This window comes from Strongylocentrotus purpuratus, unplaced genomic scaffold, assembly GCF_000002235.5.
Source record: "Strongylocentrotus purpuratus isolate Spur 01 unplaced genomic scaffold, Spur_5.0 spur5_scaffold_12, whole genome shotgun sequence".
In the NCBI taxonomy this organism is placed as follows: Eukaryota; Metazoa; Echinodermata; class Echinoidea; order Camarodonta; family Strongylocentrotidae; genus Strongylocentrotus; species Strongylocentrotus purpuratus.
Window position 1 is genome coordinate 10,825,708 of NW_022145597.1, and position 69,208 is coordinate 10,894,915.

At 35.9% G+C, this 69,208-nt stretch overlaps 2 protein-coding genes across 2 annotated transcripts; both read right to left on the minus strand.

Annotated features, from left to right (window-relative positions):
- Nucleotides 1–6,111: 6,111 nt before the first annotated feature.
- Nucleotides 6,112–26,905, minus strand: LOC592977 (deoxynucleoside triphosphate triphosphohydrolase SAMHD1-like). The gene is made up of 11 exons (XM_030981354.1): nucleotides 26,778–26,905; nucleotides 26,242–26,419; nucleotides 25,738–25,887; nucleotides 24,777–24,977; nucleotides 24,267–24,358; nucleotides 23,271–23,327; nucleotides 22,397–22,583; nucleotides 21,568–21,708; nucleotides 20,898–20,999; nucleotides 10,617–10,699; nucleotides 6,112–6,397 (listed from the first exon to the last, which is right to left on the minus strand). The coding sequence occupies exons 1-11, from the start codon at nucleotides 26,903–26,905 to the stop codon at nucleotides 6,112–6,114; spliced, it is 1,605 nt and encodes a 534-aa protein (XP_030837214.1).
- A 19,223-nt stretch (nucleotides 26,906–46,128) lies between these two features.
- LOC590208 (F-box-like/WD repeat-containing protein TBL1XR1) lies at nucleotides 46,129–63,510 on the minus strand. The gene is made up of 13 exons (XM_789820.5): nucleotides 63,329–63,510; nucleotides 60,817–60,969; nucleotides 58,955–59,100; nucleotides 57,109–57,283; nucleotides 55,469–55,601; nucleotides 54,343–54,484; nucleotides 53,421–53,643; nucleotides 52,477–52,598; nucleotides 51,885–51,959; nucleotides 50,770–50,882; nucleotides 49,237–49,402; nucleotides 48,534–48,635; nucleotides 46,129–46,322 (listed from the first exon to the last, which is right to left on the minus strand). Exons 2-13 carry the CDS (start codon nucleotides 60,872–60,874, stop codon nucleotides 46,296–46,298), a joined length of 1,482 nt encoding a protein of 493 aa, XP_794913.2. The 5' UTR covers nucleotides 60,875–60,969; nucleotides 63,329–63,510; the 3' UTR covers nucleotides 46,129–46,295.
- Nucleotides 63,511–69,208: the final 5,698 nt, after the last annotated feature.

Sequence of the window (69,208 nt, forward strand, 5' to 3'; positions counted from 1 at the left end):
TTCGGTAGTTTTAGAAGACTTTTATACACCATAATTAATAATTATAAAAGTTCACAGGTGCCTTTCTCTACCTCAAGTTTCCTTCCGACTCTGTGTCACTCTTTTGAGAAGATACCACATCCTGTATCATCGTCATCTTTATCTTCGGGAACCTGTTTCTATTATATCGGCAGGTGGGATTATGGAAGTTTAAAGCCCCACTGCACTACTTACTTGCGCCCTCTATATAGTAAACAATACCTAAGTCTGTGGTGACCGTTGGTCTCTCATGGTCCCCTCTTTCGTATGTTAATTGAGTTCTGATTTGATGAGATATCCACCTGTCAGTGACCTTGCAGGGAGGTTTAATCCCTCCTGGCCAAACTAGTGCAGATGGGCTTTAATACTTGCTTTCCGAAGGTGAATTATTCCGAGGGTTCGTAATTCCGAAACACAAAGTCCAGCATGCAGGTTAATACTTCCGAAAACGAAATATGGTTCCGAACATATTGTTGCCTTACTCCGGAGGTTTGTTAAGGCACTATATGTTCCACGTGCAGGCCAACAAAAAATGAAATGGTTGAATTCCAACGGAATTTGAAAGACAATACTAATTTAGAACCTCCCTCAAAACGAAAGGGCTTGAAAATGGCTTTTGGTGGTAAAATAACTACCATCAGTTGTCGAATCGACTTAAGTGATTGCAATCACCTAAAGTAAAAGTCTGATTTAAGACCCTTTTACCGAATGGTTATACGTTTTGTGCTGCACAAGGATTCAATCAGTTTAATTTTGGCCATTATAAGTAGTGGGATTTTGATGTAGACAAATGTTCATGTATATGTTATAGCTCATTTTATGTATCTAATTACAAAAGAAAAAAGATGTCAGTCAGTCACTTAATAGTGTCTGACAGTGAAGTCTAACAGGTTTCCTTGCATAATTTGAAATAAATCAGGTATAAACTGAGAACTGTATATACGCTCTATGAATTCGGTTTATTCTTCAAATTTGACAACTAGCAATGTGAACGTAAAACTAATAGAACACTTTTTAGCTTATAAGAATTAAAATCTAAAAAATAAAAAAGAGATTCATTCGTATGCAGAACTAGTATAAAAAGCTAAAACCAAGTCCAGAAATACAGTATAACTCCGTGTATGTAGAATTTGCAATAATATCTTTACATTAAAATTACTAGTAAGACAAGTGTCTGAATAAACATTAGTTGCAACTAAAATAACCTACAGTTTAAAGAATAAACACACAAAGGTGATGAAACATAAGTAAATAGAGCTTGAATCGTTACAACACCTTTCAAATATATAATATTTGATAAATAAAACTCCTAAAAGGTTTTAGTCAACTATTTACACTATTTTACCAGGAACAAGAAAAAAAGAGGAAAAAAAGAAAAACAGAAGTATATTGTTAAGTCTAGTAAAAAAAAATTGTTCGATATAATGACAACTGATATATAAATTATGATGTAAGTAATATCTTACATCTGTGAAATGATAATATATTTGAGGGCTCCTTTAAAGGGGTTTGGTGATTTTATGTTTCGAATATTGATAGGTAGAGGATTCCGTACATCTGGACCCCTATGTCTGATTGATTTCTGGGCTAATATAGTGTGATGATTGACCACATGTAAATTCGATGATTGCCTTCTTGAACCAGTGAACCATTTTATTAGGTTGGAACATTGAAGATAATGGAGTAGGGAACAATTTGATATTGAAACGGAACATAAATATAGCAATTTGGAGGAAGTTAATATCATCAACTTTTAAGCATTTCAGTTTAACAAATAGTTGGGTAGCATGGTCACGATGGTACATTTGCGTACAGCTTTCTTTTGCAGCAGAAGAATATTATTAGTCACACAATTGGATGTTGCCCACAAAATATTACGATAAGAGAAATGTGTTAAAATTACACTATTAGGCAAAAAAATTTGTTTGGTTGTCCTCGATTGCTTTTCTGGAGTAGGGGCGGGCGGGCGGATTTTTTAAAAAAATTTAATTTTTTTTTTTAAACTTCATTTTTTGTGTGTCTTTTTTTTTTTTCCCCATTTTTTTTTTTTTTAAATATTTTTTTTCCATAAAAAAAAAAATCATTTGGTTTGTCAAGCATTTAAACAAACAAAGTCTATAAAACACTTTAATATGGTAAAAGACTAGTTTAATGTACAATGAATATCAAGACCAACACAGAAAGTATTTTGGGCTTTGAAATACAGCACCTTTTAAATCTCCTTTGTACTACTTATAGCTACTTGCGCCCTCTATGTAGCAAACAATGCCTAATCGGTGACTATTGGTCTCCCATAATCCTCTTTAACTTATATTAACTGAGAGCTGATTTGATGAGATAACTACCTGTCCAGTGACCTTGCAGGGTGGTCTAATCCCTCCCGTAAACTAGTACAGATGGGCTTTAAAATGAGTTTAAGAATGCTCAGAACCTGATTTGAATGAACGGCATTTTGACATAGAAAAATAAAAATGGCAAGTTTAATAAATATCTAATTGCGTACTGAAAAGACAAAACTGGCAACGGGAACCAATTTGATCCTTGCAAATGCATAAAATGGTATGTTTGGCATTTAAGATTGCTCCCCCCCCCCCCCAAAAAAAAAAAAAAAAAAAAAAAAAAAAAAAATCTTTTTTTTTTTAAATTACAACAAAAAAATATTACAAAAAAAAATAAAATACGAGCGGCCCGAAAATGACGAGCGGGCGGTCGAGGGCAACCAAATGATTTTTTTTTTTGGCCTTATAAATCATAAGTAATATTCTATGAGATACAAAACATTTTATGCTATACGGTACGCCAATATTGCTGGAGAATGGTGTAACAATGTGTTCTACATGTCGCTCCAGTCAAGTTTTTCATTGATACAGACACCAAGGAATTTTGTTCGTGTCTTTCTTTCTATAGAAATACCATCTAGTTTAATATTTAGAGCAAGGTTGTCATTCGATTTTCTACCTCTTAAATTAATATAATTTGCTTTAAGCACATTGAGAGAGAACACATTACTTCTTTACCATAATAGTCAACTTTGGCAGTTACGAATTTAGTTTCTGTTCAAGAGTGTCGATTTCACGATGAGACAATAAAACGCTCGTATCATCTGCAAAAAAAAAGTATAGTTTAAAGTTCTAGATACATTGCAAATATCATTGATATAAATAAGAAATAATAATGGGCCAAAGTTGGATCCCTGCGGAACATCACATTTAACACTACATTCAACATACTGAATGTCAGAGTTAACAGAGTTCGTAGATAAGTAACTCGCAAGCCATTGTAAAGCTATGCCCCTTATTGCATAATACTCTAGCTTAGAAACAAGAATTGAATGGTCAAGTGTGTCAAATGCTTTGCTGAGATCCATAAATACACCAATGACATGCTCGTGAGCAGCGAGTGCACTTGGAACGCGGTCATAACATTTCTGTAGCACAAGATCTGTAGAATGAGACCTCCGAAATCCAAACTGATAGGGATTCAATGATTCACATTTATCTAAAAACTGCAGAGCCTGTTATAAACAATGCGTTCTAAAACTTTAGAGAAGCTAGGTAGTATTGAGATTGGCCTAGTTAGAAACGACCATCACGCCATCTTTTTTTTATGAACAGGAATCATCCTTGCTAGTTTGAAAGAAGAAGGAAACACTCCGGTCATTAAAGAGAGATTACAAATGTGTACAAGGGGCGTTAGAATTGAACCAATGATGTTTTTTTCAATAAGAATGTACTGATTTCATCATGCTCAGAAGAGTGACTGTTTTTTATTTAGCGATATTGGATGGTTTATTGAGGTACTGGGTGAAGTTGGTTTCATCTTTATGTATCATTTATAAAAATCTTCTATAATTGAACAAATAAATACTCAACCAATTTTGGAAAATTTGGTACAACTTTTCTTCTAATGACATAACCAATGTACTGTGACCAGTGAAATTTGCCTCGCATTTTGTAAGTTAGCTAGTCTGTGTGTGTGTGTGTGTTAGGGGGGGGGGGTGCCACTCTGTATATACGGCCCTAATAGTAATGGAAATATCATCAACTTAAATCATATATATTTAACCCCATACGAAAGCCAGTTTCTAAACTTTGAAGTGGTTATCATAATTATCTTCTCAGTTATGCTATGAATAAGCCCGCGTCCAGGACCTTATAGACACATCTTACACTCGCCAATAATTCTTAATTTTTCCACGGGCTTGTCGATGAGATATGAAATACGCCTAGTAAGATACAACTACATTGGAAGGAGGATCTCACAAATCGTGTTTATAATAACAAGTATGATGATGATGATACTTCGATCAATATTACTGCTTCTACTAATTATATTTTATCAGTATGCGGTACAAACAATTATCTTAAACTTAAATATAAGTAGGCTAAATTGTACAACTATTTCCGAAAAGGAATTCATTAAATGACGTACAAGGTAAAATAATGAATAATTTATATTGATCAATATGCTTTTTTACCGAACCACTCGACAACAACATGTTTACATAAGATTTTAGATGATTGGTATGATTCTTTTAATGAACGTGAAATGGTTGGTACTTGTTTCCTCGATATATCGAAATGTTTTGACTGTATCGATAATAAGTTATTACTGCAAAAATTGGAAAGATATGGTGTTCAGAATAATGAGTTGATATGGTTTTCAAACTACTTGTCTGGTAGAAAACAAACTGTTTATTGTCATGAGAAACTGTCTAATTTTAAGAGTCTGTCTATTGGAATACCCCAGGGCAGTGCACTGGGTCCTTTACTTTTTCTTGTTTTTATTAATGATATAAGTGAATGTCTAAGATCATGTTCATGCAATATATATGCTGATGACGTTGTTATATACATTTCTGATAAGAATATCGAAGTTATTAGGGATAAGCTGCAGGCTGATCTAGAGGAAATTAGTAAGTGGTATAAAAGAAATGAACTAAAAGTTAATATTGAAAAAACTTACAGTATGTTATTGAAACGCAACTCGCAAAATAGTCAGGATTTAAACATTTCTTTGGATGGAAATAAAATCAAACAAGAAAAAAACATTAGGTACTTAGGAATTGAATTGGACGAAAACCTAACCTGGAATATCCATGTAAAGATGCTCAGTAAATCGTTAGCTTATAGAATATTTTCTTTGAAAAAGGTCAGTAATTTCACCGATACAAATGTGTTGAATAAAATTTATAAATGTATAATCCAACCTATATCAGATTATGCATGCTCGATATGGGGGAATTGTTCTGTTTATAACAAGAACATTATTTTTAGATTACAAAAAAGAGCAGCAAGGATAGTTGAACGGAATTTTGATTTTAATGAAAGTGGTCTTGATATTGTTAAAAGATTGAAATGGCAGGTTTTAGAAGAAAGACGTAACTATTTTCTTGCTTGTATAATGTATAAATGTATCTATGGCTATGCTCCATTACGTTTGTGCAATGCTATTGACATGGTTTTTGAACGGCATCCAATGAATACGAGATTGGCTAACTCAATGAGTGTTGTCCTTCCCAAGCCTAGTATTGAAATTTTCAAGAATAGTTTACGTTACGAAGGCGCCAAAGTATGGAATAATTTACCCTCTAACCTACAAAATGCACAATCCATCGACTGTTTTAAAAACATGTATAAAAAAAAACCTATTTCAGCAAATTATGAATAATATCATCGTTGTTTTTGCTCTTTTTGCTTTAAGTTTAATTTGGTACTTCATGATATAAGTTCATTTTATAGTGTGATAGAGTTTTGATTTTGAATAGATTAGTTGATTACTTGATTCCATTATTGTGTTTTTATATATTTAATTAAATATCATGTATTTTTGACTTGGTTTTTACTCAAGATTATGGTCACTATATATTTTTATCATGACTTCATGAGTATTTTAACAATTCTCATTATATATGTATGATTATTCTATTTTGATGTTTTAGTGTAAGCTTTTAATATTCAGGACCAGGATGTAAACCAGTCCTTTCTGATCTTGTTATCCTGATGAAATATGTTCAAATAAATAATAAATAATAAATAAATAAATAAAAACTACCCTATGCCGAGGCTCACAACCGAAACACATGATTACAGTCTAATTGAAGTACTTTTCTGCTTGTTCAGTGAATCCTGAAGCAACAAGAGCTCTCCTCAATTCCACAATCTGGCTCTGCCTCGGAGTTCGCTTTTTCCAGGCCATGAGCATGCTAAGTGTACCCTCGCAGCAGATCAGACCGTCTTGTCTTGTGTTAGAGGATTTGTACTGGTTCCACACTTCATAACCAAAACTTAATTTTGAGGCAAATTTACGCAGATTGTTAGAAATTCCTAGATCTTCTGCAAGTTCTTCAAGCTTCATTTCAAACTTCCTGTCGCCTTGACTGTAAAGAAAAAGTACACATGTGTTAATAAAAACATCGGAAGAAGAAGTCCGAAGAAAAACTGTTGTAAACCAAATTGTGATTATTTGTTTGCGTATCTTTTCGCATTGCGGTATTTTTTTAAAAGAAATCATGCTTGGCTACCCTGGGAGCATTGCGTCAGTCTCTACAAAATGGGTTTGTGCTTTACAGTGAGATAAGGTAGGCATATTCAGAGACGGCGGAGCATCTTCCAAAAAAAGAGTTGGGCACACAAACAAACAAAATGGCGCTTTTTGGAAGAAAAAGCGTTGAGGGCACTTATAAAGGGAAACCTCGAAGCATAAATATTTAAATTGTTAGACATACCCCTATATTATGATTTCATTATCAGGATGATTTCAAGATACTGCTTTAAGTATCATACTTTGCAGTTGGGTGTGATGGTCTCAATATTCATTTGCGAGCGAGCGAGTAGAACAGAATTTAACGTTTGTGAGGACGCATTGTGAAATTTACATCTTATTAGGAGGGGGAAACCAATTTTGATGGAGTCTTAAGCACAATATCATCATGATAAGCACTTGTCAAAGAAATACGGACAGCTCTTATATTTTAAAAGGGCCAATTATCAAAGGTAAAGGGGGCTCTTATTACAGGTAACAATGGACACTTATACAAATATGTAACGGGCACCTGTTATAAAGACAAAGGGGCACTTTTCCTATGAAAAGGGGCACTTTAGGGTTACTTTAGGGTTACTAAAAGTGGGGGAGAGGTACTGTGCCCCCCCCCCCCGGAGCGCCAATTTTTGGCATATATTTGATATTGTCAGCGCAAAGGGAAAGGTATCCTACATTTATAAAGCGACACATTGAAATCCTGCTCGGAAAATTGTTTATAATTAACATTAACATTAACATGTTGGTCACAATTATTCGTATAAAAGCAGATAATACAAATAAGATAGAAATAGTAAAAACTTTGTTAATAAAGGGAAATGATAACCTACAATTTATCCAGGGATGATGTAATGCTAAAATAAGAAAAAGGGTGATTTTTCACCTATATCTTCTTCTTGTTTGTACAAGCACGCATTATCAAAATAGTTGATGAATGCATGCAAAATGTCTACGAACTGAAAAATGTCAATTGCCTAAAAGGGACTAATATATTAACTGGTATACATGGTGATCAATGTGTTAAGTTTATGGGAATAAGATAATTCAGTAGTCAAATGGTTAGCGAGTATCTGCCATAGTTTACAGGAGGGATTAGAACGCCCTGCAAGGTCACTGGACAGGTGGTTATCTCATCAACTCAGCTCTCAGTTAACATAAGAAAAAGAGGAACATGGGGGACCAATGGTCACCGATTAGGCATTGTTTGTTGTAAGAGGGCGCAAGTACCTACAAGTAGTGCAGTGGGCCTTTAAGGAATATCAGTTATCGAACATTGAACTGCTTTTAAGGCTCTGTCCAAGCCTGTTCTCAAAAATGTCAATATCAAGATTACGTATACCTTTGTTGAAACTCTGTTGAGGGCTCGTACTCTGCCTGGTAAGTTAGAGGTAGAATTGGAGTTGACTCTAGATGACATAAGAACATTGCACTCCGTCGATAATCATCATCATTGTGGTTTTATACGATTATACTAGTAAACATTAAATACAGAGATGGAATACGTCTTCAAATGTATAGTGCAAATTGAATCGATTTGGGCGTATCATACGCACATAATTATAAAAATGATTTAACCGTGTATTAATGTGCGAAACCCAATTTAATATATCTTTCATTGAAGACCTTTGGATAGGGCCTATTATGATTATACCATTTACAAAAAAATTCGAGCTTGTGATCCTGTTATGATTCAATGATTTCCCCTTCAGAAGTATAACTTACATATAAATTATTCATTAGTATCTATTGTAATGTTTCTTTACTCACCTCCATCTGTATTGCCTCTACTATGTTTTGTTTCAGGTTTTTTTTTTTTTTTTTTTTTTTTTTTTTGGGGGGGGGGAGGTGGGCTGTAGCTGACACCCCCCCCCCCCCTTTCGCGTATCTTACGTACTCTACCTTTATCATTTCACATTCCCCAGTCACATATTCCCGGGTCACCCAATGGATGACCATGACTGAGGGGTGTACGGTTATAACGAGCGGAACGTGCCATAAACATGAGAACTATACACTCTACATCCATCGAATGGATGTATTGTTTTAAGCAATCAGAAACGCAGGAAACTATACGACTATACAACTATAGAATAATTATGCGACTATACGGCTATGCATCCATCGAAGCACTCGTGAACGCATAATAAGTTCCAGCGTGCGGGCCGAAGTGCCATACTTCTGTACAAGTATACGACTATACAGCCATCGAATGGACCTATGGTTTTAACCAATCAGAAAGCAGGAACCTGTACTTGTTAACAATTTTTGTACGAATATTGACCTGTTTAGCCCGCCATAATACGGTAGTGCCATATGCACGGTATGACTTTATCCGTCCGTTTATCCTTGTAGATCCGTACACCTGGAAGGATGTATCTTCCGCTCCGGGAAACTCCACGCAATTTTCGAACTTTTCAAAATTCGCTTGCCGCGCAGAAATAATAATCATCATGATCTGTCAAGCAAATGTGACAATGCACATCAATTTTGTGATATTTCTTAGACAATCATTGACAAATTTATTATATATGTCTGATCATGTTTTACATCTAATTAAGACGTAAAATAGATGTATTGAAGATCAAGAAATAAGTTTAATAATGTTTTTTTTTGTATTTGTTAACCAGTTTTCATTTTCACTGCCCATAGACTAACAGTATTCGTTGCCTTTACATTTAACAAGATATGACAGGTTTGGAGTCGCCACAAGTCTCTTTTCGTTGAAGTAGTCGCTAATCTTGACAAAGACAGTTTTGTGAAACACGTAGCGGACAAGTTGAGTGACAGCGTCGAGATGTCGTTGATCTTGTTATTATGACGGTTTCGAGAATCAACCACACGGATACCATAACCCCACCTTTCCAAGACCCTACATCATCCGTACCAATTTCGTGGAATTATTTTCTGCCCACGATCGCGAGGGCGACGTACAGGAAACCACTAGCAAGGGCGATAAAACGGTTGTATTAGGGGTTATACCAAGGATGCATGATCTCGATCCCCTTCTCGATTGCTCACCGTAGCCTAGATTCTAGCCTAACTGTATTTTTCCCTCTTCACCTCTTTTGTCCCAATATATCCAGACTTAAATCAATATGTTGTATATCTATACTTTTATTGTACTTTATTTCATATTATTCGTTTTACTTGCTATATCATTGTTTTATGCTTAATTATTTAACTGTTGTCTTTTTCTTCCTACTGTTATTGTATGATTTTGTTTTGTGGAATTCGTATAAATGTGTATTTTTGATAAGACAGGGCCTTATCAATGACCTTTTTTTAATCTGAATAAGATACCCTGTATAAATATGTGAAATAAATAAATAAATAAACACATATTTATTTAGAATAAGTACCCATTAATCTCATAATATAGGCTAATACCATTTAAGCCCCACGATTCTAAATCGAGCCTTTCCGCATTGCTTCCGTGATCAATAACGGACTTTCTTAGTTCGATCATATATATTCGGGAAAATTTCGTATATCCTTGAATGTTCCAGGTTACTTCGCGGTCTCGTCAGCCAAGTGCTACGGAAGTCTTTTTTTAAATTTTTACCTGCCTACTGCCGTCTTACTGCTGTTTTTTGCGATATAGTACCCGGAAATAGATTGATCCGTAGTCGAGAGTCAGGGATCAACCGTAGTTTTACCCCTCAGCTTTCATTTGCGACGGGAGCCAACGACGATGGTAACGCAAGCGAACAAATCAATCTGTCTTGTTGATTTTCACAACCGTTCTCGGCCTAAATATCGTTCGTTCCCTATCGTTCGTCCCTAATGGCCCGGTCACACATAGACGACGCATGGCCGGCGCATTGAAAATCGGAAAAAGTCGTGAGCCCGACTTTTGTCAGGATTTGGGAGAAGCTAGCGAGCTAACACCGAATGCATAGCGTTTTGCTAGCGCGCTGCGCGTATACAGGGCGTGTCATCCGCGTATGTCTAGCGTTGGTCTAGCGCGCTCCGCGCATGTCTGGCGTCCTTTTGGCGTTTACATTCATGCGTCGAGCTCCGCGGACATTTTTGAGCATGCTCAAAAAATCCCGACTCACCAACGATTGGCGACGAATGCATAGCGTTGGTCCAGCGTTGGTCCAGCGCACTCGACGAACGAGTATCGAAGGATGACGCACACCTAACGCACGACAACGCACTGGCCAAAATTGCTAATTTCCAATGCGCTGGCCGTGCTGCCAATGTGCGTCCCCTATGTGTGACCGCCCCATAAAAATGACGGAAGAGCTGTATCGTCGTGCAATCGCGATATAAAGACGGTATCATGATATAGGACAATCACGGTTGAGTGATTTCTCCCGTCGTCTTTAGCTTCCGTCGCGAATTACCGAAAGCACGCGAAATCCGGCTGGTGATGTGGGACTTTGTGACTGGGGTTTTACTCTTACGAGCTTCTACTGCCGTTTCTCCCTCGGTCGCCCTCCTCCTCCTCGGGTTCGCTTTGACTTGTCCTACAGTTTAAAAACAATGAAAATATATATTTTTTAAAATCTTTAGCCATTGCAATCGTTTTACCATGTTAAAAGTAATTTGTTTTCCAATCTTTAATATCCCCATCTTGCTAGAAACGCGATCATGGCTACCATGGCTTCTGCTTCTGCGATCAAAGCGATCGAGGCTTATACGCTTGTTATGTAATACTTCGCAATAGAGTGGTGGTGCGAGCGGGGCGACTGACACGGTGAGGTTTATGTTGGGCTTCTGCGACGATTTCATTCCATCGGTACATAAATTGGGGCACTCGATGGCAGGCGCGTACGCAGGGGGTGTTTGGGGGTTAAACCCCCCCCCCCCCCTTTGGTATTTTTATGTGTGTAAACCCCCCTAAAAAAATCCCTAACCCCCCCCCCTTGGATTTTTTTTTTCACCCCCATGGCTGACCTAAGAAAGGTGACCTTACCCCCCCCCCCCCCCAACGGAGCAAAATGTCAAATTTTCAAATTTCGAGACCAAAAAAAAAAAAAAAGTGTCCTCTTACCCCCCCCCCCCCCCTAATATTAGGAAACTAATATTAGAAACGAAAAAGGTGCACGTGTCAAAGTAACGAGGGCAGTATAATAAGTACTGAAAAAGGGGCACTCATCAGAGAATTAAAACAAAGACACTAATGATAATGTAAACAAGTAGGCATTTGTTGAAAGAAAAGGAGAACATATAAGATTTTAATAGGGGCATTTATCAAAGTTGAAAAGGAGAAGGAGCTGTTGTATAAAAAAAGAAAAAGGAAAAGGGGTGCTCATCAGAAGTAAAATGGTAATTACAAGAAAGGAAAAGGAGGAATGTGTCAAGGTGGCATTTATGAGAAAGGGGAGGGGCTCTTATTAAAAGGGAAAGGGGTACATATCAAAAGTTAGAGGGAACTTATTAGAAACGAAAATGGGACGCGTGTCAAATTAAAAAATAAAAGGGCAATTATCAGATAATGGGCACTTGTGAAAATGGACAAAAGTGGCACTTATTATAAAGGAAAATTAGCACTAATTGTATTGGAAAAGAGGCATTTGTTGAAGAAAAAGGGGTATCTGTCAGATTTGAATAGGGGCTAATTATCAGATGTGATAAGGGGCACTTTTCCGATGTAAAAAGAGACCCTTTTGAGGTACTTCACACCAGTTCCCCTCCCGAAGCGATGCCATTCAATATATTAATGAACATATGCATGGATTAAGGAATGAATGAATGAAATAATGATAGAAGGAGTGGATGATTGAATGATCAATTTTTTGTGACGCAATTTCATATTTCAGGTTCACTTTTACATCACAAACTTTTCCTCCCCCCCCCCATGTGTTAGTTTGTTTTTTTCTCTCTTTGTCTTATCATCATGCGTGTGATCTGTGGGTACTGGGGTTCCTGCAGCAACCCTACATGGATTTTTTTCTTCTTCAGTGGGTGCATATATAACCAATAGAATTTATGTTAAACCTTCAAGTGATTTACCATGGAACCTCCCCCTCCCCTCTTTTTTAATGGTTGCATATTTATACCCATGTACATTTTTAGTAAACCTTCAAATAATGTGTTATCATCGAGCCCTCCCCCCTAATTTGTTTGTCAACTCGTGACAGAACCTATGAGTATGCTTACGTTTTGTCAATAGGCAAAGACCATCATTTATTTTTTATTTTTTTACTTTAATCGGGCACCTCATTCTTATGAAAATTATTTATGTCTTTCCTTGCTAGTCAGCACCCCACACCTTACTTTCACTAAAATCATTCCTCGGGCCCTGCTTATTATTCCCACAGCGTCCCGTACGTCACGCAGCACATTAATTACACTCAAAATTAATTAAAAAATTGGTCAGAACTAAAACTTTCCACAAATGAACTAGCCCATAATAGCCACAGACTCATACCAAAAGATAGCCATATAAATAATTTCATCTGTTGTTATTTCTTGTTTAAAGTCTCTAAATGTCCCGTACGTCACAATCCAAATAGCTTGGACCTGCCCATATATATATATATATATATATACGTTTAGCTGCAATCCAACTCTCTTCCCTCCCCCTATCTTCTTTTCAATTCATACCTATATAGCAAACGATAACTGTTTTTCTTTCTTCCTTTGATTCTTTTTGTCCCTATATTCTTTATTTCTTCTATTCATTTATTCTTTATATCTATTTAAATGTTTACTTCTTTTTTCTTCTTTTAGATCATTCGTATCCCATTTCCTTTCTTCCTTCCCTTCCTTCCTTTTCATCTATGTCTTTTTCATTTTTCTTTCTTTTTCTTTTCTTGCTTATTTTCTTGTATATTTTCATCATCAACTGAAAGTTAAATTCAAGCTATAGGTAGCAGCTGTGAAGGTGGAAATTTCTGGACAAAAAGTTCAAGTTCCACAGGAAAAATGATGTGATCTGCAGTGATCATTATACAGCTTACAGCAGGGAAACGTACGTACGCAATAGCGTTCGAATCTATGCGATACGTCACAGACGGGCCGTACGCAAACACAATGCCGACGTACTGAAAATTCTCACTGTGCGCCCATACGCATGACTATTTTTTCTAAAAGCTTAGGCACCATAGTAAAAAAGAATTTTTTTTAAATATATAAAAAATTACACTTTAAGACCTTTAAGGTACTATGTCCCATTTGCAGGCCAAAAAATGAAAAGGTTAAATTCCAACGGCATTTGAAAGATAATACTAATTTAGAACTTCCCTAAAAAGGTGGGGCTTGAAAATGTCTTCAAGTGGGAAAATAAGGACTATTAGTTGTCAAATCGACTTATGAGCTATAGAGCCAATAAGTAATAGTCTTGATTTTCAGACCATTGTACCGAATCAGTCTTGTAATGGAAATCAGTCTTGTAACTGTTTGGGCTTTTTTAACCGTGTATAAATAAAGATATCAATTCAATTCAATTCAATGCTCATACATTTTATGCTGTGCAAAGATTCAATCAGTTTAATTTAGGCCATCACAAGAAGTGGGTTATTAATGTAGACAAATGCTTATGTACCCTTTACAGCTCATTTTATGTATGGTTTACCAAAGAAGAAAAAAGCCAGTCAGTCACTCAACAGTGTCTGGCAGTGAAGTCAAGCAAGTAAACAGGTTTCCTTGCATAATTTGAATATTAGGACACTGCTAACGTTTAAATTTTATAGATAGGACATACATGACATATTCATAATTCCTGCAAAGTTCTACAGAATTTGAGGTTGGCTGCAAAAGGGACATAGTACCTTTAACACACGATCCATCAACCTTCGTCGATTTGGGGGATCGCAGCAAAATTGTCTTCTAGTAAGATCGGGATAAGGATTGTTAACTTCTCGTGTTTGTGATAGATCTTCGTTGCACGATTAAATAATTACGTTTACCTTGTAATTCGTATTATCTACAATGTTTTACTGACTTGATATGTTCGTTATGTCCATTTTATTTTTATCACTTGAAAAGAAAAATTGAAAAAAGATCAAGAAGAGCAATGAGTTTTGATGATAAACTATAATTACGATTTATAATCTATATAATGTATAAATTCATAAAGCCTGCTAAAGGCGCTTTACGAATTCTCAGTCAAGACAATGCGTATTTTAAAAACTGTTAGGAAGCTAGTAGCCTACCTGAGGAGGATCCTGCCTGAGAACTGGAAAATTTTCTGTGCTGGGGAGTAGAACTGCACAAACCACTCTTCATCTCATCGAACCACTCTTCAAGCATGCTATTGCCTTCTTGTTTGGCTTCTTTGAGATCTCGTTCGCTTATTTTGGTATTTGGAACCTTCGTATAGATGCTGACCGTGCAGGCTTGGAGATTTCGTGGCTGATCAACAGGGAGCTTTGCAAAAGATAAATCAATGCGAACGCTCTGCATCTCACTATACAGTGTTTCCCGAAAAAAACTATACACTTTTGAAATGGCTGCCGAATAACAAATATATGATTCTAGGGAAAAGTTATATATGTATGGAAAGCTCATATACTCAACTTTCATATGACACCAGAAGTTGCGAAAATAATTCATGCTCGGGTGAGCACTGCTCACTTCTGTAAGGGGTATGAAAATTAGGTTGCGCAGGAATTAGCATTCCAATGTGTGAGAGGTAAATCCTTTGGAGCTTACGGAATTGAGGATGATATGACCAATTTATGATCAATTGTGATAAGTTTGGGTTTGCTGAGTGAAATGTTTGGTTTATGGGATTAAAATTTTATGCATGACTGAACAGGAATTGCATTTTTTATTGTAGCACTGTAACTTCCCTGTTAGACTCAGTGGTGTGTTCATGGGAGTCAGGATGGGGTGATGGTACATGTTGTAATTTCCATGTTACAAACTGTTATTCTCTTACATCTGTGACTTTGAATAAAAACCTTCACCCCACATTTCAATTATTGTAAGATTAGTTGAACATCTCATTGATTTATTCAATACCCAGGTAGGGATAATGTAAATCGAATATTCAAATACGGTTTGTTGAAAAAAGGAATGTCCAAGATGTCGGCTACTTATTCCTCAGGTAAATGGTAACTGAAATGAGGGGTGAAGGTTTTTATTCAAAGTCACAAATGTAAAAAATAACAGTTTGTAAAATGGAAATTACAACATGAACCATCACCCCATCCTGACTCTCATGAACACACCACTGAGTCTACCAGGGAAAGTTACAATGCTACAATAGAAAAATGAAATTCCTGTTCCGTGCATAAAAGTTTGGTTTAATAAACCATGGAATTCACTCAGCAAATCATGAATTTATCATATCACCCTCAATGTTGTGAGCTCCAAAGGATTTACCTCTCACACATTGGAAGGCTAATTCCTGCGCAACCTAATTTTCATACCCTTTACAAAAGTGAGCAGTGCTCACCCAAGCATGAATTATTTTCAAACTTGTTGGTGTCTTATGAAAGTTGAGTTTATGGGCTTTCCATACATATACAACTCTTCCCCCTAGAATTATATATTTTTTATTCGGCAGCCATTTCAAAAGTGTATAGTTTTTTTCGGGACACACTGTAGTAACATGCATCAATCATGGAATAGTTTAATTGACGAGAATAATGCTCCGAAATATATCATACAGAGTAACTTGCTTAATATATCGTAAATATATTTATACATTGCTTTAACCAAACGTTAATCAAAAGCATGTGTCAAAGTAACAAGGCATGTCCTGTAAAAGTAATACTGCCGTGCATAGAAAGCAAACTTTGACAAAATTGCTGTTATACCAACATGCCCCCCCCCCAGGTCGAAAAACCAGTTGAAACCAGTTGGATTTTCAACTGGTATCTACTGGAACCAACTGGTACCAGTTGAATCCAGTTGACGGAACTGGAAATGTGCCAGTTTATTCTACTGGTTGCAACTGGATTCAACTGGTACCAGTTGAAACCAGTTGACACAACTGGTAAACTTCATATGCACCAGTAAATCCCAGTTGAAACCCATTGACCTTACTGGCACATGCTGAAAACAAACCAGTTGATTCCAGTTGAAAACCAATTAACCATACTGGTAAATTGTTACACCAGTTGATACCAGTCAAAAACAATAGGCCTTACTGGTGGCTGCCAGTTGATTCCAGTTGAAAACCCATAAAACCAAAGTGGACAATTTGAGACCATTTGTTTCCTGTTGGAACATATTGAAACCCAATGGGTGTAGTTTACAAGTTGATTCCATTTGAAAGCCATTAACTACGTATATCGGTATATTATAGGATTTCCCGGCCAAATTCGCGTGTTTGTCATTCGAATTCATTTACTTTGTTAGCGCAGATCGGCTTTGCCATGCCAATTATCATTCAATTTTCCAGTTTTTGTATTTAATTTAGGATTTTGGTAGAAGGGTTTCATAGATCTGTCATTCAATTTAGAAACTGCTCAACTAGCATTCAAATTAATATTCACTTGTCGAAGCGTAATTTTTATCATTCAAATTAACACCTGTCATTCGTACACTCTAAAAATAGACTGCAAAATTTTGCTGTGCAAAATTGCTGTGTAAAAAAGTTGGGCAAAGTATAACCCAACCTTGTGCCAAACACCAAGTCCCTTTGAAATTTCATTACACTTGGCATAGTGTCATATCAAAATTCAACTGTGCGCATTTCCGGGGTAAGAAAGTAACGATGCAGATTAATGTTTAACCACGCGTTGGGTAAACACAAGTTTTGACACCTAAACGTTGGTATTATGACACAACTGATGTTAAAAACTATGATTGAAGCGCTAGCGTGGTTGGTCATTCCGAATTAGCTGTTCATCAAGTTAATCGTGTTCAAGATCGACAGAGGATGGACGACTTTGTTCGAAATAGACTACGATCATGCACTTGTGTCTTTCCGCAGCATTTATTTGCATGAATGCATGTAAATCTTCTCAATATGGACATGAAATTCCTCATAATTCTGGACAACACATTATTCGTATGGAGAATGTCATCCGCGATGCAGTCACCTACTGCGAGCACGCCAAGCGAAAGACTGTCTAGCACAGAGAGAGAGAGAGAGGTCTGCTACTTATACACTACACTACATATAGCATGTACTTTTCCAGCCAACTCCTCGGACAAATTTTCTTTTTTACCCAAATCTGTGTAAAAATAAAAAAAATCATACAATAAGGTTGGGTTAAAATTTTACCAAACTTTTGGGTAAAAAATCACACAAGAACAGAGTAAACGAGTACCCAGGATGAGTTGGGTAAAAATTACCCAATGTTGTGTCAAAAAGGGAACATGGTTGTCGTTGGGTAACATTTTACCTTTTACATTGGGTCAAATATATTGCACATCAGTTGGGTAAAACATTAAACATTTGCTGGGTAAATTTTTACCCAACCACCCCTGTATCAAATTTTACCCAACAAACATGCATGTTCCCTTTTTACCCTCGTAAAGTGTAAAATTTTACCCAATATTGGGTATCTTTTTTTTAGAGTGTATTCGTAATATTTTTATTCAAGTTAGGAATGTTAGGGGGAAGAAGTGCATCAAACTTTTATAGTTTTTAAATAATGCAGTTAAAATGAATGATTTGCCATTGGGGTCTAATTAGCTGTTATTCCATTTATTTATTTTCAGGACAATGCAGATGGGTGTAGTCAGACATAAAGTAAAGAAGGGGCGAAATCAAGGGATATGGCATTTCTGCACGGACATGTTCATATACCCGGGAAAGGTGGGGGTACCCTCAATCGCCCCTATTTACTACAGACTCGGAATTTTACAAAAGTAATTCACATCGTCTCTTATACCCAGCACACCCTTCTGTTTTTCTTAAAGAGTTTCATAGTTTACTTGCCCGCCAGCAGATCGATGGCTGAAGACATGTTCAAATTATTGACTCTAGTCCCTACCCGAGTCACAATATTGTACCCTTCTTCCATAATGAAGTTATGATGAAATTATGATAAATTTATGATGAAACGTAAGACAAACAACTTCCTTACATGAACATTTACAAATATACTGAGACCATCAGGTCCGTAGATGCAAGTCGTTTTTTTCTTCTTAACAATCAAACTTAAATGCTGATAAATATCAGATAAATCTAATAAGTATGAATAAATGCAAGAAAATGAAATCCGATGAAATACACATGAAGAAAACAATCTTGAAAGAAAAAGAATGAACTATAAAAAGTGTGTAATAAACGAGAAATGTATATTGACCATCAATTTAAGTGCACAAAGTGCTAATTTAAATGCTACAAATGAATTAGAATGCTAAAAGTACACCGTCGTGTTGTCAGAAAATCGTGTTGCGCCAAATCGAATGACCAAATAGCGAAAGAAGCACATTGTTCATTAATTTGAATGAAACATACGTAGATTCTAACGAAAATTCCATAGATTTGAAAACTAGAAAAGGGAATATAAACCTGAGATATACTTGACTGCACTAAAACCGTCGAATTTGAACGCAAGACAAATTAATTTGAATGACAAACTCGCGAATTTGGCCGGGAAATCCTATATTAGACCAGTTGATACCAGTTAAACCAAATGGGCTTAACTGGTAATTCATAACTTCATTCCAGCACAGTGACCACACTGGACCATTTGATACTAGCTGATTCCAGTTGGAAACTATTAGATGTATGATTACCAGTTGCTTTACCATTTGAAAACCAATAGATCATTACCACTTGAATTACCAGTTGAAACCCAGTAGATGATTGCCAGTTGATTTTACCAGTTGTAACCAGTAGTATACCAGTTGAAAACCCTTTCAATGTATCTAATGCATATTCATGAGTAATTTGCATGTTTTTACAAAAAACATTATCATGATCTGTCAATCAAATGTGACAATTAATTAATTCACATTAATTGTGTGATTTATATTTTCTTAGTCAATCGTTGACAAATATATTATGTCTGATCATGTTTTACATCCAATTTAAGAAGTAAACATAGATATATTGATATATGTAATTGATAACCAGTAAAAACATGTATAATTTTGTATGTATTTATGTATGATCTCGCAAGTACTTAATAAACCTTATACTCAGATGTAATGCGCCTCAAATGATTATGTGATGGGGTAATTGCAAGAGTCTAAATAAATGTGGTCTAGTTGGTTGCCAGATGCTAAGCAATATTGATTATTGATTATCAGCTGACTGCTGGTCGCATTAGTTAGCATTGTTTTCAATATGGAAATTGTTAAACTGGATCCAACTAGTACCAGTTGGTAACTTTTATTTCAACTGGAATCAACTGGTTACCAGTTGATTCCAGTATTCCAAAATCCATATTGAAACCGATTAACTTATTGAAATCAACTGGTACCAGCTACCAGTTGATTCCACTATACCAATTTCCATATTGAAACCAGTTCACTTAACTGGAATTAACTGGTACCAGTTGACAACTGGTCTAACTGGAACCAATTGGTTACCAGTTGATTCCAGTATTCCCAAATCCATATTGAATCCAGTTAATTAATTGGAATCAACTGGTACCGGTACCAGTTGGTTCAACTGGTATCTTACTGTTTTTTCGACCTGCCCCCCCCCCCCCAAAAAAAAGGCACATACTGTATATATATATATATATATATATATACATAGATTGAGACGAAGTAAACTACATTTATAAAAATTAAAAAAAAAATCCCGAAAGCATGCAACTGGTTTGAGCTGTGGCATTTAATTACAACTAGAGTGTTATCATGTATTTCTTGATATCCTTTTGGGAGGATTGATCAAATCAACTGCATGTATACAAATAAACAATGCATTATTGAATGTGCACTGCACGACGACTTGTCGAGACTTGTCGAGTTCATTTTCGTCTCATTGTGAATTAACCAAGTTTGTTATCACCAAAATGCACGCCCCTTGCATATGGTACAAAGTATTGCACGCACAAGTGGTCCATATCGACACTTCTTATTGGCTACATTCTTGAACACAACGTTATGGTGACTGCTTTAACAGTCAGACTTATGTGATACGCTTGGGATAAGGTTATTCCATGCAATCTACCAGGCTATTACGGGGTGTACTTGGTGCACTGTAAGGTAGGGAGAATTAGAGAAAATTAAAATATTCAGAATTAACTCACGTAAAATAATCGGCACTGTCTACTGACGTGGGGTATATGGCGACATATTTTTGATGTGGCTGGACGTTTCGAGGCGTTCGGTACCTTTGTCTCGAAATTACGTGGCAGATTTTCTTCGAATGTTCTAATAAGTTTTTCGAGTTCTCGGTTCTAGGTTGGCCCTACGTGATGTTTTCATTATGCCTCGGTTTAGCGTGAAAGTTTGACCGAGGCATAAGATTGGCAAGTCATGTAGATCTCTTCGTATCTGGTTAAGTTCATGGACTAAGCACTTACCTTGTATGTAGAAAGATGGAAGCTGCTTCCGTTTGATTTGTTGTAGAATGGAATGTGAAGAAGTGGATTTTTATCATCACCCCCATAATTAAAATTCGACACCTATATGTAGAGCAAAGAAAAAAAATCCATTGGAGGTATATGCATGCAATATATTGAAATTGTAAAATTAAATCTTCAGTGACACCAAAAGGGGTATCTAGCGGAAGGGCTTTGTCTAGGAAACTGTGTTGATAGTATTACTTTTTTTGTTAATCTCTCAATTCTTGAAAGTTGCTATAATCTTCTTTTTCGAGCATTTATTAAGCGACAACAGAAAATAAAATAATCTAAACGCTTTTAGGTCTAAAAAAAACAGTGAAAACCCAGGAGCTGTTAGGAGTTCCGTCCCCTGGACCCCACGCCGTTAAACGCTCCGCTCGGCACGCTCTACTTGGACACTCAGATTTCAGTGCCCCCCCCCCCCCTCCAAAAAAAAAAGGATTGAAGCCAATGCTGGGGATACTAGCCACATCAGCATTAAAAGCGGCCTTCCTGCTCGCCCTCTAATTTTCATTATCCCTCCTTCTGTACTTGAGCACAAAATGTTTTGTACGAGTAAATTCCCTATTTCAAGCAGGCAAGCCAATTCAAACGACGCTTTTCTGTTTTTTGCATTACAAATGACCACCTCAACTTCGATGTTTCCCTGGCTCCATATCTCTTCAGCAGGTGATTTAGACGACGATGTTGACGACGAGGATGTTGAGGGGGATTCCTCACGAAGGTTGTGGATCCATTCCAAGATCTCACTTCCTTTCGAGGAATGCATCTATTTGACAAGAGAAGACAGCTACAATTCATTACAGAATATCAAGTATGTAAACCATTAAATACATTTCTTAAAGAACCATATCAGTTATAGGGTTATACCGTACAGAAATACTCATACGATTTGACATAGACTATTAAAATAGATATACCGTGTGAGTCAAATAAAAAGTTTACACCTAGAAAATTGCTAATTATTTTAAAAATCATCTATGAACAATTATTATAAATCTTATGAAAGAGTGTGTTATCCAAAATCATTTGGTATCATTTTTGTGTGGTATGTGTTCACGCTTGCATGAACAGAAGGCATTGTTTGCTACCTACTTCTCCTTGCGCGCTAGTGAAAAATTCTGGAATGTGGCGATCACTCCAATGGAGTTTTTCCTCTACTCTTTTGCGAATAGTGCAGTGGGTTTTTTTAAATATAATTTGTTGTAGTTGGTGCTCACACTACCCCCCCCCCCCTACTGAGTGAAAAACGACCTGCGCAATTTTCGAATTCCCGGGGACAAAAATGGAGAAAAAAGATAGTGCTCACTACCCCCTCCCCCCCCCCCCCCCGCTTAATCAGCGGCAGGCTAAGTAGTTGCGAAATTTTCTCTCAAAATTGCTGGAAGAAACAAATGTTCCCTTACCCCTCCCCCTATTTCTGGTTTAAACTATACTGATAAAGGAAATTCACTTACCACACCATCGACATGCTGATATTCTCCAATGCACTGATACAGCTGTCTTTTGTGGATCCGATCTATGATCTCCCGTGCCTTCTCCATTCGTTTTCCTTGTGATAGCATGATCACGTTTAAGATGGTGTCGTTGACTTGGCAAAAGGCCATCGGATCTTGGACAGACTCTAAGAGATCGTACTTCTTTCTAAACATTTTTAAAGAAATGTAAGTTTATGATAATTTTGAAAACTTGTTCTAAAAGTATTCTCAAGGCCAGGTCAGAGCTCACCGATAATGATAATTCATATATCATATATCGATAATGATAACGATAACAATGGCAAGACCCCATACATTTTCAATAAATGATCGAAGGACACTACCTCAATTCCTCAGTGCCTTGACTATATAATGATCTAAGGAGTGTAATTTTACAGGCTCACAAATGTAATCTTATATTGAACCAAGGCTTGTAAAAGAAGAGAAAAGAAAAAACACTCGCCGAGCGATCCCAAAGAGACAATTAGATCGTTGAGGGAGGCTCATTATCATAAATCGTTGTTGTCTTACCTAAAGCAATATTTCAATAGCCTTTATCTCATGAACATGTTAGGGCAATTAGGTAACGATGGCAAAAGAAGTGATACCCCCCCCCCCTCCTCCTCTTGACTGTGCAGACAAAGGGTAAATGGGTCTATTTTGCTCAGTTGATGCATGATAAAAAGGATATTATTTATAAAATGTATTCTAACAACGTCAGTACATAGTTAAAATGGGCACCGGAGCAGAATCGAGTTTTTATCTTGGAATTTTTCCACAAATCCCGCTTCAAAACTTGGATAAATTAAAATCCGAAATACTTGTATTCAACGAACACGTATTTTCAAATTACCCGTCTATGCCTATGAATATCAGATCATTACTGGCAGCCAGGAAGGCGTCCTTCAGCCTAAGGGGGAAAAACACGATTTAAAAAAAATTAGGTCATTTTCGTAGATACATTGAAAATGTTTACATTTATAGCCATACCATTTAAACACAGGATGATCATGATACGAGATTAATAATGAAGTGTTGCTGACCATTCTGCCTGACTTATTTGAAATAATATTCTAACATGCCAGACTTAATTCTCTCTTTTAAAAAAAAAATAACAATAAGAAACAAGAAATGAGGATGAAAATTACCAGTGGCGGATCCAGGGGATGGGGGGGGGGGGGGGGCGTGGGCCCGGTCCCCCTCCCCTGGCCCCCCAAAAAGGTTTTTTTTTTTTTAATGGTAACGTTAATTTCACCTTTATGAAATAAAAAGACGGGCCCCCTCCCCTGGCAAATAAAAAAAGTAATTGTGTAGTTGTTGTTGGGGGGAGGGGGTTGAGTAAAAAAAAAAATAGTGCTCACACACCAAAGGGGGTGTTTTTGAATTTTAAAGACACCCTTTATCTGTGTTTCAGGTGTTAGCAAATGGGGGGGGGGATGTTTTTAAATCGTTTAATTTGGGTTTTGAGATCGCCTTGATCTAACACTAGTTACACCTGCTCTTGTTGCTTATTTAAAGCAACAATATGTGAGATGTTCGGCCTACATTATGCCGCGCGCGTTGCTGACGTCGGTATACACTCCTGCTTCGCTCGCTTCTGTATGGGTATCCAGAGGATGGCCGAAGATGGCATGCGAATGCGGATACATGCACCGTTTACCAGTAACGGCGTGCATGCGTGGATCAACGGGAGGGGGGGGGGGGGGGGGGCTCCCTCCCCCTGGCAAAATAAAAAGGAAGAATTTTTTTCCTCAAGGGGGGGGGGGGGGTGGATTTTGAGAAAGAAAAAAAAGAGTGTTCACTCCCCCCCCCCCCCCCTGTTTGGCCAATACAACAAAATAGTGCTTACATGATTGTGATGATCCTGCTGACTCTGTGTTGATAAGCTGCATAATGAAGACGACGGCGTGTGAGAAACATGTGATTTAGATCACTGGCCACCTAACGGTCACAAGGGTAAAAAAAAATGATATTCAAAAGCAATTATCCAACTGGATTTCTTTCTTTAAATGTATCTTCGATACCGATGCATTTCATTTTACATTTTTACAATGCAAAATCTCAAGAATTTAACATGAGTGAAACAATGTGATTTAACTAACGTGGACTGTACTTGAGTATCCGCAGATGCAGAAGGGAAGCATGTGACCCCAAAATATCTGAATTTGGAGTAATTTGTCCTCATACTTTAGAACGTAAAATCTGACCGAGAAAACCTGGAGTCAGTGAGACTGTATTATTGAATTTATTAAATTTGTTGAGAAGTAAGCAGCACCCCTCTGCCCATCGGGGCTATCACCCTACTGAATTAAGTTTACCTGTAATGTAACTTGAATAGATACACATTACTATAATGCACCTTGTCTCTGAAGCAAAGTTCTTTCCTTTTATCCTCGTCTCTGTTTACGTCATACACCTTAACAAATGGCATAATGCGGTTAAAGTCGAACGCAGACTTCATGCCAAGATAGAGAGCATCTCGTGTAACGTAGTCCCATTTGTCCACGTCTACTCCATTGATGCTATTATTCACGATCTGGTGCAGATAAAACTTGGTGTTCTTTTAGAATGAGAAAGGGCAAATATCATACAACACAGAACTGTATTCAGAATCTTGGCTTTCGATTTTACAATTCCCCATTTACAATTCAAACCACAGTGGCACAGAAGTACAACAGAGAAAATGTGTGACTATCCACCTCAAAGTTTCGAGCCAAACCAAATGCACCTTGAACAGAGATAATAAATAAGTTTTTTCTCGATCGCTTCGCTCGCTCTCAAAATTAAGAAACGGGATAGTTTCAGGCAGCGAGGTCCATGAATATCCCCGTCATATGGAAACAACGTATCATCCGCTCAATCTGATTTACGTCCATAGAGCAAATAAGCATTTTTGCATGAAAAAGTGAAGTTTTCTAAAAAGTGCGTTTCTTTCAAGCATTGGGGTGTCCTAGGCACTTGGCTAACCTTTCAAAGAGTAAATCTAGTATATTGATGGCTAAATAAAATAGTTGCCATAATAAAAGTGCCTTTTCTATTACTCGCTCGCTTAAAATATTAGTGACCCAGAGAGTATACTTTCGTGGCCGAACGCTTAAGTGACCGAGGTATGGAAAACAAATCCTCTTCGATCAATTTCGGTTCGGGGTGACGTAAAACTCGTAAATGGATGGCTTCCCCCTCTCCCGACAAAACAAAAGTTTTAATGCTGATCTAGTAGACGATTAAAGACTGCCCCCTCCCCCCCCCCCCTTCCTCCGATGACCGAGCCCATGCTACGACATAGATGGCAGTAACGGCCTTCATGGCTTTACACTTACCAGTTTGCTGTTTTCCCCTCTTGGACGACCAACGATGATTTCGCAGATGAAGTTGATTTCTTGCTCGTAGATGTTGTATTCTTTCAGTTTTCTACGCAGTTCGTTATGTGCAATCATGTACTCAAACATGATGACTGATTGCTCCTCGTGCTACGAAAAAAAGCAATTACACGGCAAAACTATGGCGTTTTTTCTTTTTTAAAAGATGAAGTAAAATGTTATACCCGGTAGTTTTTTTTGCAGCGGTTTACCGGGCCATATCTGAACTAACCTTAGCCGGACATTGATTATGTGGCAAAATTATAATCCAATCAAATCTACAGAATATTTGCTAAAGTGCATTTACCTTGCAGTTACAAGATCTGTGCGAATAAAGAGGTGATTTACAGATCCGCTGCAGATCACAGAAATATGACATTTGATAACTCTGCTTGCGCTATGCTTACGCTACAAGTTTGACTGATTATGAATCATACAGAATAATCGTGAGAAATATCAACTTACACTCCATTTCTCGCCATTCTTGCCCGGTGGAACAATTTTTTCGAAGGCGTGAGAGAAGGGACCATGTCCGAGATCGTGACAGAGACCAGCGATCGCCACGCAAGCGATGTCGCTTTTTTCAATAGTTTTATTATCACGTGCAAGTGATTCTGCGAGCCTACTCGCCAAGTGACTTACGCTGTAATGGAAAAAAATGGAAATATATAACCACGATGATATACCGATGCCTGCAGCTCTTTTCAATAGAACAGTACCGGTATCAATGATGTTGTGTTGCACCATCATCATAACAAGGTATGATCTTCATGTCATATTTTAAAGATTGATGCTAAAATTATGTGCATTCCTCCAGCCAACCGTTAATATTAGTGACGTGGGTCTATCTATTGAGGGGAGACTGGCGCCTTTGCGGGGTGGGCCGGGTCGGGGGGGGGGGGGGTGCACTAGTTGTAAGATTTGGAACAATTGCGTCATTGCCTATATCTGCCCTTCTTTTCTCGCTATTTTCGTATTAAAAAGTGTATGAAGTGCCTTACCCTATTGAGTGTTCAAATCTCGTGTGGACGGCACTAGGAAACACATAACAAGTGCTTCCAAGCTGCTTGATGAATCGTAGTCTCTGAAACTCTGGTGTATCGATAATTAGCTGACAGTATGGAGCCATTGGGACACTGCTATGAATAGGATCATTGAAAACCTGCATTAAAGAAAATTACATGTACATCGAATTATGGTTCTGTTAAAAGGTTACAGGTTTGGGATGTTAAGCTGTAGGCTTACATTATGTTTTTTTTTAATGTTATTTCCCCTGTGTCTGTATGTATGAATTTGTATCATGTGCTAATAAATAACTCATTGGTTTCATCAGGAATGTAAAAATGAATTATACATTATGTCCATGACTCGTTGTTAAATGACTCTGTCAAAAACCCGAATAAATAACGAATGAATGTAAAAATGAATTACAAATTATATTGAAGTCTTATTGTTAAAGTAGATATTCATTAATTTTAAAACTAACTTTATTTTCATTATTGCAAAGTTAAAACTTTGATTCGACAAGGTTATCAAAATTCAATGCTTGGAAACATTCGAAGTAATGATTCTTATAAATTACAAAACGCTTCAATACAGCCCCGGCATAGCACCTAAAGAGCTGTTCGAACGCTGCTGGGAATTGTGTGAGATCACAGTATGGATATGATTTGCACAAGCAGACGATGTCCCATGAGATCTCACACATTTTCAGTGCCTGTGTTTTCATCTTCTCTTGAGTTCTTTCTCTTACTTCACTTCCGTCAGGCTAAATGTAAAATCTATTGCCTCACTCTAAACCCCGCGCATGGTTTTATTTTGATGCCAAATGTAGCGATACAAAAATAAAGGAATCTGTCGCTTGTAAACAAAATAAAACTCCATTGTATATTCAGCTGCACACACCGCGGTATGTTCGGCGTTTCAAAAGGAAGCAAATGCCGTCCTTAATATTGTTCCGGGGGGGGGGGGTTCAATTTGAAATTCTGGCTTCTTTGATTGTTAATTATAAACCCCTAACCTGTGTATTTACAAGCAAAAGATTTTAGTTATCAGAATCGGATCATATCCCCACTTGAATGGTTTGACATGCCATTACATTTATATACACTAAACTCATTATAATTTGACAAATAATAGCTTTGCAATTATGTTCATTCATTATGGGATGTCGTCTGCTTGGGCAGTATTGGTCCATATAGTGACGTCATTAAAACACCGTTATTTTTCCGGCGAATCTCCCGTATATCCCAGCTGCTATGGAGGTAGTTGTATTTGTATTTTATCAATCACCCGATGTAGTTGACCTAAAACTTGTACGATGACCATCTGTTAGCTTACCAGTTTCTAGTGATACATTTGTTGACATATTTGTGATTTTCTTTGAATTTCACCTTTAAATATATTCTGTAAAAATTTGAACTTATAATTATGGTAAATTTGAGAAGGGCAGTTGGAAATCATATTAGTGAAGCCTTTCGAAGCATTTCAATGAAATATTTACATCTGTCATGGGATTACGATATGTTTTATTGCTTTTTGATCCAATGATATTGGCTACGAGATTATTTCATTAAATAATTTGGGTAAGGATTAGCATTACGATTGCGTGTTAGGTAAAGGCTATAAGGGTTAGGTTTAAAGTTTAGGAACTAGGTGTGTTATATTTTTTTTTTTGATCCCGTCATCACTTTTGTCATGATATGCCTTATCAATGGGAGCTCCTAGAAGGACACATACAATAGCAAAAATGTGTTATTTTAAATTATTATATGCCTCTAGTATGGAAAAAAGCAGAGGTGGCGCTCCGAGTACCCCAAGTACCCCAACACTGCCCCATTTCACTATGGAAAAGTGCCCCTTGCACAAAGATGAATTCGATCACTAGGCCTACATTTTGAGACAAATGGGAATGAAATCTAACGAAAATGATTGACTAGCCTGTTGAAATAGAGACTGTTTATTCAGAGCACATGACCATGATATGAAGAGTTTCATTCCAAAAGGAGCTAAATCCACTTTGGGTACTTCTGAGTAAATCACCTTTTTTTATTTCTCCACTTTCCCTTTAGCCATGGACCTTAATGTTGTTATATATTTTAAAGGTGTCACTCTGGACCAATAATATATGATAAGAAAAAATCTACCAGTTTTCCCTGATTTTTACTAAATTTTTAGAATTTTTGTTTTCGTGGATTTAGCTCCTTTTGGAATGAAACATGATATTGTACCTGGAAAATTTTATATTTTCTCAATAAAGTCACTGAAATGTATTCAAATTTAGTAGCAAACCTTTCCTTTTAAATAATAATAGTGAAATCGCAACTAAAACACCTTTTGAAAAGAAAGTAAACAACATATCACATTTTCATTCCAAAAGGAGCTAAATCCGTTTCATTCCAAAAGGAGCTAAATCCATGTTTCATTCCAAAAGGAGCTAAATCCACAAAATCTAAAAATTTAGTAAAAATCACAAATAACTGGTAGATTTATTTTCTTATCATATAGTATTGGTCCAGGGTGACACCTTTAACATATATAACAACATGAAGGTACATTGCTAAATGGAAAGTGGAGAAATAAAAAAGGTGATTTCCTCAGAAGTACCCAAAGTGGATTTAGCTCCTTTTGGAATGAAACCGATTTGGATCTAGCTCCTTTTGGAATGAAACATGATATTGTACCTAAATTTTTTCATACTTCCTGGTGAAATTTTCGAATGTGATATAGCGCATTTTGTCCCCATGTAGGATAACATTATTTTAAGACAAATAACTCCATTTTGATAAAATATGGATTTAGCTCCTTTTGGAATCAAGCTCTACATATTTAAACTGCTTAATACGACTGCACCTTAAAAAATTTGTTTACGCAATGAAAATATTTAAGTTTGATAGCAGGGCCTAATTATAAACGCTAATGATTTTAAGATCACATGATTACACTTACAAAGTAATGAAGATTGTGTGAATAATATGCTTTTGGAAATATTATCTTCAAAATTGAAATAAAATTATTTTCAAGTCCAGACTTGCACATTATCTATCCTCGACCTACGATTAAAGATAGACCCTTTAAATTTGTCATATGTTGGAATTCGCAATTGCACATGATATTGTCTTGTGACATACTCATGTACAATGTACGTTATCCTGAGCAATGTTGTGATCGGTGTGATTCTTTTCAAGACGTGTATAGATTCATCCAACAAGGTCCGACGTTACCAGATACAGAACCACTTTTTTCCATCAAAAGAAAACTTTTACATACTCCCAACCTCTAGAATGATTAAGATGACTTTGTATCTCCGAATTCTATTTCAGGTGTTCCCCTTCTTCTTTTGTTTTCTAGCTGCTGCCCGAGATGCGAGGGGGAAGAGGCAAATATGATGAGGAAGAGGGAAAGAGGGAAGATTTTTAAAAATGGAATTCATAGGCACGAAAGGGTGTCATTAGTGTGATAAGTGGGAAATTCAATAAACAGATATGATCAAAGTCCAATTTTTTTTTTTATCGACGTGCTTTAATATCATGCCGAAAAAAATCCTCAAAATTAGGGGTAAGAATTTGCGTGACATTTAGATACTATTTTTCATTTCATTACAATAACGATTTTATTTCAGAGGTGGATCCAATGGTTCTTTACAGAGGCATAGCTCACGGGGAATGCCCGTTTTGAATGACCCCCCAAAGTGCCCCCTTTTACCTGGGATAGGTGTCCCTTATTTCCTTCTAATCAGTGCCCCTTTTGAAACTTCTTAATCATACACATCGCATAGTCAATTTCAATTTTCGAATTTTGTCAGATCATTGTCATCATGTTGCATCCCATTTTGTTGGTCAACTCAAGTTCGTCATTCTTGGCTCTAAAACAGGCAATTTCATAAATCAATTTCGTCCCGAAACATTTATGTTCGAACTTCGTCAAATCAGTTTCATCATTCTACATCCAATTTTTTCATCACTGCTGCCAACGACAATTGCATGAATAAAGAATTTCGTCATTTTGCAATCGATTTCGTCAATGCGTCATTCAAATTCGTTACTTGTTTCTTTTGTTATGTTTTTATGTTTTTACTTTTCTTTTCTTCCTGAATCCTTTTTATAGATAAAAATTTTACCAGCATAGGTCTATGAATATTCATTTTATCACCATCAGAATTGAATTCAATCGAATTCGATATCTATTTTTAATTTACATTCTCCATTCTGACTCTGCATAGATTGTTCCAGCTTTGGTCATGTTGATTATATAACTGAGCAACAATACAAATTATTTCATTTTATTAATGACATACATGTGGATACGATGTCACCAATTATATTTCTGCTAGGAAATAACGGCTTACGGGAGGAAAATCTAAATTTTCATTTTTCTTTTCAAGACCAATCGACTAAATTCTACTTTGAAGTCCTTCATTTCATACGATTTATCACCTAGAAATCTGACATTAAGATTCGTGGAAGAAAACCTGCCAATTAAAAGTGTGCACTTGCTGTTTCATTACCTTATTCAAATGTTATGAATCTTGTAGGAGATGAATTCAATATGATTATGAATTGTGACAAGTACAAAGATTAACAAGTAAATTTTATTTAAAAAATTAGTAATTTGGAAGAAAAATTTAGTAATTTGGTAGAAAAATTTAGTAATTATTTTGAAAGAAATTTTTAGTAATTTGTAAAGACAATAAGAATTCATTTGTATAATGAGATTAGACGATAAAGATGTAATAGATATTTTCTCTTCGTTCATCAAAAATATAATTGAAGTGAGGGGTAACTTTTAGATACTATGTAATAACAAAGTAGAAATTTAGTTTTGGGTTTAATTTTGCAGTAGGTCGCATATATGTATAGGTACTATTACGTCATTTATTTTAGGCATTCCATGTACATCATTTACCTATTTTTTGTAGCATGAGTAATAGTTTATTTAGAAAATTGCTTTATATATCTAATTCTTCGGATGTATTATGGTTCATTATGACATTTACTTTATGCATTATATATATTATTACATTATTATACATTATTATGTTATTACAAAAAGAAAAAGAGTGTTTCTGCTGGTTATCATTTTCCTTCTTTTTTGCTATATACACTGCATTGTAAATTGATTTATATGATATATATGCTTACAAACAGAATATTGATTTGTTACATTACATTGTAAATTGATTTATATGATATATATGCTTACAAACAGAATACTGATTTGTTACATTACATTGTAAATTAATTTATATGATATATATGCTTACAAACAGAATACTGATTTGTTACATTACATTGTAAATTGATTAATATGATATATATGCTTACAAACAGAGTACTGATTTGTTACATTACATTGTAAATTGATTTATATGATATATATGCTTACAAACAGAATGTTGATTTGTTACATTACATTGTAAATTGATTTATATGATATATATGCTTACAAACAGAATACTGATTTGTTACATTACATTGTAAATTGATTTATATGATATATAGTATGCTTACAAACAGAATACTGATTTGTTACGTTACATTGTAAATTGATTTATATGATATATATGCTTACAAACAGAATATTGATTTGTTACATAGCATTGTGAATTGATTTATATGTTTATAAACAGAATATTGATGTACATCAATGAGGTTTAAAAAATACAACATAAATGTTAAATCATTTTTAAGGCGCGAAACCGAATACATTGTGCAAAGGACACAATAACATAATTAAGTCGATGGTTCTTGAAATGAGGAATGAAAGTATATTTTTCCCTAGGATGAAATCGATATATCTCATTTTTGTGTGAAATTAGCCCGGACATTATATATCCCTTTACTTTGTAGCTCAGTACCCACACTACATATCATTGATGAAACGAATTAATGTGTATTGTTGCTCATTCATATAATCAACACAATCAAAGCAAGAAAAATCAGAGCATATATAGCCAAAATGAAAAAATGGAAACGAAGAAAGGAAGAACTTGATCAAATTATTATGATTGTAATGAGAAGGAATATGTAGATAGGTACCATGCCCACGCTGTTAAAAAAGATAATCATACACACAAATTTTAGCAAGTTACAAATAGAATTGAGAAGACAAAGCATACCGAATATCCCTCTTGCAAACGAACTAGTCGCGAATTTGAATGACGCTTTGACCTAATTGATTGCGAAATGAGGCAATTGATATAATTATGCAATATTTATTGTCCGTTACCGTTGGCAGACGGAGATGACGAACTTGATCTAACGAAATTTGATGCAAAAATGAGGAAACTCAATTAACCAAGTTCGAAGATGAATGACTAATTAAAGACGAAAATGACTATGAGATGTGCAAGTTTACGAAGTTTTGGGATAAAATTTAACTTATAAAAAATAAGAAATTGAATGGAATAGGTGTTTTTAAAAAAATGGACGAAATGGCCTTTAGTAGTAGAAGTACTATTGTTATTTATTAGATTTTTGATTAGCACAGAGCTTATCTTTATCTTGGACCATTCCCATTGAAAATAGGGGAATAATACATAAAATGAGCATGCAAACATATGTGAATAGTATTAATAATAATAATAATAATAATAATAATAATAACTTTTACTTATATAGCGCTTTTCATAAAACATTTATATCAAAGCGCTTTACAATATTGATACAATTAAAACTAAACAGAGTAATGACAAGAAAACAATATAATTAACATTAATGATTATATGAAAAACGATTACAAAAATATAAAAATTATATTAATAAAAAGTAAAGATATTCCTTTCTTTCCTTGTTTCAATTGGTTATTATTTATTTACTCGGATAACTGGAAACAAATTGTTTCCTACTTTTTAAAATTTTGTATTACTTTCCACCTTTTTTTTTTGGGGGGGGGGGGGGGTATTTCCTGCACTGCAAAGAAAAAAAATTAGATTAAAGGAGAAAAAGAGATGTAAGAAAAAAAAATACAGAACAACATAGTTTTTGTTTGATTCAAAACACTAAAAGAGTAAATGCGCGTATATTAAATTTACCTTATAAGATTCCATACTGTCATCAGAGCCTTCCTTTCGTGAAATACTGTTATATGGCGTGCTGTTGTGATTTACTTGCCTATTTGAAATTCAGGCCTCAAGACTCGAGGATTCTTTCTAAATGAGGAACACTGACGGCTTTTTATGATGCATGATATAGGGGAATAAATGAAAAACAACCACACGCATCTTTTAATCTGTAAGATATGGACCAATCATGTATGTCGTTCTTATCATAATTATGTGCGCATGAGCAAACTTATAGGAGTGCATTATGGTGCGTTTTTTAATACTTTTTTGCGGAAGTAGTTGTATCGTACGATGAATCTACTTAATAAAAGGGTAACTAAGCAAGGATGTCAATCCATTGTTATGGTTACAGCCCATGAGACCGACAACATTTTTTTCTATCTTACACTGTAAAAAAGAATTTGTTCATTGGTAATTTGTACGTATTTTTTCCATGTAGAATTTACTTGAAAACATTAGTTTTGCCACTTACGCACTAAATTTAAGTCTTGCTAACTCAAACTTTCAATTTAGTAGAACATACGTGGAATATTTAAGTAAAATCAAATACATAAGAACTTTAAGTAATTTCAGCTTGTATTAATTTAGTAATTTTAACTCAAAATCAGAAATTATACGTATCAATTTAAGTTGATTATTCTTATCTTTTTAAAGTAAGGACCGATGCAGTGCGTAATAGAAATATTTACATAATTTATGAATATTCATTAAGACCAAATTAAACTCTTTTTTAAATAAAACAATTCTTTTTTGTGGTTGAATGAAAATTTAAGGACTTTAAAACATTTACTAATTCATTTAACATGGCTAAGCAAAGACAAGACAATTTTTAATTGTTACCCAGTTCAAAACAAATCAAAACTTGATATTTCAGGAAATTGTCAACCAATTTTCCTTTTAAGATGCTACGATCAAGTATATATAAAATTTGGAGCCTTTCACCATGTGTCGAATTGAAGCGTATATAATAGTTTGTGATGGTGGTAGATATATATATACGGTTAAATCTGAAATAGAAGTAGTGAATGAATAGTGGATGTTACTTGTTAGATTAGATGGGTACCAAATCGTGCAATATGTAATCCTTTCATAGCTTTTTTTTAAATTATCTAAAATGATTACAATACTTAAATTATTTACGTTAATGTAACTCGATTTAACTGAGTAAAAATTTATTCAGCAAAATAAGTAAATTCTACTTAAGATGCCGTAGGTAGTATTTACTTAATAAAAATAAGGCAATTCTTTTCCTCAATTTTATTGAGTTATTTCGACTATTATTTTTTTACAGTGTACTTTGTGCATTTTTAGTCGATCTTGTGTACTTTTGGCCTCTCAGCCTACTCTGAAACACAATTTCCGACCCACGCCACCCCACCCCATGCACCACACACATCAGACGCGCACACTATAACCAACTCCACACTACCTTAATCAATGAGGGATATGTAAACAACATTGCGATTACTTTGAATTAAATTTAATATAATTTACTGAGGTGAACTTAATTACTTTTTGAAAGCATTATATGACATGCAGCTCAAGGCAAATATTGTCTCTTTCACAATTTCATTAAATTGTTACATTATGCAAATTGCGTCGAATTTACCTCAGCTTAAAGGTAAAGACCAGTTATGGTCATGCGATTGCATTGTGAAAGAAACGTTGTGGAATCGATCAGAAAAGGTTGATCATCTAGCATCTAGCATCTGCAAGGTTCTGGAATCATCAAAATGATAAGAAATTTGGCCCATTCTTCGTAAAGTTACAATCACTATACACAGAAAGATGTATATGGGACTACCCTATATCTCTCATAGTCCATTAGAGAAACAAATTTACCAAATATATGAATTAGTAGGCGGTTTCCCGGCAAATTTTTTATCATCATGTATTAGTCAAAACATATTCTTTCACATGATTGGTAATGAGAGCTTCCATTTCATTTTTTGAAATTGGGGCGTTTCCAATACTGGCCTTTACCTTTAATAAGTGTATGTCACAAGCCTTCTGTACTATCACTCTCCAACCTTATAAAATATATAAATTATTATGTAAATTCAAGCTACAAAAAGCAAGTGTCTCTCACGATTTACCAGTTCGTATAATTCGTGAGGTTTTCGGACGAACTAAGCACACCATTGGCAAACATATTACATTTAGCTTTAATAGCAATCTTTCCCCAAATAACTCAATATCTTCTCTCAAGCAAATGTGGAAATATGCTGAAATTACCCCTGTGCCATAGTCTTATCCTCCTTAAATTGACGAGCTAAGACCAATTGCATTAACTTCATGTTTGGCAAAGATTGCAGAGTCCTTCATTGCAAAACGGTTATGGGAAGACGCCAACAAATTACTCAATAATCATCATACGAATCAAAGCTTGTAATAATCATCTTTCTTTTTTGTGATACTCTGACCTGTTTTAACTTTGTATGAGTATGAAGTCACTGCTTTTCTTTCCATGTTTATATTTTCCATACTTAATACTCTTTCGACATTCCGATTTGTATTTCCCCTTATCCTCTCTTTCTCTCTCTCTCTATCTCTCTCTCTCTTTCTGTTTTCATGTTATCTTACATTCAGTATCTATAATTATATCAATGTAAAGTATTTTATGTAATTTGTTTTGTAATTAAATATGTCTGATTCACAATTGCAGTTCGTATTTATAAAGTATTTCAATATTTGTAAAATATGTATAATTCAGTCTTTGTACTGCGAAACATGTTTGAATAAACCCTTATTGATGTGAATGAATTGAGTAATAATTAAGGAACTATTAGAATACATCGACCCGAAGGATGTAATATATGTTGGAATAACAAAATAACTTAAGTTTTATGCTGCTAGTTACTCGCATCTCTCTCGGCTCAGCGTTTAAATCGAAGATTGCAACCCCAAATGTAAATATAACTGGGAAAATCCATGTTCAGCCAAGTGTAAGCATTTTGGCACGTAGACCTCTCAAATTAGGCTAATTAATAACGGTGCGAAATATTTTCATGTTGAAACTTGCCTGCTTGCCGTCATAAAAGTCATACAACAATAATAATAATAATAATAATAATAATGTAACTTATATCGCGCCAAATCCACCTTATGATTCATCATGTAATGACGTAAGACATTGGGACTTTATTGTTTAACAGAGGGGTAAGATTATCATTTTAATATGACTCACAAGCTCAAAATATTACACATAAATCACAGTCACTTCTTGATGTGATATAACGTACATGTCTATACGTTACAGCTTCACTATCGCTGCAAACCGTACAATATAATAGTTGTGTCTCCCACGGACACCCAACCAACTAGTCCTTTATAATTGCTTGAAACTGATGCAATTTCTCGTCCGATCTGGTGTCGGTCTTACTGATGTAAATTGGGTATGACAATTACAATTGTGATGTTTAGGACACTGGCGATAAACTGATAAACTTGATGTTATCAAAATGTTTCTGGGGCCAACATACCAATAGATCGACAACACTGTCAATCGACAACTCAAAGAAATACATACGAAAGATAAAAAATAAAAAAATGAAAATAAAAGAAGAAAAATTAGATACCTGAGCATAAATTGAAAGCGAAGAGAAAAGAAAGATAAGAAGTAAAATTAATTGGGCAATATAGAGAATTTGATAGCAAAAAATGAACAAAGAAATTTGTAATTATAAAGAGAGCTGCTTAGAAAAGGAGGGGAAATACTAAACAGAGGTAAATGAGAGAAACGCGCATTCGGAAAGAGAAAAGCAGACGTACCTAAGATAAATTTTAAAAAAGAAAGAAGAAAGTAAAAAATACAAGAAGAATATATAAGGAAATGCAAAAAGAGATAATCAAAGAATGTTAAAAGTTGAAACAATGAGCAAAGATATAAATAAAGCATTAATAAAGGAATATCAAATAAAAACATAGAGGGAAAACATAAGAAGGTCTATTATATTCATACAACAATTTACTCGCGTTAAAAAAATACGGTTAGCTTGTAACAGATATAATGACATGATAAATCATGGAGTTAACTCCATGGATAAATCGAGCTTTAGGATTCCATTATTGCGATCTTCTCGCACTAAACCATTTTCGGCATCATGTTTCATCATTTCCCCTATTATCCCCTCCCCCCTTCTCTCTCTCTCTCTCTCTCTCTCTCTCTCTCCCTCTCTATCTCTCTCTCTCTCTCTCTCACTCTCTCTCTCTCGATCTACCTATATATCTCTTTCTCTTTCAACTCCACTCTCTCCTCCCCCTTCTCTCTCCCTCTCCCCTTTCCCCCGCCTTTCATCACCTCCCCTCTTTCTGCGTCTCATCTTTCTATCTCGATCTCGTGACCCTTAACCCATTATTTCTATTAATATAATTATATTGCACCATTCAAAGCCCCTTCCTCTCTACACAGTCTATGCTCAACAGTTAGAAATCAAATCGTAAAGATTTTACAGAATTTTCTTTTAGATGTATTAAATAGTATAACTGTAAAATTACAATTAATACTAAGATTAATTCAGTTTCAACTGATGCGTCATGATCATTATGAACGGTAATTCAAAGAAATGGCATAGAATTTGTTTTCGACTCAGAGGTAAGAGGGGTTATTAATTGTTATTTCATGACGTAGGCCCAGTCTCAAAGGTCAAATTCTTCCAAACCTCACCTTTGTAAACTACTCCAATCGTTTTGTTTAAAGACAAACTATGTTCAAATAAGCTACACTTTTATTGAGAAATTATGTATTTGTTCATGATATTCCCTTCTTAACATGCCCTAATTAAATCATTAAAAAAAATACATGTCACGACATGCCTCTGTTCTGAGAAAGGTTTTCTTACCAATCATATACAAACTTGTATATAACATCATCAATTTAGGTGGTTGCACAATACATATATCAAAAACAATCCTTATATAACGGGTGTAAATATTGACAAACATATCCATTTCAAAATCGAACAAATAAAAAAAAATTGAGTTCACTCTGATCAACAGGTGTATATAAAAGGGCATTGGCCGTATAATCAAATCCTATTGTGCGAATGTTCTGCAAACAAGATTTCTCGTTAATCATTAATGTTGAAAATATGACGATAGCCATAATATGTTTCATCAAAACATTACCAATTACATGTAGTAACTGGCATTACAGAAATACAAATATTACTTAACTATTTTTCTCGAGAGCTTACATGCATAAGTGTGTTTATCAAATTTTATAACTGCTTAGTCATACCCCATATAGCATAATTTTACACAAATTATTGCTGTAAGTGCTAATTCAGTACATGGAAGTTATCTCAAAGCGCATAACAGATAAATATATTCTTACCCCAGTCATTGCATTCAGGCTTGCCAAAATATAATGTATGCACATTGTCTATTTTCTGGGGAGCATTGCAGCCATGCACCATTTTACAGATGCTCACAACATGAGCAAACTATAACAACTGTCGCATCCTCCCGGGTACCCGATTAACACCTTGGTGGAGAGTGGCAAAAGTAGATAAACATCTTGCCGGACTTTAGTGCCGGGCTGGGATTCGAACCATCAACCCTTCGATTGAGAGTAAAGTGAATGAACCACTTAACCATCTATACTATTTGTTTGCAGTTTTTAATGCAATTCCCAAGCATTCGAAAAAAATCTCAATCGTAAATGAGAATCTTCAGAAAAAATGAACATCATCACTTGATTAAAATACGGATGTAGAAATTAATAACAACGAGGACAATAATACGTTAACCTAACACAAAAGCCTACTCGAAACAGATTTTTAAATGGATAGAAATTAAATGGATAGATGTTAGTGTGTTGGAACATAGCTACGTGTATCAATTTAGAACACCACCCCCCCCCCCCCCCCCATTTATAAACACTAACACTATCATAAATTAATGTCAACACCGTTCCAATATGTGACGCGTTATGGTACAACAAAAGAGAAGAATGTACGTACGTCCATATTGGGATCAAGGGAATCCTACCCACTGACATCCACCCCCAAGATAACCACCCCGTAGGACAACTACCCCTAGGGGAACCACCCTCTAGGACGACTACCCCCTTGGAAAACTCCTCCTAGTAAACTACCCCTTAAGACAACTACCCCCTAAGGCAACTACCCCGCGGACAACTACCCCCGGACAACTACCCCTAGACTAGTTGTCCGGGGGTAGTTGTCCTTGGGTGTAGTTGTCCGGATGACAGTTGTCCGGGTAGTTGTGCGCGGGGTAGTTGTCCTAAGGGGTAGTTTACTGGGGGGGGGGGGTAGTTTTCCGGGGGTTAGTTGTCCCAGGGGTAAGTTGTCCTAGGGGGTAGTTGACTGGGGTGGTTATCCGAGGGTGGATGTCCAGGGGGTAGGTGTCCTAGAACCATTAAAAACAGAATGAACATTTTATTTTCATAGCACAACCTACCAATTATACTCGCGTGTCCGCATACCAATCTAGTGGTTTAAGATACATGTATAATAATAATAATAATAATAATCTTTAATGGTCCACTCCAAATTTTATTAAACCGAAACGGAAATTTATTTTGCCCAATTGATCGTGAGCCCGGCAGCCACTGAGCAGCGCCAGATCGACGTTGCTCTTATGCTCTATCCCTTATTGTTGAACGCCAAACAAGGTAGCAACAACTTCCATCTTTTAACGTCTTTTGGTATGACGCGGCCGGGGTTCGAACCCACGACCTCCCGGTTGTGAGGCGGACGCTCTACTGACTAAGCCAACACTGAGCTAGATTATACATTACATGTATAATCTAAATGCTTCGGAGAACAGAGGAATTGCCTAATTTGCTGTAAAAGAATTACCGTTATCTTGTTATGAAAAAGGATAGTTACGGTTACCAGTAATTAAAATCAATTATAATTAAGACGTCAAACGCACGTCAATTAACCAGAAGAGGCCCGTTAATAATTGTTATCTTTGCTTCACTGAAAGACGTACATAGCCGGAGTAATGATTATTTAGAAGACTTGGTTAATTACCCACATTTTGTGATTAAAGTCAATAAAATCTTATTCAGAGCCCTAAAATAAACTAGATCCATGGGCTGAAAGGAAAAATAAACCATTGTGTACACTGCATTGACAGGATGTCTGATTTAATATAGGAGAATAACACTCAAAGTCTTTAGAATCTTTAAATTGGCAACATGTTGAATAAAGGGTTGTGACCCGATTGATTTTCCATGCATTTGAGTAAATGTTTCGCTTTTGACATAGTTTATGTCTGCGTATATATACTTTTCAGATACATTGCTTTTTATTTTTTTAATTAGAGTTATAAAAAAAGAAAAGGAGAAGTATGGCCAATCAAGAGAGACAATTTAAAGACATTCTGATTTTTTTTCTTTCCTCTACTATTGACTTGAAAACAATTATTATGAAACATAAACTATCTATTATTTGCTCAGTTACCCAAATAATTTCGTTATTTTTTGTTCAGAGCATTTTTTTTCATTACAAAGTGTAAAACTTGATTCAAAATTAATTTTTCATCCGGCAATTTGTCAGCAAGGCACCACGTACTCAGCCAAGTTGAACCAAGCACTAAATGTGCTTATTTGGGGAACATTTTGTAAATTCTAAAATAGTATTTCCTATTTGCTGTTTTCATTTCGATCATTATTGTCCGTTTCCTTCTTCATGTTTCCCATTTGTTTCTTTCACAGTAATCATTATTCGTCTTCTCCGAATCCTTTCCTATTCACATTTCGTCTTCTTTTTCTTTTCCTTTGTAATTTGTATTCCTTTTTTTTAATTGCTTTGAATACTTCTTTTCTAATCTAATATTGTCATAATTTGTGTGAATTTTCATGATTTTATTATTTTTAGCATCACTGCCACGTATACGCTCACTCTCTCTCTCTTTCTCTTTCTCCTTTTTTCTCTCTCCTTCTCTCTCTTTCTCCCTCACTCTCTCCATATGTGTGATCAGTTCTTTAACAATAGAAGTGAGGTTGATGGCTTTGTATAACAAGTTTATATTTTTCTCTTCAACTTTATTGACTTTTATATCATTTTTTTCTCCTTTCTACTTTTCCTACTTTTCTTTTCATTTCCTATCCTTTCTCCTTTATATAATTGTCACCAGCTAGTTTTTATCTTTTTTTACATGCCCCATTTAAAACCATTACAAGACACTGTCCTGTATTCATATGTATTTGAAAGAATAAATTATACTTGCTCAAACGTCCTTGCTAACGTTCAACTTTCCTTATCGAGCGGAAATCGAGAAATTTCTTGTTTTCCTCTCCCAAATTACTCCTCGATATACATTTCCTCTCATTCATGTTGCAGTACAAGCAGTAAACATGGAAAGGGCAATTACCAGTACTGCAACGACTTGATTTGGAGTGCAACAGGTCGTGAAAGAGATAAAACTTTTTTATTGGAATTTTAAAAATAAAACAGTTAAGGGAAGAGCCTGTGCGCACCGATGTGAAACTCCAAGGCACCGCGGTCAGAAAATAGACGCGGGAAAAATGGAATGGCGGGAAACGAAACTGGGATCGGTTGCTAGGGTAACAAAATGCGAGGAGAAGATGATTCACGATTACATGCTTCGTGGTGGAAATCCTCTTCAAATTAAGGTTACTTGTGAACTAGAGGTATGCGATTTCCACTTCAATTAATGTTTATTTACAGCTAAGTCCACTCCTAGTTCCTCACGCAGGTGTCGTTCACCCTATCCCACCCCTCATTTCCCTTTCATATATCTCTAATTATCTCTTTTTCCTGCAACTATTCTCCTTATAATATCTAATGGTTTAGAGAGAGTTAGAGGGGGTGGGTGGAAGAGAGAGAGGGGGAAGGAGGGAGAGAGAGAGAGAGAGAGAGAGAGAGAGAGAGAGAGAATGAGAGAAAAGAAGAGAGTCGGAATGAGAGAAACAAAGACAGAGATTGAGAGAAATGCTTCTAATCAAATATAATATCTCCCAATTTCACTACTCATTTCTATGCGATCAGGACGCCCGTTTCTCATAACTTCTTGCGAGTGTTTCACAAAGACTAAGATCGGACTTTAATATTGCAGGCCCTTCATGTCTATTTTTGCTCTCACCCTTTACTGTCATTGGTCTCTCGGGGGAAGTATACACAATTCAAGGTCTTAAATCTACAAAATTTACATTTTTTTATAATTCATTATTGAAGCAAAAAATATTTTCAAGATCTAGATGGTGAGAAAAACCAGTGGAATGAATGGCCTGCCATAGTTAAGTCCAACTTAAAGCCTATCTGTACTAGTTTGACCAGGAGGCATGCGACCTCCCTGCATGGTCACTGACAGGTGGTTATCTCATCAAAGCAGCTCTCAATTCACATAAGAAAAAGGTCAACGAATAGGCCATGTTTGCTATATAGAGGGCGCAAGTAGCTGTAAGTAGTGTAGTGGGGCTTTAAAGTCAATCCTCGTCTTTGTAAAACACCCCCCTTATCAATAAAAAATGCTGAAATTCTATAACACATTCACTCTTAGCCAATCAAAAGCAATGGTTTCAGTAGCTTACAACAATTATCGTATCTTGATATATCTTTTGTTACAGGGAGAACAACACAAGACAATGTTTCTTTTCATTTTCTTTTTTGCCACCAAAACTGTATATGAGCAGGACAACACACAGAGCACTCTTCGATAACTGCAGAAAATCCTTTTTATGCAAATGTTTCTTTATTCAACTATAATTACAGAAAAAAAGGATGATGGGATGACATACTCTGTACAAATTTCCATTACATTTACGAAGGAGAATAATAATACGTGTGTGTTTAACAATTATTGTGCACAGATTGTATCAAGTATAACAACAAAACAAACTCACGCTACAAGGCACACGCGGACAACACACTAAACCTGACCCAACCTGAATGTCTGTCTGCCTACCTACCTACATCGTCCTGCATGTGATGAGTTTAATACTACATATCCTTCTCTCTCTCTCTCTCTCTCGCTCTCTTAGATCATGATTGCCCTCCTGCCCCCACCCACCCCCGAGCTCCCAGCCCCCTCCTAATATTTGGGCATTTTCGACTCTCCAAAAGCCTACTACATAATATATGATCTGACCATAACTGAAATTTGAGGGAAAGTTCAGACTAAAACTGGTTACAGAAGACAATCGTTGTCAACTAATTGTCTCTAGCCCTCTCCCTGGCAACTCAACAATTTGTCTTATGTTTACTGAGAGAGTTTTAAAGCAGCATTTTCGCTCTGTAGAGGTAATATTTGATGCCCATTATTCTAAATACAGTACAGCAACATAGAACCCCTTTAATACAACAAAGGCAAAACAAATTTTGGCAATGCATGTACAGTTTAAAGGGAAATTCCACCTTTAACAGAGAACTGTTCTAAAAGAAGCAGACTGGTGAAAGTTTGAATTAAATCGGACCAAAAAATTCGAAAGTTATGAATTGTTTAAAGTTGTACCCTAATCACTATACATATGGGTACTACTTATTGGCTGAATCGGTAATGACATTGTGACAAAGTGCCGGACTACCTTCCAATTTGTTTCAACACACAAAATGATTAAGGTGTCATTTTTTTCTCAGAATGTATGATTCAGGAGGGGTCTTTCTTTTTAGAGGATCGATAAAGTCTCATGACAACGTCACAATCCACTGACCAAATTACCAATTTGAGATTCAAATGGATTTAGTGATCTCACATTTCAAACATTCATGACTCACTTATTATCAACCCCATTTATTTCAAACTTTCGTCATTCTGTTTCTCTTATTTTTCTGCTTCAACACCCCTAAAGTTGGAACAAGGGTTGGATTACCCTTTCAGCTCGCCTCTTACCAAGCTCTATCATACATAGTTTTAGGTATTTCGACTTGTAAAACAAACATATTGTCGCTGTTTTCACGAAGTGACGGTAGTGAAAAAAAATTGCATTCACTTTGCATTACGATTTTCCTCGCTACCGTCACTTCGTGAAAACAAGGACGATATGTACTGGAACTCCATAAATAAAATCAATGAAAACTAATACATAACTTGCAACATGATGAAACAAATGTCTGTGCGTGAATGCTGTTTCAGAGAAAATATGGCACATATATTTCTCTTTTTACTCCATGAACAAAAAATACAAAATCGGGGTCTTAGGAACATTTCTTGCAAGCGTACAGAAACAATGGAACTTCAGAACAGAACATTTCACGTACAATTAAATTGTAATACAAATGAGGACAACCCGTCGTTATACTACTATTAATAAATCCTGTAAATCTTTACTCGTCAAGACATAACGACTCTTCCGACCGAATCTGCCGAGGGCTAGTTGGACACCGGATGCAGGACTTGCTAATTTCTGAAAAACAATGAAGAGGGTCTGTTCTCTCAGTCTGGTGTGCTGCTGGTTAAATTATCCAAAAATCTTGCCTTGGGTACAGTGCCTAAGGGTGGGAATTTACGAGCTCACAGCACAAATGGCTGTTTGGAGCCAAAAAGACGTTATCTCAAATCATTTTACATAGAGTAAAAACCCTTTTGGCTCCAAACAGATATTTTCCTGCCCCTAAAATGTCTTTAAAGGAAAATGTTTCTAATGGACACATGATAGCTTTTTTTTATACTTTCCCTAAATGTGACAGTGACAAATTGATCATTCTACCCAATATCGATTGCTCTTGGTAATTTTGGCCACTGACCTGCTACGTGTCCAATAGGTGTTTTGGCAGCCTATTTTGACATTGAAAAAGAGAGATTGCCACCTGCTTCCTGCAAAATCTACTGGTCTGAGCACTCCCCGACATAGCACCTCTACTAAGGCTCTTGCCTCTGCACATAGCTCGACCTAAAACCTGGACTAGCTGGGAGCCCGGTGTGGAAGTATGTACACGAATTCGCCACAAGCCCCTCAACCAACATTGCATATCCTCTGCTAAGAGCCAGAAGGACATTAACTAACATCGCTTTATGAAGAACCAACGCCCTTTTGGTTCTTAAGAGACGATGTGGTAGCTAGTAGCTATGGTCGAGAGAGAGAGAGAGAGGCCATCGGTCATCCCTAGCCACACTTCAACGTCCATCTGGCCCTGAAACATTACCTCTAACAATCATCAAAAACCTATGCAAAAACCTCACGTTACAGTCCTCTCAGCGCCAGCCCTCACAGATTGTAAACACCATGAAGGGCTTCTCCCCGAACGAACAACATGAGTTTTGCATCATCATCCTCATCTTCTTCGTTACCATCTACAAACGTGTTGTCCATGAGTCCATCATCTGTCCTTACCTTCTCCCGCTCTCATTTTTTTTTCTTTTGCGTGTTACACTAAACACACAAGTCATATCTCTCACTCTCTCTCTCTCTCTCTCTTTCTCTCTCTCTCTATCTCTCTCTCTCACTCTCTCTGTGTCTCTCTCTCGCTTTCTCTCTGTACAAGTGTAGAAAAGGGAATTCCTGACTATTCCACACGGCGTCTTCTCATTTTCTTAAATCCAGTACGAACACCTGCAGAGAAGAGAGGTAAAAAAAAAAGACAGACAGTTGTAATATCTTGGTACGAAATGGTAGCAAATGTTTGAATGAACATAAGTGAAGAAATGAGCAGTTGTCAAGGTGGGTTAAATTGGTTGAAGGCAACTAGTCTGCCGAGAGCCAGAAGGGAGTTAAAGATAAAGTTGAGTTCTGGTTATGCGTGGAAGAAACGGTGTGGAATCGATCAGAAAAGGTTGATCATCTAGCATATGAGTATTGGTGTGTACTGCAAGGTTCTGGGGTCATCAAATTGATAAGAAATTTGGCCCTGTCTTGGTAAAGTAACAAGCACTGTACACAGAAAGATGTACGTGGGACTACACAAACATGTGGCATACAAATTGGGCCTCATTTTCAAGCTGTTACTTGTCATATTTAGAACCTGAGAGGCATTTGAAGAGCCATGCTTTTCAGGGAATTTTTCTCTCTGATGTTCTTCCACACTTGCATAATACTCATGATAACGCTCATACATTATTTTTCACCTCTCCCTAGAACTTGACCTTCTTTTTAACTCTGTATTGGAGGATGGCTCTTCGGCCAGCGATATATTACATTAGGTATGTAGTTAAGACTATCTTAGATTTTCAAACTGTTTTGGTCTCTCCACTGCAAAAACTAAAGCTACATTAATGGATCCAGACTAATTGTGAGTACTCCAATCAATCACAAACTTACAAACTCCTATCTAACTTAGTGTATTGATTCCAACATCAAAAATCAATTTGATATTTCTTTTTTGCTCATTCTTCCCATATGATACGAATTTGAAAGCTACTAAAAAATGTATTTATACCTTTTACATACCATTTTTTTTTTAAAACTAATTAAAAAAAAATGAATATGATAATTCACAGCAATTCTGTCACTTGACTACTTATGTGAATTTTGTATTATTTCGAGCAGTTGTAGTTTTTACTCAATTAAACTGTTCATTTATATCAAATTGCAATAATTTGCATTAATTGCAACTCTAAAGGAAAAGGCTCAGAAGTACCATCAATCCGTTACCTTTCCACTTGTATCTATTATACTAAGACCAAGGGTATGATTGTGATAATGCAGCTTTCATAGTGAATAAGCTACTTAAAGGGACATCCAACCCTAGTAATAAGTTCAGTTGAAAGAAAGCAGAAAAATCAGAGAAGCAGAATGGCAAATGTTTTAAATAAATTGGACTAATAATAAGAAAATAAAAAACAGCCAATTTGAAGAGCCTGTACCTATAGTGATTGCAACTTTATTTTTTAAAGAGAAGGTTGAGTTCTGGGAAGAGGTGAAAAATAATTGTGAGCGTTATCATTCTTATTATGCAAGTCTGGAAGAACATCAGATAAGACATGTTCCATGAAAAGCATGGCTCTTCAAATACCTTTATATTCTAGATATGTCATGTAACTCGTAAAACTCGGGGGTAGGTTTTTTACGTCACGTGTTCGTGTAGTCCCATATACATCTTTCTGTGTACAGTGTTTGTAACTTTACCAAGACTTGGCCAAATTTCTTATCATTTTGATGATTCCAGAACCTTGCAATACACAAAAATTCTTATATGCTAGATGATCAACCTCTTCTGGTCAATTTCACACCGTTTCTTTCACAATGCAATCACATGACCAGAACTCAACTTCATCTGTAAATCATAACTTTCTCATTTGTTGTCCGATTTTGTTCATATTTTCATCGGTATGCTTCTCTGATTGCTCTGCTTTTTTTTAAAGATTAGTTTGCTATCAAGGTCAGATTCCCTTTTAAAGATGAAGTTGAGTTCTGGTCATGTGATTGCATTGTGAAAGAAATGATGTGGAATCGATCAGAAAAGGTTGATCATCTAGCATATAAGTATTTGTGTGTATTGAAAGGTTTTGGAATCATCAACATGATAAGAAATTTGGCCAAGTCTTAGTGAAGTTACAAGCACTGTACACAGAAAGATGTATATGGGACTACAGGAACACGTGGCGTAAAAATCTGTCTAGATTTTTACGATGTTACATGCCATATTTATGAAGGCATTTGAAGAGGCATGCTTTTAAGGGAACACGTTTTAACTGATGTTCTTCCACACTTGCATAATAACAGTGATTAACGCTCACATATTATTTTTCACCTCTTCCCGATACTACACCTTCCTTTTAAGACAGACCCCCTGGTCAATTCAAACAGGACATGACAAGCACTTACCGATCCATCTGACGCACTAGCTCCTACTTTATCTCCCGTATGATTCCAACATACTTCAAAGATTCCTCCTGTCCCTCTATAGCTATGAACAAGACTGCCGGTCTGAAAGAAGAAAAACATACACAAGCTACAGTTATTCTAACAGATCACAAACCTGCTGTTAAATACATCTATATCATTGATTTAATTCAAATTTAGATTAATACAAACTTATTTCAACAATTCCAACATTAACTTGTATTATTTAACATAGCCTTGCGACTTGACTGATGTCAATATCATGTCAAAATGCTTCTCTGTCGATCTGGCTTTTTCTCCGTCTGGAGGGCCAAAAAACAAAAACAGTAGGCGCCTAATGCGCGGATTTTCAAACAGCAAACAAACCAAAAACAACATTTGCCCATGACTGTGGTGGTTTCTTGAATTTTCCATTCTGAATGCACATGTGCGTACATTTACATCATCATGACTATGCATACTATGAACAATAGTTAGATTCGTAACAAGATGCAAAAAAGAGAGATGGGCTCGAAACTATGTACTCATCTGTGTTGACCATATATGTACACATTTGTCAAAACAGACGCTGGCTAGTTATTTATTTGTCATATATGAATATTATTAGAAGATATTAAGTGAGCTGGAGGCTTTTGTTGCCTACAAATGCAAAAAGAAGAGATATTTCTTGAAACTATGGACTCACCTGTGTTGACCATATATGTACACATTTGTCGAATGAGCCGCTGGCTAGGTATTTGCCCGAGGGGCTGAAAGCTACGCTGTAGACAGGCTCTTGGTGTTTGGTCAGTGTATGGATACAGATCCCCCTCTCCACGTCCCATAGCCTCACCGTCGAGTCAAACGATGCACTGCAGAGGGACGAACGGGAAAGGTAGCAAGAAGCAAGAAGCAAGAAAATAGGATTAAAGTGACTCGGTAACATTGTCTCAGATTCTGAAACAAATCCTGGATTTCGCTCATGCTGCAATGATAATTATAAACCTTTAGGTCAGTAAGGAACTCAATGACTTGGAGAAGCCGATCGCCTGTCTGATTATCAAGATATTTATGATTGGAAATCAAAATTTCAAAAAACGTTTTTCTAATGATTTTAATAACACTACAGTCAATTGGAGGAAATGAGTACGGTAAAATCGGTTATTCAAAGATTTTAAGTTATTTGAGGCACTTCACAATCATTTTGAAGTGCGATTTTTGTTAGGGCTTTAACATTACACCATATCACAGACACTGATAACAAGTAGGGCCATGCATCTCAGATTTAACATTGTTAAACGATGCCTTCAAGAGGCTCTTTCATCTTCTTTTGTACGATATTTTTGCAGCTGGCGTTTCAGATCGGGTTTGGAGAGCCATGCAAAGGCGTCATCTGATACAAGACAAAGTTCCGTGCTGCCTCCGGGAAACCTTTTCAGCATATAGTCATTGATCATGCGCAACAAGGTTGGTCGGGAGACTACAGTTTCAGTTTTCAGTTTTAGTTTTATTTTTCATTTCCAACAGGACAGAAGAAAAATCAGATATACAATTCAATATTCAATAATATAATAATTTTTACATGGTTTAAAGTTATAAAATAGAAAGTATACATAATTATCCAGTATCATAGTTTTTTTCATGTTTAAGTTAAACCTGTGAATATGGAGATGGACAGTCACTTGCTGTACTTTCTCTGTACTTCAATTCAGGGTTGGAGAGCCATGCAAAGGCATCATCTGATACAAGATGGGGTTCTTTGATGCCTCCTGAAACCCCTCTCAGGTTATTTTCATTATTATCTTGGTCATTTTGGAAGAATACCATATGAAGTTTGTGCAGTCCCATATACCCATTTCTGCGTGGAGTACATATGATTTTCAAAAAGATCAAATCAATTTCTGATCATTTTGATGGTTCACAATCTTTCCAATTTTTTGGTGACTTTTTATGTACAGTTAAACCTGTCTAAAGCGACCACCCAAGGGAAACCCCCAAAATGGTCTTTGTAGAGAGGTTCCTTTAGTACATATTTCAATGAGAAACCCTTTTCAAGGGAAACAAAAAATGTGGTCTTTGTAGACAGGTGGTCACTAAAGCAGGTTTGACTGCACTACATATTAATCAACCTTTCTAATTCTTTCACAATATAATCACATGACCAGTACGTTACTTTATCTTTAAATTCAAACGTCTTTTGTGAAATTAATCCAAACTGATGAGATGGACTGTTTCTTACCTTGCTAGCATGAGAGGTGTATTGGGATTCTTTGGGCTCCATTTGATGGTGTAAATCTCTTTGCTATGCGCCTGTAGATCATGTACACAAGTATCTTGCTTCATCGACCATATCTACAGGAATATAATAAAAAAAGGTAACAAACATAGATTGATAGAACGTGATCAATTTGACTGTATTAATCTCTTTCATGTGTATCTGTGAGCTATGTACACACTCATCTTGCTTCATCGACGATATCGATAGGAATATATTTAAACAAAAAGATAAACACAAATCGATAGAACATGATCCCTTAGATGGTATAGATCTCTTTAAAGTTTGTTGTCACTTTGTAGTGCAACAACTAAAATTAGTCATACTCAAATATAAAAGTATCATTTCACTTCATAATTAGTTTTATCTAAGCTCAAAAGTAGCTTATGAACCTGATGAATTTTACTAACGTAAATAGACCAATTTTACTGACATATACCAATTCTATGCATACTTTTTAATCAAAGATTGTTCATGACAACCACAAAGCTGAAATGAGGCTTACCCGAAATAGCAACACGTAATGGATGTAACTGGGATTCCAATTATTTTACTTCATTTATTAATAAGAGGTTAATGGAATAACTTGTCCCCAGGAAAGAAACACCCATTAATTGAATACAGGGAGAGGGGGAGGGGGAGGGGGGGGGGGGGTCACAAAGACTAAGATCTTTAGATAATATTTTTTCCTTCACAATAATGAATTATCAAAAAATGTAAATTCAGTATATTTGTGACTATGATATGTACGTCCCTTGAGAGACCAAGATGCCAGTAAAGGGCGAGAGAAAACAGTGGCATGGACAGCCTGCCATAGTTAAGTCCAACTTAAAGTCGATCTTAGTCTTTGTGAAACACTCCCCAGGGGGGCGTTTCACAAAACTTGTCATCAGTGACAAATGACATTTTTTGTTATAATTAAGCTACTGAAAACCTTGCTTCTGATTGGTTATCAGCAAATTTGTCACTGATTTTTGTAATTTGTAATTGAAAAAAGGCTTTGTGAACCCCCCCCCCCCCCTTTATTTTTTGATGTAAGCAGTATGAAGCTATTCAGGAGAAGAGGAGATGCTACCTACCTTGAGCGTCATATCATCTGAACAGGAAGCGAGCATCTGACCAGACGGGTCCCACTTGATAGCATTCACCTCATTCTGAACAAGAAAAAATACACAAGATAAGTAAAAACAATATTAATAACAAATGATTCTCACATTTGTAAAGCACTCAATACTTTTGATACTCAATGCTTTTGATGATTAACTTACTTTGTCACATTGATGTATATTTCATATGTATTGTAATTTGTAATTGTTTTGTTAAATATGTAATTGTTTATCATTGTATTTTGTTTGTTATAGCGCTTAGAGACTTTGGTGGTAAGCACTTTATAAGCACCGTTTTGATTATCATTATTATTATGTTTCTACTTTCTAGACACTTTACTTTGTAATTATTATTAGATTGAACTGTTATTGCACATATTAGATAATGCACACTCTCCGCTCCCTGGGGACTCTGGGGAATATTCCGGGCAGACGCCATTTTACAAGCACACACACATGCCAATCCAACCACACATATGCTTGTATCTTACCAGATACAAAAAATAAATGCACAATACATGTTAACAATATAATTCTTTGATACCCAATCTTCGATGAAACTTACTGAATGTCCTTGGAATGTTTTGATGGGTTTATCACTGCCAAGTTTACACACGTGTATACTCTGGTCTGTGGAACATGATGCAAAGCTTGTGTTGGTTTGCCAGTCAACGTCTAATGCCGGTGCTGTAAATATTTAAAAAAAAACATCAACATAAAATACAAGGTTAAATCAAAGAATCATATCTTGTAGGTAGAGGAGTAATGGTACAGTGGTGCAATGCTTTTTTATACAAAATGTAACGTTGTTTTACTTTTTGTGTCAAGATAATGCTTTATAGTTGAGAGGTTAATTCCCCTTTAAAGATACTATGTCCCTTTTGCAGCCAACCTCAAATTCTGTAGAACTTTGCAGGAATTATGAATATGTCATGTATGTCGTATCTGTGAAATTTAAACGTTAGCAGTGTCCTAATATTCTAATTATGCAAGGAAACCTGTTTACTTGCTAGAGTTCACTGTCAGACACTATTGAGTGACTGACGGGCTTTTTTTCTTCTTTGGTAATAACATACATACAATGAGCTGTAAAGGGTACATGAGCATTTGTCTACATCAATAACCCACTTCTTGTAATGGCCAAAATTAAACTGATGAATCTTTGCGCAGCATAAAACGTACGACCATTCGGTGTAATGGTCTGAAAATCAGACTATTACTTACTGGCTCTATAGCTCTTAAGTCAATTTGACAACAAATAGTCGTTATTTTCCCACTTGAAGACATTTTCAAGCCCCCTTTTCTTTAGGGAAGTTCTAAATTAGTATTATCTTTCAAATGCTGTTGGAATTTAACCTTTTCATTTTTGTTGGCCTGCAAATGGGACATAGTACCTTTAAGGCATTTGGATATGTTGTAAGAAAAGGGAAACAACATGTTATATGTTTTACAAACTATTACAAATTTGATGAAATTAAAACCTTTTTTAGGCCAATTGCAAAGACTTACCAACATGGAAAGGAAACTGCTGCTTGCATTCTCCAGTTTGCGCATCCCAGATGATGGTGGTCTTGTCCACCCCCGCGCTCAGAATGTAGTTGCCCTCTTTGTTCCATTTCAGCGCAAAAATGGGACCCTTGTGTTGACCTAGGGTGCTGACTAAACGACCTTCCGTAGACCAGATTCTTGCATAGCCGTCGTAGGAGCCCGTCGCTAATAAACTACCGTCACACTGCAAGGGGCAGAGAAATTATCATTTCATAAGGCATTGAAACTAGAAACAATATAAACATATATTGATTGATGGCAAGTCTTACAGCTATACATTTTGTGCAAGGACCTAGACCAACAATTAAATGCCTACATCTGAAAATATTCCCAAATGAGTAGGGACTACATTTTACACACATGTAGGTCAATATTTCATGGTTAAAAAAAAGAGTTAGCGTGGAGCCCTGTTATATCAGTGCATACATGTCAACCTTTAACAGCAAAAATTAGGAATCTCTCAAGGCAAAATTATGAATACAGTCTATTTTCACACAGAATATTTCAGAAAAAGAGGGGAATCTAGAAATAAGGCCAACAAATAGGAATCATTCCTCCAAAATAGAAATTGTTGGCAACTAGTTGTCGTGGTCGAGTGGATATGTCATCGGACTGTTGATCACAAGGTCTGGGGGTTTCAGTCCCACCGCGGCACTAATGTCCTTTGGCAAGACATTACCGTACTCTACATTTGCCACACTCGACCCAGGTGAGGTAAATTGGGTACGTGGCAGGAATGAATTCCTTGAAATGCTAGAGTGCCATAATGGCAGCCATGCTAAAGCCGGGTGATAATTTCCAACTTTGGAAGGGCATAGAGACGTTTAAATGTGACATGCGCTATACAAGAACTGAATGTTATTATTATTATTATTAAACATACATTCCAATCCAACGAGGTGACATCTTTGTTGCTTGGGACATCTTGACCGCCTTCTCGGATGCAGTGCCGTAGGACCAGCTGGTGTTGTGATGAGTTCTGACCTTCACTCAAGTTCCATATCCTGGCAGTCGAGTCACCAGACCTACATGGATGGAAGAAGAAGTGGAAGAAGGAGGCGAAATAGAAGGAGGAGAAGAAGGAGTAGGAGAAGGAGATGTTAAGAAGGAGAAGAAGTAGAAAAAGACAAACAGGAAGAAGAAGAAGAAGAAGAAGAAGTAGAGGAAGAAGAAGAAGAAATGGAACCGGAAGAGGGAGAAGAAGGAGAGAAAAGGAGGAAGGAGGAGTTAGGAAGAAAAAAAGAAGAAAAGAAAAAGAAAAGAAGAAGAAAAGACGAAGAAAAAGAAGGAGGGGAAGAAAGAATGAGATGAAGAAGAAGAAGAAGAACAACATTAATCAAATGAGAAATAATAATAACAATAACAATAACGATAACAAAAACATAAGTTTGAATAGGATTACCTCTCACTACCGTATACCAATGATGATGATAACAATAATATAGAACCATACTCTGATTATGTTTATCTGTTGGATTCAGACCACACAAGAAATATGACCGAAAAATTTCAACAGGATTACCTCTCACTTCTGCACACTGATGATGATGATGATGATGATGAACATATGAGACACCAAATGAAAAAATACCTTAGACTTGCCCATTAAGATACATATTGCCAATTTCGCCAGAAAGCGCTCTCATCCTGATGCAAGAGATGTCCAAGAAGGTATTTCCTGCACAGCTGAAGATCTCTGATGTGTATGTGTGTGTGTGTGGGGGGGGGGGTGGGGGGATTATTTATTATTTTATCATATAACTCAATTTACAACGTAAATAAATAAAAAGATAATTTGGAGTTGCCAATTTTGAGCATTGAGTCTGTACGCTCTTACCCCGATGCAAGAAGATCCTGGTATAGACTCCATGCACAGCTGAAGACCTCTTGTGTGTGTGTGGGGGGGGGGGGTGTATGTATCATTTTATCATATTTTTAATTGTTTTGTTGAAAAAAACAGATTAAGAAAAAGAAAATTGGTGTTGCCAATTTGGTCGGTATGCTCTTACCCCGATGCAAGAAGATCTCTGCATGGATTCCATGCACAACTGAAGACTTCTGATTCATGACCTCTAAGAACGGTTGCTTTACTAGGAGGAATCTCTATGCCACCATCGATCTCCATCGCTTCTGAGTGGTTTGCTGGAATAAAAAAAATATAGAAAAAACACTCACTTTAATGGTTGTTTAAACGTTGGTTAAATGTTTTAGAAAACTTTTCAGAGCTCAACTTTAAAGGTAATACAAAGTTTTGGGAATTTTTGAAAATTGGATGGTGGTGATTCTTTTCAATTTTGATATATTTGGATGCCCCTGTGAATGTTATATAAGCACTAGAAAATTTCGCCCCTAAAACACTTCTGCTTTCGAGAAAAATTGAATATAAAAATTTACCGGTGCTCCCGGTAAATTCTGACAAATTTCAAATAGCGCTGTACGGCCGTACAATGGTAGCTGCGACCATGAACATTTCAGAATATGTAGTTGTGATATTTAATTTCCAAACAGGAATAGTTAATCGGTCGATTTTAGTCAAGAAACATTGCTTTATAGCTTAATTAATATCTTGACCTTGAGAGGGAGCTATACAATATAAAGAGTTTATTATTTATGATTTCATAACTTTAGAATCAATTTCGACCTCGACAACGATCACTGAATATTGTTGGGTCACATATGCTTCCAATATGTTCATTTGAACCAAATTCATGACCCCATACCAAAACTTTGTATTACCTTTAATGTCAATGCTAACTTGTTATGCCTTTTAGCAGCAACCTTCCTATCATGCTATCCCAAAAAGAGTATACCTAATCACTGCGTAGCATACATTCACAATGCACCCTCTACCCCCTCCCCCTTACATCCCCTTCCCCCAAAAAGTACATTCATACATGAATGATATCTACAACACCAACAAACAGCCATCTTCAAATAGTTAGCCCCAAATTTTAATCGATGATCACTTGAATAAGTTAAAAACTTTTCCAAGGGTTGTTAGCTCTTTTTTTTTAGAATCTTTTCATGCAACTTTCGAAGTGCGACACTTTTAAGGGATATTGCAAGGCCTGTAGGAATCCAGTTCAGGTACTGCTGTTTTGTAAAAACACTGATAAACTGTCATATATTTGGCAAATGGCAAGAGTGAGACAGGACGGGCATCATCTGCCGAGAACCAGAGGGTTGTTAACTTTAAAAATAAGCTCGAGTTCTGGTAATGATAAAAATAAATTTCCACAGAATAACAAAACTTAAAATGAAATAAATGACATGTGCCAAACAAATTTGGTAGAAAATGTATAGGGGCTGAGTAAAGAGCAAAGAACGATAAGGAAATCAAGGTAAGTAGGCCTGACACCATGTGCTTACCACAGGTCACCAAGACTGTACGTGCAAATGAGAGTTGTGGTTTTCATTGAAGATGATTTACAGCAGGTTTTTGTGAGGTTTTTTTTTATTGTACTGGTTCAAACAATCAATCTCATGCAGGATAAATTAACCAGAATGAATTATATCTGTGTTCTCTCGGCATACCATTACTATACCAGAGCTCAAGATTAGCTTTAGAATCAAGTAACATACCATTAAGGCCATTCTGGCTCTCAACAGATGATTCACAATGTCCTTTATACACTACGACAATACTCACACTGAATTAACGTAACTGGGGGGTCATCGCCATTTGTTCCTTCTACTTTACAATTGTTCTGTCCGTTTGCTGCTACCTGCCTCAGTTCCAACTTTCTCGTGGAGATCACATCTGGCATGACAGCGTCGATGAGGGACAGCGAATCTAAAGCCCTGCTGTCTACGACTGATCCATCCTGTGATTATCAATGCAATATAGACAAAAATGTTAGGATAATTTCTCAAAACTAACAGTAAGTCTTTACAGTTATCATCATCCAGTATCAAAATAAACAATGATCATAATGATGAAGATCAAATAAGAACAGTCATAATAAGAAATGTAATAATAATAACAATTATAATACTAATACTATTTCTCTACGACTACCACTACTAATACTACTACTACTTCTAATAATAATAATGATAATCGTCAGTATCATCATTAAAATCATATAAATGTCATGACTTTAATGTAATGTTTAAAAGTACTCATAAACATCTCACACAAAGACTTTAATACCTTAAGCCCATCGCACACTTTACGACCTGTCTGCAATCCAATTTTCAGAAGAAATGGCAATTCTATAAGATATGATAATCTAAACAAACACCAACTTCCTGAATACTAAGAAAGAATACTACTAGTCCAAACAAAAGCTGAATTATTTTTGATTCCTAGATATTGAACTATCGGTCTAACATTACTACAAGTCTGAGCTGATTTAGCTTTTCCCCTCCTCCAAAGAAACCTTGAAATCCCATGAAATTTGTATTTATTCTATCATTAATTTCTGTTTTTCTTGGAAGTTCCTTCTCCCTTGGGGCACTACTCAAAGTATATTATAGGTTGCATATTGTTATAGGTCCTCTAAAAAGAAAAGAACCTCCTGAGCCATGAATTTCTACATCACATTGACATTACCGCTTCAGTCAATTTTAACCCTAATAAGGTCGGGGGGGGGGTCATTATGGCCCCCCCCCCCTCCACGATTTTTCTGATTGCTCGGAAACGCATATGGATGGCGCCCCGCCGCTCACTGACTTTTTTCTTTTGAGTCTTGCGCAACTTTTAAAAGAATTTTTTTGAAAATCAGACCTACATGTAGGGTTACAAGGTCACATGACCTTTTGTCTTTGCATGTCAGCCCGAAAATCACTCATTTTCGTGATTTGTGTACAAAAACATATGGAAAAGTCATTTTTCCTAAAAACAGATCAAACATAGGTTATTGGGTCTTGTTTAAAGTTTAGGTGGTTTTTTTGGGAGTCATAATAGTTGAATTGTAGTAAGAAATGAAATAAAACAACAAAAACAATGAAATACATAAGTTAAAAAAACAATGAAATACATAAGAAATTATCAAAACAAGGGATAACATAAGGAATAAGCTGGCTCTTCCAAATTTTCTTGTCGTATTATTATTCAGAATGGTCTAACGAATATATGTTGTGAAAAAGAATGCTTAAATATGAATAGTATATGATTAATGGGTAAAAATGTGATTTTTATGACTTTATTTGCATAAATTACCATAAATATGCAAATGAGTGTATTTTTCAAAAAATTGAAATTATCATATTATTCTATACACTTCACTTGACATGCGTGCAAATAGATCTTAGGGGGGGGGGGCCATAATGGCCCCCCCCCCCCCCCCCCCCCCCGGCCATACTAAGTACTCAAATAGCCCGGCCTTTTTAGGGTTAAGTGCCCGCACTAAATTGATTACAACTTTCAAAGATTGATAATTTTTTTTAATTTCGTCAGATTTAATTAAAACCTCCATCGGTTTGTTGCTCTGATTTTGCTGCTTTCTTTTAGAGTAGGGTTGGATTTCCCTTTTACTGTCACAACTTCTTACCTCATTTATACTGACTTCTGCCTCTACATATTGCAGGCCTTTCTGTATGATGGAGATGAGCGCTGCCGGCGGGACTAAGGCCCCGTTGATGTTGGACTGGCTGATGTGACTCTCTATTCCAAATGTGAATGCAGAGTGTGAAAAACCTGAAGAGAAAATTTGGATTTGAATTGAATTGATGATTTATCACTTAAATTCATGTTATACAACGGCAACAACACATGTATGTAGTAGTATGTCCATAAACATATTTGGGTAAAATATTACTAAATATCTTAATGCAAATAGAGGTTAGGACCGTTGGTTTCATCGACCTGCATTGTACATACATGTATACATGTATAAGTAATTACTTGACATTAAACATAACAACAACAACATTAACTATTTGAAATATTTATAGATAAAGATAGGGTTCGTCGATCTTCTACGTTAATCAGACTGACAAGCTGTTGTGCCGCACACAAGCCACAAAGCAAATTTCTGATAACTCGCTTTTAAAGTGTTGACTGCTCTATGTACATGTTTCACCATTTTGTAAATGAGACAGGGCTTTCCCTCCTTGTCAATTAAAGGGATCGTTTAACAATGTTAAATCTCAGATACACGGTCCTAAATGTTACCAGTGTCTGTGATATGGTGTACTATTGAAGCCCTAAAAAAAATCGCGCTTCAAAATGATCAAGAAGTGCCTCAAAAGAGTAAAAATCTTTGAGTGACCGGTTTTGCCATACTCGTTTTCCCCTATAGACTGTAGTGTTATGAAAACCGTTCAGCGAACGGTCTTCAAAATTTGTTATTCCAATCATTAATATCTTGATAATAAGACAGGCGATCGGCTTGTAAAAGCCATGGAGTTCCTGACTGACCTAAAGGTTTATAATTATGATTGCAGCATGAGCTAAATCAAGGATTATTTCTAAAGGATCTGTAAGACAAAGTTACCGGATCCCTTTAATACAAAAGAGATATGGATTGTAACTTCCTTGTTGGAGTAGTTCAATATCAACTGAGAAATTTACAGGCATTTTAACGCCAAAGACCTGTGTTTAAAGGCCCACTGTACTACTTGTAGCTACTTGCGCCCTCTATATAACAAACCATGCCTAATCGGTGACCATTGGTCCTCCATGATCCTCTTTTGCTTATGTTAACTGAGAGCTGAGTTGATGAGATAACCACCTGTCTAGTGACCTTGCAGGGCAGTCTTATCCCTCCTGTAAACTATGGCAGATACGCTTTAATGCAATATAGCTTGATTAGCAGAACGGCAAAATGCGCTAATATGCCCTTTAGCCAGCTGCAGAATAAAGTACTACAGTGTACATGTTTGATTCTTGGAGATATCTGTGTACAAGGAAGTTGACTGTATTTGTATTTTGTATTTATTAACATTTATTTCCTTCTCAACAGTACAATATGAAACATAATGTATATATAAATGATATATGTAATAATTATTTCAACATAGATTATAAAGTAAATAATTCAGATACGGAAGGAGGCGAAAACCCGGAAAGCATAGCTTGAGTTGGGAACGACCATAATACTTATGAAGTTAAGGGGATTCTTACAATGATAACGTCCTTCTGCTTTAAATGCAATAGTGCATGTTTGCGTTTATCAGAACGGCGATATGCGCTTACGCCCTTCTGCCAGCCGCAGGACGAAGCACGTACGTACCTTGTTCAGATATGGCAGGGCAAACCACAAACAAAAAAAACGGCCACGTTAATGAATGACAAATATTTCAAACAAAAGACTAGAGCTTATCAACTGAGCTCTATGTTATAAGATACAGAAATATGAAGCGTAGTACGCTTTAAAACATCATGCGACGTCGTATCTGAACGAGACTTTACCTGACTCCTGGAGATATCTGTAGACAAGAAAGTTCACTTCGTCACTGCTTATGCTCATCGTGACATGCTACAATTCCTCCAAACCTTTGTAGATGTGCTCTGCCTTCCGAGAATCGCAGGGAGATCTCTCTACTCCTCGTCTGATTTTTATGGCTATCAACAATGAAAGATAAAATCCAGAATTAGACAAATCAACTTACAGTGTACCTAACATTTCACACATGTATTGTAGATTCCAGGATTGAACTGCTCAAGCCTCAATGATCGAAAGTAATTTTTTCACTACGTCTACGTCTATGCTGTTACTCGTCAAAAGCTTTTTCAGCAACTAAACAAGGATATTGTGGTGTGGTGTCTCTCATAGTGGTCATGATTGATTAGTGCATAGTGTGTATACAAGTTGTGCGAGTAAAAAAAAGTTCCTCCTATGATTTAGGCACTGATGGCTCCCTTAAACTTCTCCACAGAGGGCAGGTAATTACTTACACTTTTTTTTAACATTGAGGATCTACAGTACTACATCTACAGGAGCCCCATGGCCCTGTATTACAGAGAATAGGCCATTTTTTAAATGTAATCAAATTCAATGCACAAATCTTAAAGCTCAAATGCAATTTGCATTCTGACTATCACATTACAACTATTTGTGACAACTGAATGAAATAATTTGTAACAACTTCACAAAGATTTATGCATCAAATTTGATTACATTACAAAAATAATCTATTACGATTGATCCAGATTGATCGCAAGTCCTCCAATCAATCACAGACAAACTCCTGTATCCCTAAGTTTCATAGTACAGAGTTACGAATGATATAAATATGACGGTCGATTTTGAAACATTCAGATGATAGGAAATTTATACAAAACTCATATGAAGAAAGAATTCTCTTATAATGAAAGGAGCGTACAGACTAGAAAACAACATTGTATAAATAAACGTCATGTCAAGAAACTAATTTAGAAGAGGTCAATCAACAGGACAGCTGGCCATTCATCAGTGATGTGTTTACCTCTGGCATGTTATACCTTTTTTTACCTCTATCTATGTTTTCTCATATTTGAAACAAATTTATTTAGATCAATTACTGAGAACAACCAAATGGACAGCAAACTTTGTACACTCCAAATGGGTGCAACTAGAAAATCTATGTATTCTCATTTTTCAACAAATTTATTTAGATCAATTACTGAGTACAACCAAATGGACAGCAAACTTTGTACACTCCAAATGGTACAAATGGGTGAGACTAGACAATTTATTGCCAGAAATAATTCTGGCGATATCGTGATCAAAATATGCTACATGCATGTTGAAAAAATGACAACAACGAGTGCTTAATTCGCGCACGAGAGTTTACGAGTGATCCACAAAAAAAAAAACTAACCACCAAAGGTAATTAGGTACTTGCAAAATTTGCCAAAGTCAAAATATCATACAAATACAATTAGTTGGTATGACTATTTGTAATTTATTTACAGTTTTGAAGACATCTTCTCTTCTCAAACTCTTGTTGAAAAGTTCATATTTTCTAAAGGAAATCTGGGCACCAGGTTAAGTTAATTTCATGTTCCTGAATCCTTTTTCCATCGGTGATATCAGATTTTAGAAATCTTACTGATTTTTTGAGATATGGAACTGTTCTTTAGACCCTATATAGCAGAATTCTTTTGTTGATTTATAATTTCATAGTTGCACCATTTGTCTACAATTTCACCGTTCATCTGGTATTAATTGATTTAAATGAATTAGTGTAGAATATGAAAAATGAAGGATCAAATACCATATTCCTAATTATTTGTTAATGTCGACTGCGAACTTTGGACATCCCATCATGCGTGCATGTTGACTGTCTATGGTAGATCTACACCACATAGATTTTAATAATCAGTAGATTATAATGTAGACTTTTTCGCAGAAAATACATGTAGGATCATGTGGATAATTGTGACATTTTAGAAGAATAACAAGTGTGCGAAATTTGGTAGCCCCATCGTTTCTACACAAAATTATTGAATGTTGTTCCCAAAACCAAGACGAAAAGCATGCCAATTTCTTTAATTTTTAAATTGAATGAAACTGAATCAAATTGTCACTTTATTACATAAAACTAGCCTGATGATTGTTATAAACTAAATGTTGGATTTGCTGGATTTTAAAATACATAACTAAAGGTAATGGTCATCATTTTTAACAATCTACCATCATCCATGTTGAAAGAATGTTGAATAGCATTTTGTAGCTGTTCAAGATCTGCTGGATGTGTTCACACTCCATTTATTTGAACATGACCTGTGAGCTCAAACCACGCTAACAACACGATTGGGCACCTATCGATAGCGGGCATCGCATTCTGTGTGAACACTCCTGTTTCTTGTGCACATCATCACACAGCCTGCACACAGAGTGCTCCGTAAACGCACGTCCACACACCACGGCTACGAAACACTCGCGTCATGGTAAGGCATACTGCGATCAATGCTACATCAAAGACGAAATGGTACTCACAAATTATAACTTCTTGAACCAGCTGAGATTCCACCGGATCCTTATTTTCATTCCACCAGTTGAATGATTGATATTTTTATAATTATTTAACTAGGTATACCGCTCTCGTTTTTTCCTCGTTAAGTCGTAAAAAGGATGAATTTACGGCCAATTCGTCGGGATTCCTCTCACACAAAATGGCCGCGATTTCACTCTAAATTGGTAGACACTAGTTGGCGTCATTCCGGTATATGTGACGTCATCACGATGATCCTGAAGGTCGTAATTTAACGCGCGTTATTTTGAAGAAGCCAAAGTTGGTTGGCAAAAATTATTTCTCTCTTTCATCTTCTCCTTCTTCTTCTTCTTCTTCTTCTTTTACATTTTCTTCTTCTCCTTCTTTTACTTTTTCTTCTTTTTCTTCTTCTTCTCCTCCCGCTCAGTCTCCTCCTCCTCCTCCTCCTCCTTCTTCTTCTTCTTCTTTTTTTCTTCTTCTCTTCTCCTTTTTTGTTTCGTGATATATTTTTATTAAAACAAATATTTATTATATATTTTGTTCGGGTGGGGGAGGGGTATTTTTCTGTTTGTTATGTTTCGTTTATGATTTCTACATCAAACGTGTGGTACCGCTGCATGTAGGCTGATAATATAGACTTTGTTTAATTCGGCGGAACATCAGCAAGCTAGGGCAAACCAAACTGTGGCATTTTATATAGCAAACTGATCTTTGTCATTTGTTTTACACCTAAGGAAATTGTATCCCCTTTCAAAATTCCAACCCAATAGAGGCAGCTGGGGGAATTTTGAATAACAGTTATCACTATTTTTTAAAGTTCGGGTACTGCCCCTTTTGACTAGTTTATTTATCGAACCCTGGGTTACCTGGGTATCAATCTTTGTTTAGTCCGCAGGCTGAAGGTTCTATTTTCAGTCTGCTGTGAAAAGAAAATATTAAGCTTTAAACTAATTTGGAGAGAATTTTCTTTAAACAGAAATATAGACTCCCAACAATTAATCTCTCTCTCTCTCTCTCTCTCTCTCTCTCTCTCTCTCTCTCTCTTCTCTCTCTCTCTCTCTCTCTCCTTCTCTTCAACCCACAGTCATCTCAACTTCAATAGTATTGTTCTTAAATTTCTTTCCTCTCTCTCTCGATCTTGCTTTGTCTCTCTAAGAAGCTAAAACCTGCTATATATATTATATATATATATCTCCATCCCTCTCTCCCACCATCTCTCTTCAAGCAACGAAGTCCTCTAACTTTATTGTTCTTAAATTAATGTTCCTCTCTCACACTCTCTCTCTCTCTCTCTCTCTCTCTCTCTCTAAAGAGCACAAGCGCCTTCCCTCTCTATCCCTTCAAGCCACAGTCCTCCTCAATTTATTGTTCTTAACATTTTCCTCTCACTCTCTCCGTCTCTCTAGAGAGTTGAAGACTGCTCTGTCTCGCTCTTCCCATCTCCCCACCCCCCCCCCTCTCTCTCCCCCCTCCCTGCTATGTCTCATCATACACAGAAAAACAAACAACACAAAAATTGACTACATCGCTGACAAACAAAATGTGTGGCATTTATATCTTTATACAGCAATGTCTTTAATTGCACATACTTTATAGGACTTTTGTGCCCATGCAAAAATATAAATCAGCAGAGAAAATTAGAAAGAACAATATTTCCTATACTTATGACAATAATGACAAACAGTCAATAATACCCTTTTGGTTCTCCATAGATGGATACAGTAGAACACACTAACACAATATTTGAAACTTAATTTCAAAAAGGAAAGAAAAAAAAACAGCATGATAATAATCTTGTTCTCATAAGTTTGTAAGATAACGGCGAAGAGCCTTTTTCTGGGATCAGATGAAAGTTGTTTTTTTAAATTAGGAAAAGGAAGCAAAAGGAAGAAAATAGTTGACATAGAAGCAGCTGAAGAAAAAAAAATGAAAATCTGAAGTGAATATTTACATCTAGTGCTTCAACAGGTCATTTCCTAGAAACACTGCGGAAAAACCTAGATTCACAGAAAAAGGTCTATTTCTCACAATGTAAAACATAAGTATATCAATATGTTCAAAGTATAAAAATACAATATTTGTTATATGTTTTTCTTCTTTTTTCTGGCATAAAAAACATATACTCATATCTTGGCTCACTAACAAAATAGTGCAGATTCTTTTTCTGCCTACATAAATTCTTCAACAAAAATATGTAATATTTTACATAAAACTGTTACAAATACAACCAGAACAGAAATAGCCTATGTAAATTATGTGTTATCATAAAACAATTAAAATATGAGTAAATAAATAGCAACAAAGCTCTTTAAAACACTAAAGATTAAATATCACCAGATGTATTAACAAGGTTTGTACACTGACTGATTTCTACCCTCTTCTTCATCTTTAAAAAAATTAAATCATGTTACCGGTATTCAGAAAGCAAACCACATTGGATCTAGCTTAACGCTCATATGTTGTTTTTCTGAAGGTTCATAATTCTCAACCTTATACCGTAGTTATTCTATAAGTTCGTAATACCAAAATTTCTGCTTTGACAGCTTGAAAAACAACAAAAAGTGGTAGAAAAACAAAAACAATAAATTGCAAGGTACAATATCGGAAATGGATACTGCCTCATTAACAAAGAACAATAACAACAAATAAAGTTTAAAAAACACAGAACAGCACCTAGTTTTAACGCAAAATTAAATTAATTTTGCGTTTCTTACAAAAAGACAAGAGAACTAAAGCAATTATTCCTTTCCTTTCTATGTTTATGATTTCATACACATATGTGAAAAAAATGAAGAATAAAAATGCATCTTTTTTAATGCGGCACTCAACTGTAAACAAAATCAGAAAAAATGGTTTTGATATAAGCCTGGTACAAGGGCACAACTGAATGCACAGCCAGTAAATGTATTTTTTTATAGAAAAGCACATTTTAAAGTTTTGACCCATTGGTGTCATTTCATCTTTAAAGGGGTAATACATGATTATTAGCTGAGTCGAAAATGACCCCTATTAGCAGAACATTAAGAACATTACCCACACAATATGACAAATTTTTGCCTTACAACAGGTACAAACTGGGCACCAAATATAACCATATGTTTGGCTCACCAAGTATAAATTTACAAAAAGGACCCTATTTTTCCGCGAAATTGCATAATGTTATTTGAGGTACAGGTTCCTCTTTAAAATATGTGACCCTTTAAAAAAAAAAAAGATTTGTTTTTCTTTTCAAAGTCTATGAACATTGAAGTCTTTGCGAACATCCCCGAAAATGAACCTTTTGGTTGAAATTTCTAACTATCATGCGTACACATTGTCAATATAAAGCGACACCATTGGGTATTGATTGACCTTTCATCAGATACATTTACATAGCGCATTTCAGTCTAAACACTGTATCTCAATAAATGTAATCAGTGTTAAAATAAATCTTATCTCTGTCACTGTTTTAATCCATTCCTTTAATACAAAATTAAGAAACTCATGCTCTTCTTCCAATAAAAAAAACCAATACACGTTAGGATACGCAACGTTTATATTGTAAACCAAATCTTACATAATTATGATGTATATATTTTGCGAAATATATCTTTAAAAATTCAATCAATCAACAAAATATGCTGCATCATAATCTAAAGAGATTGCAATGTGTCAATCACAACAGATTATACATGCACTTATCGCACAACTTTAGACAACACTTGTTGACGATCTTGCCTGCTTAGAGCTATAGGTAGGCATTATCGAAAATACTTTAAAGATAAAGGTGAGTTCTGGTCAGCGATTGCATTGTAAAAGAAAAGGTGTGGAATGGATCAGAAAAAGTTGATCATGTAGCATGTAAATATTGGTGTGTACTGCAAGGTTCTGGAGTCATCAAAATCATAATAAATTTGGCCCAGTCTTGGTAAAGTAACAAGCACTATACACAGAAAGATGTGTATGGGACTACACAAATGGTGTCAGGGCTAGTACTACCTTGATTTCCTTATCTTTCTATGCTCATTACTCAGCCAGTATACATTTTCTTCCAAAATTGTTTGGCACATGACATTTATTTGTAATCTTGAACATTCAGTGTACGTTTCGTTAGATTCTTTGAGAATTCATTTTCTTTTTTTTACCAGAACTCAAGTTTATCTTTGTTATCTCTTTAAAAACTTTAATTTTGAGTTAACGCACTTCTTCATTTAGCTTTGATGATTCGTTCGCTGTATATATATATATATATATATATATATATATATATATATATATATATATATATGTGTGAAATATTTCTACATATAAAAACTTAGTATGTACGTTTATAAAAAAAAGCACTTCCAATTGCCGTCAGCTAATTGTTTGCTTACAGTACAATGACCATATCCCAAAAGAATCCAATTAAGTATCACTGAACATGGTGATATTGAAAAAGCACTAAAGGCTCGTTCAAATATGACACAGTAAATTGCCGCACAACAAAATACTCTTCTTTTTTTTTTAAAGTGTAAATTAAGGGCAACGGCTGGTAACAAAGTCCTATATGCATATTCACTGAGGTATGTGTTATAAGATGCACAAATGTTAAGCATATTACAGCTGACCTCATCATAAAACAACCGCCGTGGTTTACTGCTTCATACCGGAAGCAACCTATTTGATGTTACTCAAACCTTGGTCTACTCGGTATCGCAAAGCATTCTGTTCAGTCTGGGAACAGAGGCATGTTCCTTTGTCTACCACAGCAATTGTTGAGGGTAGAATGAGGAACTGTATATTTTGTTCTCTTTCTTTGTCTGTCATGTTCATAGTGCCTGTTTTTATAACTTTACCTTTGTTGCAAAATCTAAATTGGCAGACAATGGGATTTTCCCAAAGAATATCAATAAGCCTTCCATACATGTATATCATATTCAAAACTTAGACTGTACTTTCACTATACTTTCTTACAGAGCAGTTTAATATCTAACATACATGATGGTACTGTCAAACTTCTATTTGAAATCAGAGTTCTACACACAAAATTGCATGTAAACATGTAAGTACATTGAACGTGTACAATGCTCTTAAATTTTACAGAATAATTGGTAATTTCTCGAAAATCACATGATTTTTCTTTCCAACATCACCTAGCGACAATGAAGTACAATTGCTACAGACTGTTACTATTTGGCACATCCATAATTAGCATTAGCAAGGCATCGCACATTAATCCCACTGTACAACAATAACATGGGACATATACATAGCACCATTAAAAAATGTTTTTAATACATGTACATGTATTATCCTTTAACATGTGATATGCAATACAAATTTCAGTCTTAACATATATGTCTGACGTGGACAATGTAAGATGGTATGTAAGGTAACAAAAACTAAAAATGGATTTTCCGCAAACACCAGGCTTTACATTATAAGGCATCATTTAACAATATTAAAGCTGAGATGCACGGCCCTACGTGTTATCAGTATCTGTGATATGGTGTAATATTGAAGCCCTAAAAAAAAAATTGCGCTTCAAAATGATCAAGAAGTGCCTCAAAAAGTAAAAATCTTTGAGTGACCGGTTTTACCATACTCGTTTTCCCCAATAGACTGTAGTGTTATTAAAAACCGTTTGGCAAATGGTTTTCAAAATTTTTAATTCCAATCATAAATATCTTGATTTATCAGACAGGCGATCTGCTTGTAAAAGTCATGGGGTTCCTGACTGACCTAAAGGTTTATAATAATCATTGCAGCATGAGCTAAATCCAGGATTTTGTTTCAGAATCTGAGACAAAGTTACCAGATCCCTTTAAAGCCAACCTTGAGCTCTGGTATGGGCATCGTATGTCGAGAGAACATGGCTATAATTCATTCTGGATTGTTTATCCTGCAGTAGATTGATTGTTTGA

Coding starts and splice junctions, on each gene's coding strand:
- LOC590208 (XM_789820.5), bottom strand. CDS start 60,874: ATGAGCATAAGCAGTGACGAAGTGAACTTTCTTGTCTACAGATATCTC. Junction 55,602..57,108: donor CCCAGTTACGTTAATTCAGT/GTGAGTATTGTC, acceptor TTTTTATTCCAG/CAAACCACTCAGAAGCGATG. Junction 52,599..53,420: donor GCAGTTTCCTTTCCATGTTG/GTAAGTCTTTGC, acceptor AAATATTTACAG/CACCGGCATTAGACGTTGAC.
- LOC592977 (XM_030981354.1), bottom strand. CDS start 26,905: ATGGCTCCATACTGTCAGCTAATTATCGATACACCAGAGTTTCAGAGA. Junction 25,888..26,241: donor AGAATGGCGAGAAATGGAGT/GTAAGTTGATAT, acceptor TTTTTTTCGTAG/CACGAGGAGCAATCAGTCAT. Junction 23,328..24,266: donor AGCAGGATCATCACAATCAT/GTAAGCACTATT, acceptor TTTCCCCCTTAG/GCTGAAGGACGCCTTCCTGG.